Source organism: Silene latifolia, unplaced genomic scaffold (genome assembly GCF_048544455.1).
Source record: "Silene latifolia isolate original U9 population unplaced genomic scaffold, ASM4854445v1 scaffold_57, whole genome shotgun sequence".
In the NCBI taxonomy this organism is placed as follows: Eukaryota; Viridiplantae; Streptophyta; class Magnoliopsida; order Caryophyllales; family Caryophyllaceae; genus Silene; species Silene latifolia.
This window is the reverse complement of record NW_027413480.1, coordinates 1,927,929-2,000,017: the sequence shown is the minus strand read 5'-3', so window position 1 is coordinate 2,000,017 and position 72,089 is coordinate 1,927,929. Positions and strand designations below refer to the sequence as shown.

Below are 72,089 nucleotides of genomic sequence, written 5' to 3'. Positions count from 1 at the left end.
TGCGTTCAACATCATGGGGTTCGGAGGGACATTGAGTCCTGCTCAATATCGTTCCGGTTACCATAGGTACCAAACCCCTTTTGGATTTGTCCATGTTGAATCGTCGAAGAATCTTATCAACATAAGACTCTTGACTTAGTGCCAATATCCTCTTGGGTCTATCTCTATAGATCCGGATACCTAATATGCGTTGTGCCTCTCTAAATCCTTCATTTGGAAGTGGTTACCTAACCACTTCTTAACAAAGACAACATTGGAATATCATTTCCAATGAGTAGTATGTCATCGACATACAAGATTAGGAACACAACATTGCTCCCACTGAATTTCATGTATAAACATGGTTCCTCAACGTTTCGAGTGAAACCATTTTCTTTTATAACATGATTGAATCGATGATTCCAACTTCTAGATGCTTGCTTAAGACCATAAATGGATCTCTTAAGCTTGCACACTTTGTTAGGATTTTTAGAATCAACAAAACCTTCGGGTTGTATCATGTACACCTCCTCTTCTAAATGCCCATTTAGAAAAGCGGTTTTGACATCCATTTGCCAAATTTCATAATCATGAAATGCGGCGATCGCTAACAAAATCCGTATGGATCTTAGCATGGCTACGGGGGCGAAGGTCTCATCATAATGGAGACCTTGGACTTGAGTAAATCCTTTTGCCACTAGCCTAGCTTTGTAGACATCGTCATGTCCTTCTATGCCATTTTTGACCTTGAATATCCATTTGCATTGGAGGGGTCTTGCCCCTTTAGGCAAATCTACCAAGTCCCAAACTTGGTTTTCAAGCATAGAATCCATTTCGGACTTCATGGCTTCAAGCCATAAGGTGGAATTAGGACTAGAGATTGCGGCCTTGTAGGTGGCGGGCTCGTCACTTTCCATAAGCAACACATCGAGCGTTCCATCTTCTTCGATAAGTCCCACATATCGATCGGGATGGCGAATGACTCGGCCCGTCCTTCTTAGTGGAGGAGGTACAACCGCGTTAGACGACGAAGGAACATCTTCTTGCGTCTCTACCTCGGTTTGTGGCTCTTGAACTTCGTCAAGTTCAAAATTTCTCCCACTGTCTTCTTAGAAATAAATTGACTTTCTAAGAAGACAGCCTCACATGACACAAACACCTTGTTTTCTTGAGGTTTGTAGAAGTAGTAACCTCGAGAGGTCAAAGGATAACCTACAAAGATGCATTTTTCGGATCTTGGGGCAAGCTTATTGTCGGGTTTAGTCTTGACGTAAGCATCACATCCCCAAATCTTCATATAGGATATATTTGGGATCTTACCCGTCCACATCTCATATGGAGTCTTTTCAGTGGACTTTGTGGGACTATTGTTCAAAGATCGAATTGCGGTTTGTATCGCAAATCCCCAAAACGAGTTCGGTAACTCGGTTTGACTCATCATGGATCGAACCATATCTAGTAGGGTTCGATTCCTCCTTTCGGCAATACCATTGAGTTGTGGTGTTCCAGGTGGAGTAAGTTGTGATATAATACCACAACCTTTCAAGTGTGAATCAAATTCATGGCTAAGGTATTCTCCACCACGATCGGATCGTAGTGCCTTAATCCTTTTGTTCAATTGGTTCTCTACTTCGTTTTGAAATTCCTTGAATTTCTCAAATGCTTCACTCTTATGTTTCATCAAATAGATATACCCATATCTACTTAAATCATCGGTGAAGGTTATGAAGTAGTCATAATTACCACGAGCGGTGATAGTCATTGGTCCACATACATCGGTGTGTATGAGTCCCAATAGCTCACTAGCTCGTGTCCCTTTACCACTAAAAGGATTACGAGTCATTTTGCCAAGTAGGCAATATTCGCATGTACCAAATGATTGATAATCAAATGGTGTAATCACATTAGTAGAAATTAATCTTTTGATGCGATTCTCGTTTATGTGACCTAATCGACAATGCCAAATGAACGCTTCACTTGGGTCACTTGTTTTGAGTTTCTTTGATTGAATGTTATAAATATCATTTGTCGGATTTGAGGTCTCTAAAATGTAAATGCCATTTATGGAAGAAGCTTGGCCAATAACCAAATCATTCCTAGAAATAGAGCAACGATTGTTCTTAATGACAAAACAAAAACCGTCCATGTCTAGCATGGCGATTGAAATAATGTTTTTAGAGAGCGTAGGAACATAAAAACAATTATGCAAATACAACTCAAAACCGTTTGGCAAAGCTAGAACATAAGTCCCTTTGGATTCGGCCGCTACCCGAGCTCCATTTCCAAGTCGTAGATCCACATCTCCTTGCTAAGCTTCTCCACATTTCTTAAACCCCGTAAATGATTACAAAGGTGAGAACCACAACCGGTATCTAGTACCCATGTCGTAGTGGAAGTATAATTTATATCAATAACATAAATTTCTTTAGGAATTGTACCTTTTGGAGTAATGAGTCCTTCCCTTATATTTCGCAAATACATAGGGCAATTCCTAAGCCAATGTCCCATGCCATAGCAATAATGGCACTCATCATTAACTTGCTTGAAGTTTTTGACTTTCTTTCCTTTCTTCTTAAACCTCTTGCCCTTTGTAGCAAGAACTTGATTGCTAGAGCTCCCACTAGCTTTGGCATCTTTATCTTCCAGAGACAAAGACCCTATAGCTTGCATGAGGTAGTCTTCCTGAGACGGACTCACACGAGGTCTAGTAGTAGTGGGTGGTTTAGAAGAGGTGATGAAATTAAGGTTTCCATCCGAACCTATCCCGAAATGAAGTTCTCTAGTTGTATCGAAATTATTGTTGGAGCATATGTCGTCAAGAACATGGTGATATGACTCAATAGTAATTGCTGCGGTAGCATTTGTTGGATTTATTGTAATGCACTACAAATATGGAGGAAAGGAAATATTAACATTTGTCTTTTTAAATCATACTTGCAAATCTAACAAGATATGAACATTTATATAGTGACCTCTACCCAACTATAATAAATGATTCCAAGACCCAAATTCATATTAACTTGGGCACGGTGTGGCCGATGAAACCCTTATCAATATAACTCGGTGGATTAACGCTTTAATCGATTCTACTTCTAGAACTCTTGGTCGATAATATTACATTAACATTTATCTATAGCCCAAAACACATTCAACAAGGGGACGGTGTGGCCGATGAAACCCTTATCGAAAAACTTTTGTTGAGTTCAATCCAAATTTCGAATAAATGTGTCCATGATCCAAACCCACATTAACTTGGGCACGGTGTGGCCGATGAAACCCTCATCAACATGAATTAGGTGGATAGACATTTATCACCCACTTCCCCTACGTAACAAGGTTTGTACCCCGGTGTGGCCGAGTGCACTCCCTCACGAAATAGGTTTTCATGGTTTCTACTCTTTGGTAAGGCTATGTCTCAATTAATTGTTTTAGCGAGAGGTCATGTCAATTTATTATCTATCACGTTTTAAGTGAACTAAAGCGGTGAACTACGATAATTCGAATTGACACGGTCGATAAACTCGATAAAATAAGGATGCATGTTTAGTTATGGCGATTTAGCGATGCATGTGACATAAAATAAAATGCAAGCATAAAGATAAAAATCCTAGTATGGCCTTTCCTAAAATAGAAAAACTATTAATCTATTACATATTCGGAAACCAACTCCATTGGTCCCTTGAACTTCGGTTGTGATACGCATCTCGAGGTAACACCGTCTTTATGTATCGCCATTCTTGAAGAAATCCGTCTTTTGGAACTCCGGAATGAATAAAATTACATAATAAATTACATAATTTCCTATTATACATTTGTAACTAAAATAAAATAAATCTATTAAATTACAAAACGGTGATACGAGATCACAATAAAAATTACAACCGAATCGATATTCCCATACATTTCGGGAAATACCAATTAAAATCTAAGGCCATACTAAGTAAAATTACATAATTCAAAAATTACATAAATTAAAATTATGACAATCATAAAGAAAATGCAGCATTATAATATGTATGAACATGCTCAATTTATATGCTAAATCGCCTTTTAATTAGCCAATATCGTATATTACTCGGTTTTTACGGATTTGCGTGATTTCAACATTTTATAATCACAAAAATACATAAACTCATATTTATGCATAAGTTAATTACCCTAACCTCTTAGGACTCAAAATATAGTCTCCACTAGTAATTTGACCATAATTAACTTTTATTTACAAAATTGTTCATAAAAGGACCAAAATTACAAAAATAAGCTATTAAACTTCAAATAAATCCAAAAATTTCAAATAAATTCAAAATTTGAAATTTAAATTCATGAACATTCTGGAAAAATTCCATGACACTCATAATGTTCAAAATCTTAGGTTAAAAATTTCGAAATTTTTCCGGAAAAACAATGTTGCGGTTTATCAATTTATAATAAAATAATCATAAAAACATGGAAAAATTATTTTCATTAACTTTTCAATTTTTGATCTGAAAAATATAATAAAATACAACATTAGACGTTTTTTCTAAGTCATAGATTATGTTTTTATTAATTTTCACTAATAATGTCACTATTTATGCCATTTTTCTTCAAAAATTCATAAATCATGCTAAAAGACTTCTTTATAGCCAATTATTTTACACACATCTTGTAAAATTGCATGTGACAACATATTAATTTTCTATGACCAGATTCGAAATTTAACTCATATTAACCTATTTTTCTCTTAAATCCGAATTTAATGATGAAAAATTCATTTTTCGAGCATAACAAGTCCAAAAATTATGAAAATTTACAGGTTATCTCAAAATAATATATGTAATAACATATCCAAAAACCAAGTGAAAATTCGAAGTATAGCTATTTTTAGACCAAAAATGACATTTTTACTCATAAAATCACATTTAAATGCCATTATTGTAAATTATGAACAATAAAAATCCGAAAAATTAACCAAAATATCCTAAAACATTTTAGGACCAGAAATATTAATATGCATGTAATAATTTAGTGATATATCAAAATAACACAAATTTTACAAGTTTTATTTTGTTATTCATATAACTCGGAAAAACTTTTAACCAATTTGCATGCAAACAACCGTGGCTCTTGATACCGATTGAAAGAAATGTAGATTCATATACATGTAAACATACTCATATATGTCTAAACTAATTTGTCATAAAATTAAAACGGATCTTATGCATGCAAACAATAAAATAAATAGAGGAGAAATCATGTCCTTACATTGTAGATTTCGGCTATTAGGGCACAAGAGAGATCACCTTTCTCTTCTTGTTCTTGAGCTTTTCCAATGGAAGAACAAAGATCTAAGTATAAGATCTCTCCCCAAGCTTTATACCCAAGGCTTAACACTTAATCTAATTAATATTATAAATACTAGTATAATATTAATCTAGTAGAAAAATGACCCAAAATTATTATATACCCTTAATAATTTCGGCTATGTGGGAGAGAAGAAGAGAGAGTTTTTTTTTTGTCTCTCTAGAAATCTTATATTTTGATGAGTAAAAGAATGAATAATCATACACTACCTCTTAGTGAATATTTAGGCAAAAATAAGGAAAAATCTCAAGTATTTTTCTTCCCAAAAACCGGTGGGAGTGGAGGAAGGAAAGAGCCAATGCATGAAATTGTTGCTCTTAACAATGTTCATAGGCTTGCATGGCTAGACTACTTTTTAATCATTATGTTTTCTTATTTAAAATATAAACATAATATTAAGTCCATTCCTCCTCTTATTTTCGGCACTTTACATAATATGGTGTCCATATTATTTTTGTCAATTGTCTATATGTTACATGTCACATGTCACATATATTTGTTATGTATTTTTAACATATTAAAAATCAACGTATTATCAAAAATACGTCACATACAAAATCGACTTAGTAATTTCATAATTACTTGTGCCAAAATATTTTACCATTTATAAATTTCAACTGATTGAATTTATAATAATTCATTCATTTTAATTGTTACATTAAACAATTTATTTCATCCGAGTAATTATACAATTTAATTACTCAGACCGTATCTCATTTAATCACATTTCAATTTGATACGTAAATTTTACTTCCAAAATCGTCCGTCAATTTTCAAGTAATTTAATTAACTCGCAACGTTATACGATCAATTAAATAATCAATTAAGAGTGTTGCCCTTTAGGTATGACCTAGGGGGTCAACTGATCACCACCGTCACACGACAGTAATGTCAAACTCTAGTCAGCCGATCATTACCGATATATGTTGACCAGTTGACAGTAACAAAATTACTTCCCAATTGTATTCTTTAAAATGAGATTTAATAATGATATTTAAATCATGTGATCGCACTATTGTTGAGGACACATTTCCCAACACATAGTACTTGAAACAAACTTTACGGTAAATCTCTTTGAATTTCCGTTGGTGGGGTTTGAAGTAATTCTAGGGATGGATTGGCTAAGTAGACACAAAGCCAATATAGATTTCTATCAAAAGAAAATCGCCTTGAAATGACCCAAAGGTGCGGTGTCATATAAGGGTTACTTGGTCAAAGCCAAGGTGAAACTCGTTTCGGTGATGACCTTAAAGACGTGTTTGAAGAAGGGTTGTCCTATGCTCTTGTGTCATGTGTGGGACACTATTATAAAAGCACCACAAGCTTAAGAAATACCGATGGTGGGGGACTTCGAGGAGTGTTTCCGGAGGAGTTACCTGGATTACCTCCACCAAGATAAGTCGAATTCGGGGTGGACTTGAAACCGGGTGCTGGACCAATATCTAAGGCCCCATACCGGATGGGTCCAAAAGAGTTGGAGGAATTGAAGAAACAACTTTGGGAATTGGCGGACAAGGGTTACATTAGACCTAGTGTTTCACCATGGGGAGCACCGGTTCTATTTATGAAGAAGAAGGACGGGACTTTGAGCTTATGCATAGACTATAGGGAGTTGATTAATGTCACCTTCAAGAACAAGTACACTCTACAAAGGATTAACGATTTGTTTGACCAACTTAGTGGAGCCGGAGTATTTTCAAAGATTGACCTACGATCGGGCTATAATCAATTGAAGATAAAGGATGAGGACATCCCAGAAGACCGCATTTAGATCAAGGTACGGGCATTGTCAGTTCACGGTGATGCCATTTGGATTAACGAATGCACCGGCCACGTTCATGGTCATGAATAGGGTGTTTAGTCCGTACTTGGACAAATTCGTAGTGGTATTCATAGACGATATTTTTGTCTACTCTAAGACCAAGGAAGAACACAAGGAGCACCTAAGAATTATTTTGCAAACCTTGAGAGAGCACCAACTTTATGCAAAGCTTAAGTAGTGAGAGTTTTGGTTGGAGAAGTTGGCTTTCTTAGGCCATGTAATATCAAGAGAAGGAGTTGCCATGATCCTACCAAGATTGAGGCCGTATCTAAGTAGGTGGCACCCAAGAATGTAGCGGAAATTCGAAGCATCCCAGACCTAGCCGGGAATTATCGCCGGTTCGTGAAAGACTTCTCCAAGATTGCTAGACCTTTGAAATTTTTGATGAGAAAGGAGAACAGTTTAAAGTGCGACGGGAGTTGTGAGACGGCCTTCTTGACCCTAAAGAAGTGCCTAACCACGATCCCGATGTTAGCCTTGCCGGAAGGGAGTAAAATTTTTGAAGTATACACCGATGCTTCAAAGAATGGCTTGGGATGTGTGCTTATACAAAATGGTAGAGTCATTGCCTATGCATCGCGGCAATTGAATACCTATCAGGAGAATTACCCAACACATGATCTAGAATTGGGAGCCGTTGTCTTTGCTTTGAAAATTTGGAGGCATAACTTGTATGGAGCAACATTTAAGGTATTTTCAGATCACAAAAGTTTGAGTATATCTACACCTAAAAGGAGTTGAACATGAGGCAAAGGAGATGGATTGAACTCATTGGGGAATATGATACGGAGATAATATACCATGAAGGGAAAGCTAATGTGGTGGCAGATGCCTTAAGTAGAAAGTCGGTGCACTCCTTGTGTACCGCCTTGTCCATGCTAAGGCTGAAAGAAGAGGTACGGAAAATGGGTATCCATGTGATACGAAAAAAAGAAACAATTTGAGACTTAACCTTGGAACCCGAGTTGTACGACGAAATTCGGGAGAGGCAAGCAAGTGATGTGAAGATCCAAGAGTGGAAAGGAGTGCTAGAAAGAGGAGAGCCCTCAAGATTTGAGTTGCATGAGGATGGAAGCCTTAAATTCAAGGGGATATGGTGTATACCAAATGATTAAGTTCTTAAGAAAAAGGTAATGAATGAAGCTCATAACACACCTTACTCGGTGCACCTGGGTGGCGATAAGTTATACAAGGACCTTAAGAAGACCTTTTGTGTGTCAAACATGAAGAGGGAAGTGGCAGAATTTGTGGCAAGGTGCTTGACTTGCTAAAGAGTGAAGGGAGAACACTAGAGACCACAAGGAAAAGTGCAACCTTTAGATGTGCCGGAATGAAAGTTGGAGTCTATGGATTTCATAGTGGGATTACCAAGAACTCAAAAGGGGAAAAACATGATTTGGGTCATTGTGGATACGTTAACCAAATCGACTCATTTCATTGCAATGAAGGACACTTGAAGCAAGGTGGAGTTAGCTAATGCTAATTCCAAGTATGTGGTCAAACTCCATGTATTCCCAAAGGACATTTTGTCGGACCAAGATTCGCGATTCATTTTAAGGTTTTGGCAAAAACTTCAAAGCTCCTTGGGCACTTAATTGAAGATGAGTACGGCCTTCCACCCGGCAACGGATGAACAAACGGAGAGTACCATTCAAACGTTGGAAGACATGTTAAGGGCTTGCATCCTAGAATTTGGAGGTTCTTGGGAGGATAGGCTACATTTGATTGAATTTTCTTATAACAATAGCTACCATGCTAGCATTGGTATGCACTAGTAGAAAAACTCCCTATCGTGATGCCTTTATCGCGTTGGTTCTAATAGAAATGACGCAAAAGGCCCAAAAAATTGGCGGTAGCGAAATTTTCATGTAATAGAAGGTCTATTGTGGCGGTTCAAATGAAGAACCAACGTGATAATAGAAACTATTTATGGCGGTTTCAAATTATAAATGCCGTGATAAGTCTTTAGTGGTGGTTGTATTAACAACCGATGTTAATAACGATGCTAAAAATAATGATAAGTGACAATATTTTTTAATAAAAAACCGCCATCATATGTATTTGTGGAAGTTGTAATTACAACCGACGGTTGATGGTGAGATTGTCGTCGGGTCTCCCAATCAAACACATTTATATTCTGAACAAACAACTAGTTAGTGGTTAAGTCGAGGTCGATCCATGGGACGGTGTGCTTTGGGTTCTAAGTCTATCTATCTCAATTTATGCTAGTATCACGATTGATTTGGGTTTGTAGTTGTGCTCTAAACTAGTGCAAGCAACACGGTAAGACAAGCAAGTGAAGGTGTAGACAAATAATAAAGGATACTAGGATATCATGGGATCATATGGGATTCATGGGAGTTGATCATACAAATATGTTCTCAATTAAATAGCAGCAAGCACTTATTATTGTGATGGGATCGAGTTAGTGTATATCTTACAATCCCTAAGAAGGTTTGGGTCCCGGAGCCGAATCGATTAGATTGTACAACACCTACAAGTCGACTTAGTCCTTTCTATTCAACTATATGCATGGTCTAATGAAACTCGAGTTGGTTTATGTCTTACAAGTCTCATTGAAAAGATAGGTGATGGATAAGAAATATAAGGATTCATAGGCTTAGCATTTCATCAAACATATGTGCATAAGTTGAAATCACAACAAGCAAGCAAAATAATTATGAAAACACATTAGATTAAGCATGAATCAATCCTCATGTTGGTTTTCCTTAATTTCCCATTAATCCTAGCTAAAGAACTACTCACTCATTATCATGGGAAACATGTCATCAATGGTGTCAATCATTACAACAATTATAAACATGATAAGAGAATGAGAAAATAAACAATTAAGAGTAAAGAGTAAAGGAATTGTACCAACTTAGGAATGATCCAAATATAAAGAAAAGAATAATAGAAGAAAACTTGATTGATTGATGAAGAGTTGTCAATTCTCCAATAATAACCCAATAATCTTCAATTACCCAATAATAATAATAAACTTGAACAATAATTAAGGAAAGATTAATCTATTCTAATCTACTCCTAATCTAATCTAGGATAACTTTCTTTTGTGGGAACCTCTCCTCTAATCTAAGGGAACTTGGTCCTTTTGATTATTATAATTGGAGTATATATAGTAGTACATCATTAGGTTAAGCAAGGATAGATTAGTAAGTGTTCAGTAGGGAAATGCTCCTCTCGAAGGAGATGCACATATCACGTTGCTAGTCCCGCTACAATATGCTCGTCCCGAGCGTTAGGAGAATAGGCACGGGCTCCCTGGACTGTGATCCGAGCGGATCGTGGAGGAGACGCTCGGATTATGAGGGTTGAAGATGCTCGTCTTAGAGGGGGGGATGCTCGGATAATATGAAAGGAAGACAAGCATCTTGAAGGGGAGACGCTCGTCTTCGGTCTGGGGACGAGCGTCTTAAGTCTCGGGACGCGCGGATTGGCGGACAACTTGTCTATTTGAGCTCGGATCGTAAAACGGACGTCATTTCCTCATCTGGACTCCTATTGGAGTGATTCAAAAGCCTAGACCACTTTATTTTTCGATGCCGTTTCATCTAGTATACGTTCAGAGCCAAAGGAGCAACTCTTGGTTTGGGCCCCGAGCAATTTCTTTATGTAATGGCTTCCTTCTCGTCATCCTTGCTTTTAAGCCTATGATCCTTCAATATACTCTTTATTCCTACATCCTTGGTCATCACTCTTGCCTCCTCTTCATACTAGTCCATCCAATATCGTCAAAAATCTTCTAAATATGCATGGGAGACGGGAATTTCGCCTAATTATCTTCCTTCCTACAAAACATACGAAATGCACTAGGAAAGCAAAATAGAAAGCATTTGACAGATAAAATGGCTATGGAATGTTATAATAGTATGCAAAATAGGTTCAATTAGAGGACTAAATATGCTCAAATATGAGTCACATCAAATATCCCCAAACCGAACCTTTACTCGTCCCGAGTAAAGAGGTGACTAGAACTAGACCTTTATTTAAACTATCCTAATAATATAACCGATGTGAGACAATTAGCGGGTCTCACTCCGCCCCTTCAACTCACAACAAGACAACCTTGAGGTAGGATGCCTTCTTGCAAGGCAAGGTGGGGCTTGCCAAAATGGCGATACATCCAAGCATTAAGCCCACAAAACAAGTAATGGATGACAAGGGAAGCAATCTAAGGGTACACATTCCATCATAGATACGATTTCTTCAAACTACTAAGCCTAGAAGGATACCTATAAATCACCTCCAAGTTGTGTCAAGCTAGGATACCTTTGTCCTCAATTGTTAAATGCTTTCGTCAAGAGTAGACTCCCTATGGTGTTAGAATCACTGGAGGATTGCGGAATTCCTCTTATTGCTTAGACAAGAAGAAGGGTCGTCCCCTCTATACCATGCACAAAAGTGGATTCGATGGAAAAAGGGATCATTTGTATTTTGAGTTTCATGTGAGAGTTTGTTTTTGTTGTTTGTTATTCCCCCCAATTTCTTGTGGCATTTGACATTTGAGAACAATTTTTTTTGCCATTTCTTTTGATGTTTGGCATTTCAATGCTTGACAATTTTCAACTTTTTGCATTTTCTTTTGAACATTTTCAAAGTCACTCTAATTAGTAACGAGGGTGCCTTATATTTGAAGCATAGGAGTTTTTATTTTTGTTACTCCTCTTTTCTTTTGATGCAATTGCAAACTTTTTTTGACTTTTCATTTCAATTCTTGAACTCAAATTTAAACAATTTTTGTGCTCATTCTCTTTTTGATGACAAAATGTGGTAGAACATGGATGATGGTTGCATGGTTTCAAGGGTCACCTTGGAATAAACGGTAGCCAAGGAGTTATCACACCACGAGGTACTCTTAACTAGGGCTTAATCCATGAGTCAAAGGATACTAGCATGACACATCCTAGGGTGTTTTACAAGTATTCTAACAAGTAAAGTCTTAAGAAGAAAAGGTATCTATCTACAAGGGCCTCTATATACACTTGTCAAGTTTCCCAAATAGATGCTTTCATAAAATTTTTCCTAAATGCAACTATATGCCATGATGAAACTATTATATATACAACCTAATGCACATGCTTCTACCAACTAGTATGCCATATAATCTAAATGCAATCCTATAATCACATTGTTTATACCGCATCGATAAAAATAAAGCCACGTAGTCATTAACATAAAGAGGAAGAAAGAGATTGAAAAGATCATACCATGCGGTCTTCAATATCCTCATGTCTCGGATGTGGCGTAATCGATCAATGTGAAAAAGGATGAACAAACACAATATATACAAGACTATACTATATAGGAAAAGAACATGTTTTTGTGTTTTTAAATTTTTTTTTATATTTTGTTTTTATGAAATTAAAGAACAAATTTTTGCGTTTTTTTTCGAAATTTTTCAATTTTTATGTATTTCGGAATATAAATTCTCATCCCCCACTTTATTTTGGACATTATCCTCAATGTACATGTAGGAGTAGGAAAGAAAAAGAAATACATGTTTTTTTGGATTTTTGATTTTATGGAAATGAAGTGCAAATGCAATGATATGCTATAAATGCATGCTTTAACTAAATGCAATTCTATATGACATATATAACAAATGAATGCAATCTAAACTATATTATATGATGCATGATTTCTAGTAAACTATGGTCACCTATGATCAAACCTCCCCAAACCGATTTAAACACTATTTCTAGTATAGAAATGAATAGGTTTGGTCATTAGTGACTATGTATGAATTCTAGTCTATATGCAACTATCTACATGAATTATGTGAGAAATATTACAATGCAAACTATACTATATGAAATAACTAATGTAAATGCAATATGAAATATAATAGAAATGAAAGCCTAAACTATATGATATATGCAAGTGTAAATATAATGCAAAGTCAAAGTAAAGGGTATCTTACAAATGGTGGTTTGAGGGAGGACTCCACCAAACTCATTCCTTATTGCCATGGTTATTGATGTTGTCCATGTTGCTCAATGCTCTTAATAATAGGTCAAAGGCTTGAGCACAATCTTCAAACAAACATGAATACGGTTTGTTCCAATTCAATATGAAGCTTGGCCAAGGGAGCTTGTCACTAATTCTCTCTTTCACCTTGCCCTTGGCACTTGAATGTATGAAGTATGGTTCATAATCGTCCGGAGACTTCCACTCACCAACTTCTTCTTCAATTTTGGTGATGATGATAGCATTTGGTCTTATCAATCCTTCAAGAGTAGAAGGATAATTCTCATGGAATTGATGACCGAATACCTTAGGAATTGAAGTTGTGGGTGCCAAATCTCCACAAGTAAGCTCATTTGTAAGTTTGTTCTTGAGCTTTTCCACCAAGTACTTTTGTACAACAATTTGAGCTTTTGGAGAAGGTTTACCATAACATCTCCAACAATCATAGGTTCCATGGTGGGTGCGAAAAGGTCTTCATGGTCAATAGGAAAGAGGCATTCATCTTCTTTATGGAAGCATACCTCAAACTTCTCAAGGATGGACTCCTCAAGTGAGGCAATATCATAATTCCTTTCCTCTTCTACATTCCATAAGTCATTTAAAGACACATATTCCGCATAAGCTCCTTCCTTAGGCTTGTCATCATCGCTATCTTTATATGAATCATAGATGGGGGCTTCACTTTTCTTCATTAACTCTTTCTCCAACACCTCAATGTTCACATCAAAGGACACACCCTCATACTCATAAAGGCTAAGAGTATTTGTCTCGCTCAACCTCATATCTTCCTCATCAAATACCACACTTTAATACTCACAAGAGCTCAAGGAGATTGGTTCTTCCCACTTCACATCTTCTTCATCAAAGGTCATTGCCTCAAACTCACATTCATGTTCAATGCTCAAGGATTGGTGGGGAGTGTTTGTTTGGGTTGTTTCTTGGGTTGCTTTCATTTGGGCAATTCGAATTGCCAACTCCTCACCATGGGTAACAATGCTTTAGAGAACATTGTTCCTATTTTGGCTCTCCTCTAGAATTTGTGTGAAGAAATTTTGTTGATCTCCCATCATTTGGAGAACCATATCTTGAATGTCAAAGTTGGGCTCATCTTTTTGTTGTGGGTAGATGTGAAAGTGGTTGTATTGTTGTAATTAGAATTCATTGTAAAGTGAGTTTTGGGTGGATGGTTGTTGTTGATATTGAATGTGGTGATTTTGGTGGGAAAAATTATGGTAGTAGTTAGGATTTTCATGGTATGAGTTGTAAGGTAGGTTTGTGTTGACTTGCTCCTCAAACTCCCCATACCCATAGTCATACTCCAAAGATCCAACACATACTCCATATGCCAAGTCTTGGGTCATCATCATAGCCAAGATAAAGATACAACTACAAACATGGAAACTACAATAAAACGGTAAAAACGAACCTTGAGAAACAAGTTTCTCAAGGTTAAATCACAATTAAAATAGACAAACAAGTAAGAACTTAATCACATAACACCGTCCCCGGCAACGGCGCCATTTTGAAGGTGAGATTGTCCTCGGGTCTCCCAATCAAACACATTTATATTCTCAACAAACAACTAGTTAGTGGTTAAGTCGAGGTCGATCCATGGGACGGTGTGCTTTGGGTTCTAAGTCTATCTATCTCAATTTATGCTAGTGTCACGATTGATTTGGGTTTGTAGTTGTATTTTAAACGAGTGCAAGCAACACGGTAAGATAAGCAAGTGAAGGTGTAGAAAAATAATAAAGGATACTAGGATATCATGGGATCATATGGCATTCATGGGAGTTGATCATACAAACATGTTCTCAATTAAATAGCAAGCACTTATTATTGTGATGGGATCGAATTAGTGTATATCTTACAATCTTTAAGAAGGTTTGTGTAATACTACAGTTTTATGAGTCTCTGGGTACTCTATCGAGTGGGCCTTACTCTGTCGAGTAAGGGTTTTTTGGTTTTTAAAATAGTAGTCTGCCTGTAGGATACTCGATCGAGTAAGTGGCACTCGATCGAGTACGTCAGCTACTCGATCGAGTAGCTCGGTTTACGGGTAATGTTGTGTCGGATTTTGTTAATAATGCGAAGAGGTATATAAAGCTTTCCGTCATCATCACTAAACACTTTTATCAAACCTAATTACTTCAAAAGAGATTTCAACCTACGTACTTCGCATCTTTCGCATTATTGACAAATCCCGGAGCTTGGGAGGTCGGAATCTATCGGTCTTTACATCCTTGTGATCCTTGCGTCGAGGGTAAGATCTACGTACTGATTTTATAGTATTTTATTAAGTTTGTTTAAACCCTAATTTGGGGATTTGGGGGTTTTGTTGGTTTTCATGATTGTTAGTAATTATGTGATCATATGTTAGAAGGAGAATTCGTAGAGGAGGCTTTTTGATAACAGCTGTTGAGATCGTCTGATTGTTTTACATTCCAGGTAGGGTTTCCCTACTCAATATTATTCACATATGTGTTGGTTGTGATCTATGTTTGTTGAGTATTATCATACGAGTATTGTGACGGTTGTTGGAATTGTTTACTGGTGGTAGTTATGATTGATTGTGTCTGTCTATGGTATTCGAGGTGTGTCCCTGGCTGAGTGGGATCACTTGCGGGAGTGGCTTCACGCCCATTATTCTCCTTCTGTGGAACCCGCAACAGAAGGGATGTGCACATTAATGGATTTGGGTTGTTCGCTCTATGGTATGAGCGGGGCTTAGGTGGGAACGGCTGCGGTCCCCCACTGGCAGAGTGGAGTAACCTGTTGCGACGGGTACTCTGGCAGGACTACACACTTCAGTGTGTAGTCAGTGATGAGGAGTTGATTGTGGAGTTTGGGTTATGTGACGGTTGAGATATGTTGGTTTTTGTCTTATAGTAATTGTATATGTATGATTGAGTGAATAGTACTAACCCCGTTTTATTGTTTTAAAAACTGTGGTGATCCATTCGGGGATGGTGAGCAGTTGTTGAGCAGGTATGAGTCGAGATATGTGGGCTAGCTGGGATGTGTCACCTTCAGATGATAGAGTCTTCCGCTGTAGCTTGAGTAGTTTATCAGACATTTATTTAGTTGATTAGACAATTGGCTTATGAACATGTAATCCGTATTTGGCAGTTTGGTTTTTTGGATTGTATTCACTTTAAACTCTATACTATTTGTTTCTTTATTGTCTTTTGATTATCATTGCCTCGGGAAACCGAGATGGTAACAGCTTTATACTTGAGTGATCCTGGTAAGGCACTTGGAGTATGGGGGTGTTACAAAATGGTATCAGAGCGACGATCCTGAAACCTATAACTAATGAATCTAATGAACATAGGGAGTCAATTAAAATGAACCCGGGGTAAAGGTTGTAGGAGCTAATTCAAAGACTTGGAAGACATCCTAAAGTCGCGAAATCGCCCTACAATTTTAACCTGTCACGTGGGGGGGTATATGTGTCGGAGTCGTATGTGTTGTCTTTTGGTTGTATGTGTACGTAATGATATATGTTGAGAATCATTGGATGTTGAAAATGGAGGATTGGGTGTGGTTAAAAGTTGAAGAGGTGTGTTTTATATGTGGAATTGAATGAAAGGCATGTTAGTTGTTTATAATGTGGCACTTGATAACATGAAGTAGATTATTTTGTCGATTGTATAAGGAATTGCGTAGATTTGCATGCGTAGTTGTAATTATAATGTTGAGATACTAATAAATGCATAGTACGTTGGGGTATGTGAGATAACATGCGGGTAGTATTCACGAGTCTGCATGACTCGATCGAGTGGGGGGCACTCGATCGAGTATGTGAGGTGCTCAATCGAGTGGGTCTGACTCGATCGGGTGGTTAAGTTGACGTTTTTATGATCAGAACTGTGTTTTTGGGTACTCGATCGAGTACGTATGGGCACTCGATCGAGTAGGGGGCACTCGATCGAGTGGCCTGTCAGCTCGATCGAGTATGTTTGAGATCAGAAGGTCTGTTTGGGGTCTGGAGTCGGGGCACTTGATCGAGTAGCCTCCACTCGATCGAGTAGGTTTGGGCACTCGATCGAGTGCGTTCTGGGCAGGTTGTTTTCGTGTTTCAAGTTACAGTACGTATGTTTATATCTACCCTTTTCTTATATAGTTCCAAGATGCCGCCAAAGAAAACCGATTTGTATGCGAGAGCTGAGAGCATGAACGTGGATGACATAGTTAAGATGTTGGAGCATCAAGATGCTCTTACGGAGGCCTTTAAGAGAGTGGGGAAGGATAAGGATGTTGATCACTCTAAGATCAACCTGTACATAGCAAGGTTTAACCCAAAAGAGTATAAGGGGACCGGGGAGCCAATTCTTCTTGACAATTGGCATAGAGAGATGGAGAACATTCTGGATTTAGTGCATTGTCCGGATGTGATGAGGGTAGAACAAGCTGCGTTCTACTTGAGGGAGGCATCAGGAGAGTGGTGGGATAAGGTGAAAGTGAGTGCTAGAGAGATGTATGAGAAGCAGGGGTTGCCTGTTATTCCTTGGGAAGAGTTTAGGAAAGCTATGAAGAGAGAGTTCGTGCCGGAAAATGTGAGGAGTAAGCTGAGGGAGGAGTTTGATGGGTTCAAGATGACCTATGAGATGTCTGTGGCTGAGTACTATAAGCAGTTTAATGAGAAGTCTAGATATGTTGAGGATATGGGACTGAGTGAGGAGAACCTAGCTCTGAGGTTCGAGAAGGGGTTGACCCCCAAGATAATGGATAAGTTACCCGTGGGAGTCCTTACTGATGTTAAGGAAGCTTATGAGAGGGCTGAGAGAGCTGAGAGGTTGGTAGAGATGGCCCGGGAGAGAGGTGCTTAGAAAAGAAAAACCGAGAGCGAGGGTGGTGGCCAATCTAACTACAAGAAAGGCAACCACAATCAGGCTAGAGCGTATTCTTCTGGTTCAGGGTTTAGTGTTGGGGCTTCATACGGGCGTGGACGTGGTAGTAGTGGTGGTAGTTGGGGTATGACCTGCTTTAACTGTGGTGGTGTAGGCCACAAGAGACATGAGTGCACCACTGCGGCGAACGGGGGTTACCAGAGATCGGGACAGGGGAGTTTTTCTCAGGGGCCGGCACAGAGTTTTGCGAGTAACAGACCAGCTGGGTCATGGAGCAACCGGGGAGGTCACAACAACCACGGTAGAGGTAACCGCAATGGCGGTAATTCTTATCAGAAACCATTTGCCAACACCAACAACAATCAGGGGTCGGGTGCTAAGCCGACTACCTCAGCCAGCGCTGTCCAGGGAGGTGGGCAGAAGACCAGTGGAAAGCTGTTTATGATGGACAAACAAGCAGCTGAGGACGACGCACATGTTATCACTGGTACCATTCTTGTTAATGGTGTTCACACCTTTGTTTTGTTTGATTCAGGGGCGTCTCAGTCGTTTGTATCTTCGAGTCATGTTAAACAGTTGGGCTTGAGAGAGTATGAGGCTGTAAGTGAGAAAGTTTTTATACCTTCGGGAGAGTCTGTAACATGTGGGAGGTTGTTTAGGAATGTATCTTTGATAGTTGGGCAAGTTAATCTACCTGTAGACTTGCTAGAGTTTCCTTTAAATGGTTTTGAGATGATAGTCGGGATGGATTGGTTAGGAAAGTATAAAGCAAAGATAGACTGTCATCAAAATAAAGTGTCTCTGAGAGGTCCTAAGGGCATTAGTGTGTCTTATCGTGGGTTTGTTGTCAAACCCAAAGTTAAGTTAATTGCAGCTGTGACCTTGAAGTCCTATATGAGGAAGGGGTGCCCGTTGATCTTGTGCCATGTAAGAGATGACCGGATAGAGAGTCCGACAGTTGATCAGATACCAGTTGTGGGGGAGTTTTCAGATGTATTTCCAGAGGAGATTCTGGGGTTGCCGCCGAAGAGGGAGATAGATTTCACGGTTGAGTTGAAACCAGGGACGGGGCCAATTTCTAAGGCACCGTACCGGATGGGTCCTAAGGAGTTGGAGGAGCTCAGGAAGCAGTTGAACGATCTGATAGAGAAGGGATGCATTAGACCTAGTGTATCACCGTGGAGAGCACCAGTTCTTTTCGTGAAGAAGAAAGATGGGAGTTTGAGGTTGTGCATAGATTACAGGGAGTTGAACCCAGTGACGGTAAAGAACAAGTATCCTTTGCCAAGGATAGATGACCTGTTTGATCAGCTGAGTGGCGCATCAGTCTTTTCAAAGATTGATTTGAGGTCGGGGTACCATCAAGTGAAGATTAGGGAGGTGGACATACCAAAGATAGCTTTCACGCCGAGGTATGACCATTACGAGTATGTGGTGATGCCTTTTGGGTTATCTAATGCACCGGCTGTGTTTATGGATTTGATGAACAGAGTTTTCAGTCAGTTTCTGGACAAGTTTGTGGTGGTTTTCATCGATGACATCTTAGTCTACTCCAAGACTAAGGAGGAGCATGAGGAACATCTGAGGATAGTGTTGCACACCTTGAGGGAACACGAGTTGTATGCTAAGTTGTCCAAGTTTGAGTTCTGGTTAGAGAAAGTTGCTTTTCTGGGGCATGTGATCTCTAAGGATGGGGTAGCTGTGGATCCGGCAAAGATTGAGGCAGTGACCAAGTGGAAAGCACCAAAGAATGTAGCTGAGATTCGGAGTTTCTTGGGTTTAGCTGGATACTACAGACGGTTCTTGAAGGATTTCTCCAAGATTGCTAGACCTATGACAGCTTTGATGAGGAAAGAGAACAGGTTTCGTTGGGATGAGAGTTGTGAGACGGCGTTCCAAACATTAAAGGAGCGTTTGACCACAGCTCCAATCTTAGCATTGCCTGAAGGGAGTGAGAACTTTGAGGTTTATACAGATGCCTCAAAGAATGGGTTGGGATGTGTGTTGATGCAGAATGGTAAAGTAATTGCCTATGCTTCTCGGCAGTTCAAGCCTTATGAGAAGAATTATCCTACACACGACTTAGAGTTGGGTGCAGTGGTGTTTGCTCTCAAGATTTGGAGACATTACCTTTATGGGGCGACCTTTAAGGTATTTTCAGATCACAAGAGTCTCAAGTACATCTTCACTCAAAAGGAGTTGAACATGAGACAGAGGAGGTGGATGGAGTTGATTGGCGATTATAACATGGATATTATCTACCATGAAGGGAAAGCCAATGGTGTTGCAGATGCTTTGAGTAGGAAGAGTGTACATTCCTTATGTACAGATATATCTTTGATGAGGTTGAGAGATGAGGTGGGGAAGTTTGGGATACATATGATGTAGAGAGGGGATGCCATGGGAGATTTTACAGTGCAGCCTGATCTTTATGATGATATACGAGATAAACAGGCTTTGGATCCTAAGATGGTAAAGTGGATAGCTGGAGTAGAGAAAGGGACAGTGTCTAGATTCTCTATTCATTCAGATGGTAGTTTGAGGTTTGATGGGAGGTGGTGTGTCCCTAATGATGCGGAGATGAAAAAGACAATCATGACAGAGGCACATTGTACACCGTATTCGGTACATCCAGGTGGTGACAAGCTGTACAAAGATTTAAAGAACACGTTCCGGTGGCCTGGGATGAAGATAGAAATATCTGAGTTTGTGGCCCGTTGTTTGACATGCCAGAGAGTTAAAGGGGAACATCGACGACCACAAGGTAAGATTCAGTCTCTTGAGGTACCTGAGTGGAAGTGGGAATCCATTTCTATGGATTTTATAGTGGGTTTGCGAAAGAGTCAACAGGGTAACAACATGATATGGATTATAGTGGATCGACTGACCATGTCAGCTCATTTTGTGCAAATGAAAGATACATGGAGTAAAGCACAATTAGCTATGGCTTATTGGAAGAATGTGCTAAAGTTAAATGGGGTGCCTAAAGACATAGTATCTGACAGGGATGCGAGATTTATCTCCAAGTTTTGGAAAGAGTTGCAGGAATCTTTGGGAATGACATTGAAGATGAGTACAACATTTCATCCTGCAACAGATGGTCAGACAGAGAGAACAATCAAGACTCTTGAGGATATGTTACGAGCTTGTGTGATGGACTTTGGTGGTAGCTGGGAACAGAGGTTGGATTTGATATAGTTTTCTTACAACAACAGCTATCACACTAGTATTGCCATGACACCGTTTGAGGACTTATATGGGAGGAGATGTAGGAGTCCGATCTATTGGGACGACAGTGCTGAGGCAGTGGTTTTAGGACCAGCGATGGTACATGACATGGTTGAACATATTAAGATGATCAGGGAGAGGATGAGAGCAGCTCAGGATAGGCAAAAGAGTTATGCAGATCTACATCGTCGGGATATCGAGTTTCAGATTGGGGATAAGGTTCTTCTGAAAGTGTCTCCTATGCGTGGGGTTATGAGATTTGGGAAGAAAGGCAAGCTGAGTCAGAAGTTCATAGGGCCATATGAGATCCTAGACCGGGTTTGAGAGGTTGTTAACCGTTTGGATTTACCGTCTTCTTTGGATAGGGTGCATAATGTGTTTCATGTATCTCAGCTGCGGAAGTATGTGAGTGATCCGTCACATGTGTTAGAGGCAGAGAGCATAGAGCTAGATGAGTCCTTGTTTTATCTTGAGGTGCCTAAGCAGATTCTTGACCGGAAAGTTAGGAAGACTAGGAATGGTGAGACAGTTTTGCTTAAGATCCTTTGGTCTAATCATGAGGTAGAGGAAGCTACATGGGAGGCAGAGGAGGCCATGAGACAACGTTACCCTTTCCTTTTTTATCAGGTATGTATGGTTACGGGGATGTAACCTTGTTTCTTTTAGTGGGGTAGGAGATGATCGCAAAGAGATATACACCCTTTTTGTGTTGTGTCGGTTTGTTTTGTAGGGGTTTGAGTCGGGTTGAGTTTGGTTGGTAACATGTTTTTATGTTAAGTTTTATATTGGGTGTTGTGTCGGGAGTGTCGTAGTATGTTTTTGTTTTGTTGTGGTTTGAACTTCGGGACGAAGTTCTTTTTAAGGAGGGAAGACTGTAATACTACGGTTTTATGAGTCTATGGGTACTCTATCGAGTGGGCCTTACTATATCGAGTAAGGGTGTTTTGGTTTTTAAAACTGTAGTCTGCCTGTAGGATACTCGATCGAGCATCCTGGGTACACGATCGAGTAAGTGGCACTCGATCGAGTACGTCAGCTACTCGATCGAGTAGCTCTGTTTATGGGTAATGTTGTGTCGGGTTTTGTTAATAATGTGAAGAGGTATATAAAGCTTTCCGTCATCATCACTAAACACTTTTATCAAACCTAATTACTTCAAAAGATATTTCAACCTACGTACTTCGCATCTTTCGCATTATTGACAAATCCCGGAGCTTGGGAGGTCGGAATCTATCGTTCTTTACATCCTTGTGATCCTTGCGTCGAGGGTAAGATCTACGTACCGATTTTATAGTATTTTATTAGGTTTGTTTAAAACCTAATTTGGGGATTTTGGGGTTTTGTTTGTTTTCATGATTGTTAGTAATTATGTGATCATATGTTAGGAGGAGAATTCGTAGAGGAGGCTTTTTGATAACAGTGTTGAGATCGTCTGATTGTTTTGCATTCCAGGTAGGGTTTCCCTACTCAATATTATTCACATATGTGTTGGTTGTGATATATGATTGTTGAGTATTATCATACGAGTATTGTGACGGTTGTTGGAATTGTTTACTGCTGGTAGTTATGATTGATTGTGTTTGTCTGTGGTATTCAGGGTGCGTCCCTGGCTGAGTGGGGTCACTTGCGGAAGTGACTTCACGCCCATTATTCGCTTTCTGTGGAACCCGCCACAGAAGGGATGTGCACATTAATGGATTTGGGTTGTTCGCTCTATGGTATGAGCGGGGCTTAGGAGGGAACGGCTGCGGTCCCCCACTGGCGGAGTGGAGTAACCTGTTGCGACGGGTAATCTGGCAGGACTACACACTTCAGTGTGTAGTCAGTGATGAGGAGTTGATTATGGAGTTTGGGTTATGTGACGGTTGAGATATGTTGATTTCTGTCTTATAGTAATTGTATATGTATGATTGTGTGAATAGTACTGACCCCGTTTTATTGTTTTAAAAACTGTGGTGATCCATTCGGAGATGGTGAGCAGTTGTTGAGCAGGTATGAGTCGAGACATGTGGGCTAGCTGGGATGTGTCACCTTCAGATGATAGAGTCTTCCGCTGTAGCTTGAGTAGTTTATCAGACATTTGTTTAGTTGATTAGACAGTTGGCTTATGAACATGTAATCCGTATTTGGCCGTTTGGTTTTTTAGATTGTATTCACTTTAAACTTTATACTATTTAAATGTTGTTTCTTTATTGTCTTTTGATTATCATTGCCTCGGGAAACCGAGATGGTAACAGCTTTATAACTGAGTGGTCCTGGTAAGGCACTTGGAGTATGGGGATGTTACAGTTTGGGTCCCGGAGCCGAATCGATTAGATTGTACAACACCTACAAGTGGACTTAGTCCTTCCTATTCAACTATATGCATGGTCTAATGAAACTCGAGTTGGTTTATGTCTTACAAGTCTCATTGAAAAGATAGGTGATGGATAAGAAATGTAAGGATTCATAGGCTTAGCATTTCATTAAACATAACATGTGCATAAGTTGAAATCACAACAAGCAAGCAAAATAATTATGAAAACGCATTAGATTAAGCATGAATCAATCCTCATGTTGGTTTCCCTTAATTTCCCATTAATCCTAGCTAAAGAACTACTCACTCATTATCATGGGAAACATGTCATCAATGGTGTCAACCATTACAACAAGTATAAACATGATAAGAGAATGAGGAAATAAACAATAAAGAGTAAAGAGTAAAGGAATTGTACCAACTTAGGAATAATCCAAATATAAAGCAAAGAATAATAGAGGAAAACTTGATTGATTAATGAAGAGTTGTCAATTCTCCAATAATAACCCAATAATCTTCAATTACCCAATAATAATAATAAACTTGAACAATAATTAAGGAAAGATTAATGTGTAATTTTGTGGAATGATTGAGATTAATCTATTCTAATCTACTCCTAATCTAATCTAGGATGACTTTCTATTATGGGAACCTCTCCTGTAATCTAACGGAACTTGGTCCTTTTGATTATTATAATTGGAGTATATATAGTAGTACGTTATTAGGTTAAGCAAGGGTAGATTAGTAAATATCATTGCTAAGTGTTGAGTAGGGAAATGCTCCTCTCGAAGGAGATGCGCATATCAGGTTGCTAGTCCCGCCACAATATGCTCGTCCCGAGCGTCTGGAAAATAGGCACGGGCTCCCTGTACTGTGATCCGAGCGGATCGTGGAGGAGACGCACGAATTATGAGGGGAGAAGACGCTCGTCTTTGAGGGGAGATGCTCGGATAATAGGAAAGGAAGACGAGCGTCTTGAAGGAGAGACGATCGTCTTGGGTCTAGGGACGAGCGTCTTGAGTCTCGGAACGAGCGGATTGGCGGACAGCTTGTCTATTTGAGCTCGGATCGTGAAACGGACGTCATTTCCTCATCCGGACTCCTATTGGAGTGATTCAAAAGCCTAGACTACTTGATTTTTCGACGCTGTTTCATCTAGCATACTTTCAGAGCCAAAGGAGCAACTCTTGGTTTGGGTTCCGAGCAATTTCTTTATGTAATGGCTTCCTTCTCGTCATCCTTGCTTTTAAGCCTATGATCCTTCTATATACTCTTTATTCCTACATCCTTGATCATCATTATTGCCTCTTATTCATACTAGTCCATCCAATATCGTTAAAAAGCTTCTAAATATGCACGGGAGACGGGAATTCTGCCTAATTATCTTCCTTCCTACAAAACATACGAAATGCACTAGGAAAGCAAAATAGAAAGCATTTGACGGATAAAATGGCTATGGAATGTTATAATAGTATGCAAAATAGGTTCAATTAGGGGACTAAATGTGCTCAAATATGAGTCACATCAACGGTAAAGATAACTACCCAAAAAACCCTTTTGCAACAATCAATACTACATATGAACACAACTAAGTCTAACATTCCCTCTTCCTCGTTTAGTGAAGCACCACCACCACCACCTTGTGACGCCACCGCCACCATCACCAACGTGACGCCACCACCACCATAACAGGCGATGACACTTCCCTTTCTCTCTCCTTCGTCTTCTCTTTCTCCTTCCTTCCGATGCCACTGTTGTTCGCAACCACCACGGTTGTCCTCTGTCCGACGCCGCCGTTATCCGCCACCACTTCCTCTTTCTTAGTTAGTTTACAATCCCAATTCAATTTTCGAGTTTTCATATTTCCCAAACCCTAATTCTATTGATTATATTTGTGAAATGTTTTTCAAGAGTTAGTGCTATGTGTGTATTTGGTTTTCAATTTTATTGTCGTTCCAGTCTTGTACTGTTTATTAGGTCATTGATATATTTTAATTCAGAGTTTATGTTAATGGGGTTAGATACTGAATTGGGTATAAGTGTGTGTGCGGTTTTCTAGCTTTAATTTGTTTTCTGAGTTTAAGACAATTTTGGTTGAATTGTGTTTAATGATGAATCGGCTAACATTTGAAAGGGATGGGTGGCTCGACAACTTTTCAAGCTGGTGATATTTACTTGATTGATGGGGTTTATCATAGAACGAGTCCGTATATTGCATCCATTAAGATGACATGCCTGCTTTATTAGGGGCCTCAGGAGTGACTTCTAACATCATCTTAACATATATTTTGTGTGTGTTTTTGTAGTATATCAACCCCATAGTGCACCCTCTGAAGGCAAACCTGTTGTATACAATAAAAAGGGTTTTGAAGCTCTCTGTCCGGAATCTTTACGTGTGGTTATGCATTTTCTACTGTTTTTTTCACCTTTGGTAAGTTGTCCTCTTCGTTACTTGGTTACAGTTTTCCTCTTGGCTACTTGGTTACTTTATTCTTCATGATAAAGAAGACTCATTTCGCCTGTAAATTGCCATTGTAAGTATCACCGGCTTTGAATAGTTTATATAAAAGTCGCCTACGAAGCTACACATACCATGATAGCCTTTTGAAGTGTTGATTTCCATTTTACAAAGACATGAAGCAACAAGCATAGCATTATGCGTAGCTGACCTTTTTATCTGTTCTTCCAACTCGATGCAACTTGAATTATAAAACAATGTATCTTTGTGGTGCTCTATGAAGTGGGTTTCTACTTCTCCGTTCTTAAAAGCCCAGTGGTTGGATATTTTAAGTAGAAATTTAATGTTTGTTGGTAGACCAGCAACGTGTACCAGCATCAATCTGACTGCCAGCAAAGACTAAAGACATTAAGGGCTTGCTTGATATGGGAGTAATTAGTAAGGGAGTAATAAGGGCTAAAATGAGAAGAAATGGAAGGAGATTGGTGCTTTGTGGTGGTTGTGGATGGTGGAAAGTGGGGGTGAGGGAGGAATTATTACCTCTACATAGAGGTAATTATTACTTGGAGTGGAGGTAGGTAACAATTACTCCCTTAATGGAAAGATTATTACACTATATTTTCCCATTTCTATCCATTTGTATCTCCAACCGCCATCCCTTACCTCCATTTCCTAGTTCATTTTAGCTCTATTACTCCCGTAACCATTACTCCCATCCCAAGCAAGCCCTAAATAGAAATAACTAGAAGCCCATGTTTTAGTTTGTCAAAGTTTTGAAAACAGTGTATCTTTGTGGTGCTCTATGAAGTAGGTTTCTACTTCTCCGTTCTTAAAAGCCCAGTGGTTGGATAGTTTAAGTAGAAATTCAATGTTTGTTGGTAGACCAGCAATGTGTACCAGCATCAATCTGACTGCCAGTAGAGACTAAAGACATTAAATAGAAATAACTAGAAGTCCATATTTTAGTTTGTCAAAGTTTTGAACAGGTTTGATGTCAGAAAGCAAAATGCTAAGTGAGACCAACAACTTTACTCCAGTGGCTCAGGGGCTCACGAAACTGGCGGGTAAGGGGATCGAATGTACATAGCTGTAAGTTTGTGTTAAAATATAGGTCAATCATATGTTTACCTTTCCACTTTGAGAAAGATTTTCATTATTATCAAATTGCCAAATTACACCATTTATCGTACAACCCCATACCCCTCCTTCCTCCCCATGTTCATCACCCCTCTAATGATGTACTTTCATGTTGATGTCATGATGTGGGAGGGAGATTGGACAAGGGATCAATTGATCTTTATACCGAAGTTAAAGGGAAACAAATGATGGGACGATGTAGTTGTTTATTAGCTGTGTGATCAGTTGACTGACCTTTCTGAGCTGCTTGTATTGAAGGATTCATCAGACAAGAGGCAAATACTATGTGACGAAAAGCTAAACGAACTGTTTGAAGTGAATACATTCCGTGGGTTTTCAATGTGCAGGTATCTGAAAACTTATGTCAGGAAGGTGGAACAATGAGATGAGTTCTAACCTTTCATGTTGTCACTTGGAAGGCAGGTGAGCAATTTTATTCAACTTTGATAGTTCTTTTTTTTTTGGATTGTACAAGCTCTGATAATCTCCTGAATTTTACTTAGTAAATTTCACGCAAAATGGGACATTTGTTTTCCTTTTTTTTCTTTCTCCTTCTCTTAGCTTGGGAACTGATAGGTATAAGTTTTTACATCTCGGGTGTTTTATCAATGATGAGAGAGTACCAGATTCGATTGTTTTAAATTACTATAAAGTAATCAATCTGCTCATGTGTTCTCCCCATTCTCAAATTCTTAATCATGTAGATAAAAATTTCTGGTCTGGTTTGGTTTAGAGCCTTCTGTATGTGTTCTGAATATCAGATAAATTGAGTTTAGATTTAACTTTAAAGGAGAAAAAGATGGTGAGAAGGAAAGGTTAAGCTATTAGAGAGAATTAAGATTTTTTTGGTTAACCCATTTGTTCGCCTGTTTGTCTTCTTTCAATCAAAAGCCTAATTTGATGCTCGTTGTATAAAGATAAAGTGTTTCCTCTTAAGTTCTAGTCAAGTCATGGAATGTGCTGTGCTTATTGTAGAGCTTCTATTTAGGCAAAACTATTGTGTAGACTGCTGATCATGCTGGATGCTCTTTTTCTGATGATGACTGAAACAATATATGGTACAGTCTAGGATGTATATAAGCAATCGTTGGTGGTGTCTTCTAATTGTAGGTTAAACATATTGGTCGAGCTTCTTATGTTTGGTGACCTAAAGTTTTACAAGGATTGGTGGAATGCAAGAACATTTGAAGAGGTATACATTTATTTCAAGCTTCAGGGAATGCCCATAGACAAACATGAGTGGGTGCACCCAAAATCACCTGATTTTCGAGGTATTAATTTGCAATCTTATTACTGCTTCCGTTCCAATCATTTGTTTACATTTGATTAAAATATGTCTTACAAAGAATTTTAAAAGTTCAACAAATAATTGGGGCAGAGAAAGTATTTTAAGTGCTTGTTGTTTTCCAAATTTTTGTGGGGCTCTGAACATTTCTGGGATATACCTAGTTTTACCTAGTACTTTTATTGTTTCATTGATGTTGGACATAGTTGTATAATTACATCTAGTTTGTGTATCCCTGCACATGGTTTTTCAAACGACGACAACATTGCCCTAATGCCTTAAAGGCTTCCGCATATTGCCAGGTAAGGCAGATGTACATGGGGTTTCAAACTTGCAGTGTTTTGTGCGATTATAGAATTATAGTGTGAATGTCGAATTTTGGAAATTTTGGCTAGTGCCCTTGTCCTTGTTTGTTGGGAGTTTGTCTAAATGAATGAATTATATTATGATACACTATTTGCTCATGGTTTTTTAAGGTCTTAATTATTAGTTATTACTTGTGTTGGTTTTGTCTCTCACTCATGCAAAAGCTTTCAATCAAACTCGGGAGTGTTCTATATATATTGTCTTATGTTGATTTTAATAATGTTTAGGTTGTTTTTCTAACTATTGTTTTTCTAAATGTATTATTACAGATTCAACTATGTTAATTGACGAGATGAAAGATGTTAACGACGTGTAGGCTATTAAATGTTTAGAGAACATGAAATGTTAGATTAGTTTATTTATTCACTAACACATGTACGTGATTATTTATACACTTGGATGTATAATTTTGAACATCGACATTATTGTTTTGTTGGATGATATGCAAGTTCGTTGGTTGGCATTGTTTTGTATGTATTGTTTGTTTATTTCGCTATTTGGCTTATCAAATCAATGTCGATAATGCTGCCGAAATTTTGGTACCAAATAATTTTTTTAAAAAAATATCTACCTATGGTGGTGGTTCTTAAGTATGAAATGCCACTATTAGTTCACCTTTAGTGGCGGTTCATTACTAACAACCGACGTCATAATTACCTTTAGTGGCGGTTCTTTAACAACAACCGGCGTAATAGAGAACATGTAGTAACGGGTTGTGGTGGAAAGTTATTATGGAAATACCTATGGTGGCGGTTTTCAAAAAATAACCGCCTCTATAGATGAGTTACAGTGGCGGTTCTTGTCTAATAACCGTTGTATTATATAAGTTTATAATGACGGTTTTATATAACAACCGCCACTATAGGAGAGCTATTGCGGTGGTTCAACAACCGCCTACAACCACCGTAAAGTTTATACGACGCCGTGATAAACGACCGACCCTAAATCGCTAAAAACCGCCACAAAAGGTCATTTATAACCGCCACCATAGAGCGTTTTTCTACTAGTGATGGCACCGTTTAAAGCCTTGTATAAAAGGAAATGTTGAAGCCTAATTTGTTGAGATGATAGCACCAAAGCCATATTGTTGGGACCTCAAATAATCCAAGACATGATCGATCAAGTCCATGTAATTCGAGATAAGATGATGGCGTTACAAGATAGGCAAAAGAGTTATGCCAACTTGAGGAGAAGTGACATTGAATTTGTGGTAGGAGACAAGGAGTTACTCAAAGTTTCACCCATGAGGGAGTTATGAGATATGGGAAAAGAGGTAAGTTGAGCCAAAAGTTCATTGGTCCCTATGAGATATTAGATAGAGTCGGGGAAGTGGCCTACCGTTTAGCACTTCCCCCGACCATGGACCGAGTTCACAATGTTTTTCATGTGTCTCAATTGCGTATATACATAAGTGACCTTTCTCATGTACTCTATGCGGAGATGATCGAGATAGATGACGCCTTAACATATGTGGAAACACTCAAGGAAATCCTAGGCCGGAAGGTTAAGAAGACAAGACATGGTGAAACGGTGTTGGTAAAAGTATTGTGGTCCAACCATCTAATAGATGAGGCAATGTGGGAGGCCGAGGAAACCATGAAAGAGCGATACCTATACCTTTTCGCGCAGGTATAAGTTTGGTTACGAGGTCGTAACCGTGTTTTTAGAGGGGTAGGGCGTATTACGCAAGCATAAGTAGCACAAGTTTTCTTATTTATTCTACTTAGTTGGTCACCATCTAACCTTATAGTAGCTTTTTAGTTGGTCATAGCGTACTAGCCGCATGATACCCGACTTACCGTCTCACGCCTTGAGACATTAAAGGGACGTAGATTTTTGGCTTTTATAGTGTCGGGAGTGAACTTTGGGGATGAAGTTCTTTTAAGGGGGGAAGATTGTAATAATTCGCATTTATATAGATCTCACTTGACCGAGTAGACGATCCACTCGGCCAAGTGAAGCTCCACTCGACCGAGTGGAGTACCAAGTGCACTTTGCAGAAGGCTGGAAGTTTGGAAAATCGATCACTCGACCGAGTGACCACCCATTTGACCCAGTGAAGCCTCCACTCGACCGAGTGGAGGACCGAGTGCACTTTGGCAGAAGGCTAGAAGTCTGAAAAATTGGTCACTCGACCGAGTGACCACCCACTCGACCGAGTGGACCCTCCACTCGACCGAGTACCGGTCGAGTTCAGCTTACACGAGAAACTTTTTTGGTGGGAAGTCGCATTCAAAGCTTATCTTTTCTGATTTCTCACCTAAAAACCCTCCCCAACCTTATCCCACCACTCTCTAAACTCCCAAAAATCTCCCAAAATTCTCTCTAAAACATTCATCAACTAATCCTCTCTAAACCTAGCCTCCCCAAGTGAAGATTCCTTGCCATCTTCTTCTTTCTTATTCATCCACCTTATTTGTAAGTCGGTTTATGTTTTATTTCCTTAATATTATATTAGTAACCTTAATTTATCATTAGTGGATTATCCCCTAATTAATTAGGTTATGGAATTTAGATGGGAAATTAAGGCGTTTAATTAGTATAATTGTTGTAGTGAATTATGGTAATGAATGTAGTAATTAGTTGTGTATGAAGCTTCATTGAGGAGCACTTCTAGTGGCTAGCTTGAGGAATTGGCAAGATAAGCTTGAGGTAGGGTTTTTCCTACTTAGCTATAATGATATGGGTGTTTAATTATGCATTTATTTTTATTAATTGCATTTGTCTCATGGTAGTTGCATTATAACATGTTCTTGATAATTAGGTTTTATGACATAATATGGTTTCAAGATAATTATGTAAAGGTAAGTATGATTAATGGTCACAAGATGGTTACAATGCATTATAACATGTTAAGGAGTAATTAAATTGGAAGATATGAATTAATGAAGAATTGGGCATGGTAATACTAGTTGTGTTAATGTGATTACATAATTGTCTTGGTTGGAATTGTTTGGCTTGATTGTTGTTTGGTTGACAATGGAGGATGATGGTGGGTTCTTGGTTGTGATTATGGAGACGGAAGGCGGTTGGAAACCGTGTTCTGCTCAAGTCATCTCTTGGTGCTTCCCACTCCAAGGGGGATGTTCACATTTAGTACTTGGGTTATGGAGGGACTCGTGTTGTTGAGGCACAACCTCTGGCAGGGGACTTGAGTCGCTCTCGGGCGCGGTACCACGGGCGTGTTCCGAGTACCTTTTATTGGTTGTGGCGCCTTGGGCGTATCCCGGCCACGGGTATGTTGAGGTGAGTATGTTGGACAAGGTTTCTCTTGCACTTCATATCCTATTATAATTATGGTTGTTGTCTTAACGTTGTCATATGAGCATGTAGGCTTGATCATTACATTTATTGAACAATTATATTGTTAAGCTTACACTTGGGTTTTAAATGTCTGTGGTGAACCATATGGTGATTTCCGCCCATATGGGGAGCAGTGTTTGACAGGTTAGCTTGATTTGACTTGAGTGCTTAGGAGCGGTCTTCGGTAGATGTAATCACCTGTATATCTTAGTTTTTGACAATTAAACTCCGCTTCTTTCAATTTAGTTGTACTAAATGGGATTGTATTTGCATCCCCTAAACTTGTAACTATTTAACTAACTACAACTTATCTATTTAAGTTTAATGTTAAGTACTTCTTTACTCGATTATTCGCACTACAAGCTTGGAAAAACAAGTCTTGTAATGCCTCCATGTGATCTAAAAATGACGATGCCCAAATGAAGATATGGCTAAACATGGTAGCTCACGCAAAACATGGACGCAGACTAGCTCGAGTTCAGCTCGGAGTCAAGTAATTAATGTCGTCATCTCAATTAATATTATTAGTATTATTGTTTAGGAATAAACAATTTAAAATTGTAGGTGGTTATTTTATTTGTTTCTTAATTATCGAAGAAGCAATATAGGGCAATTGTATTAGCTTTAGAAAAGTCGAGTTTAGGTAAGTTTCAGCGTGTTTTAAGTTGGTTTTGGCTTATTTAGCAAGTCGGTCCATTAGTATAAATAGGGAGTCAATTGTACTGTGTTAGAGATCGAAGATTGAGTTATTGAATAAAAACAGTGAGTTTTTCGTTTACAATTGTAAACATCGGTTTGACGAGTTCGTTCCAAAATTGTTATTGTTTGACGCGTTTTCAAGCATTTACCCGAGTTATAATCAATAGGTCTTGATTATAGTTCACCATTGTTCGAGTTATAGGTCTAACTCGAGCAAATATCCCATTGTTTTGATTTCTAGATAGATTTCAAAGCAAATATCTCTTATTTCATTATTGTTCGTTACACTCTTAAACTGCTTCCGCGTAATTTACGTATCATAAGTGGTATCAGAGCTTCGGCTCTTGATTTTCTCAAATCTAAACGGTCCTAGGCGTGTCAAAACTGGGTTGTTAGTTGAATTTCTGATCGCAATTAGAGTTCAAGGGTTAAACTCAAGTAGGTAGTTTGAGGGTTAATCGGTTTTGCATCTCAGCACTACGCCAAATATGGCCATCAATAACGAGCGTATCACAACGGTTTAATGCATATAATGACACTTAGATTACCATTTTCTAAATATTGGTGGAAACCTAGACTGCGCTAATTAGAACAACGGTATCCCTTAAAAACCGTTGTTATTATAATGTGACAACGGTTGTTTAACAAACCGTTATCAAAAACGTTTTAACGGTTTCCAAAAACTCATTATAGAATCACTCATATCAACGGTTGTTAGACAACCATTTCCAGTTTAAAAAAAGGGCATTTCGAAAGTCGTTACTAATTAACACCAACAACATTTTGTGGTGCCCGTTATTATGTTATAGCTACGAGTTTTTTGTAACCGTTATTATTTTCTATTATGAAATAACGGTTTTTCAATTTAACCGTTGTCAGTATTTGATTAGATTTTTCAGTTTGACCACTGCATGCAAAACTTTATTAGAACTTCAACAAATATTCAATTTGACTAATAATATTCAATTTGACCAAAATAATTCTATAAATATGTCTTCATAATGTTTAGGGTTATTTAATGGTAATACTCTAACCTATTAGGTACCTTCTCAAAATACTCTATGCTTTACTTTAACTACGAATATTACCGACTAATGCACCCTTTCTCTTATAATAGAATTGGCCTCGTTTTTACCCGGGGCAGCAGGTAATCTCCACGGTGGGGCCTTTTTTTTTGTTTATTTACATCTTCATCGTTTTCTCTATACATTAACAGTTTCATTCCCAAACTTGCTTCTCTCTCTCTGTTTTTTTTATCTTATATGAAATCTCAATCTCTCCTCTCTCTTTCTTCCCTATAAATTCCCTATACAATATCATCTTCTTCAAATTTCTGCCATTAATAAAGACCTCACCTTGTTCTTCATCAAATGTTTGGTTCACTTTAAAAGAAATCAAAATATTCCAATAATTAATTAATTAACAAATTGATTTCAAAAACAACACCAACAATTATTGAATTTAAAAAAACAAGGTCAAAATCAACAACTAATCAAGAGAATTAATAATTATAGTAAAAATGAAACATAGAAAAAATTTGGATAATCAAATTATAACAGTAAAAATTGAAACATAGAAAAAAATTAGGGTAAACAAATGATAACAGTAAAAATGATTCACCTCTTTCATTGTGGAATTAATTAGGGGCGAAATTGAAAATAGAGTTCCTTCAATTAGATGATTTCAGCATAGATGAATGGATGAGGTTGATTAACAATGGTGTATTATGGAAGGAAGGGGAATTCGTAATGGAAGGTCAAAAAGAAAGAGGGGATATGACTAACTAAAGGAGTAAAAAAGAGGTTTTAAACAAAAGGCAACCGGTGGTATTGGTTGCCCTTCCAACGGTTCTATTATAAGGGAAGGGTTGCATTAGTTGGTAATATTCGTAGTTAAAGTAAAGCATGTAGTATTTTGAGAAGGTACCTAATAGATTAGAGTATTACTATTAAATAACCCTAATGTTTAAGGTCAAAATCTAAATTATCAAACATTTAATCTTTAATTTCTCTCTAAAAAAAATGTGGCTGGTGTATCGGAGCTACAATCACGTTCTCATTACGCACGGCCTTTTACTTGCATTCTCCATAATCTCCTGGTTCATTATGATGTGAATGGAAAGGGTTTAAACCCTGATTTTGGGTGGTTGACGCAAATGCTTCATGACTCCGGTTTCACCACGGTTAAGAAAGTGTACCATGTGTCTACAAACAAGCAAGGTTTTGTAGGCTTCCCTTTTATCGTGTTTTACAAAGCCAACTGCCATGATACGTTTCGTCAGGCAAGAAAATTAGGGGCTAGATTTGGGGGGGAAAGAGGACTTCTATTTGGATGATAGACAACAAGGCCCTTATCTATGGGTTGCGACCCATCTTGATCATCATCTGATGAGACTCCACAGGAGTTATCACATTCATGCCACCGTGCCTATGTCATGGGGAGAAAGAGGCCATTTCACCTGCACTTCCCGGTGATAATGAAGGGTCGATCTATGACTTGCTCAATACCCAAATTCATGACGAGTATCCTAATAATTCATCAGATTCTAATAATTAAGTCTTTAATTATTATCTTGCATTATAAATTGTATTTGGATTATGGTGGTGGTTTGAATTAAAGTTTAATTATTTATGTTTTTTTGTTACGTTTTTTGTTACCCCATCCTCTGAATTCAGAGACAATATCACCAGAAAATATCTAACTTTTATTATAATGACTTAGGTCTTTAGGAGTACATTAAAAATATCAAGCTAAAGATATTTATCGCGTAAAACAAGCGTTGACAAACGTGAAAAAGCAATCCTGTAGTGTGGAGTTGAATGGAGGGAGTATTTTTTTTGTTACCCCATCTTCTGGAATTCAGAGATTATCACCATATATGTCTCTTTCACCTTCAGCCCAATCCACATAGTCGTTTTCCCATTCCAACGGCACTGTCCCCTGCTCGGCACTGCGACCTTGGCGGTGCAGAATCGGAAGTAGTAAGAGACAGTGAGATTCATTGCAACCCATAAATATGGGCCTACCCGCTGATCATCGTAATCAAACCAGAGTCTCGAAGAGTCATTGTTATAGAATGGTCGCTCAAGTTTGCGAGCCTGACGAAAGCATTCCCGCTCCTCACCCCCGCCAAACTCGATGAGGGCGCACCGCTTAAAACCATCATGCGCATCATTATCTGGTTAGATAGTTTAAACCAAATTCAATCTGGCTAACTGAATCAAACCTATTAACCAGTCAAGGCTAAACGAGAGAATAGCCTTTCCATGCCCGTCCTCTGTATACGGGAGATTGTGAATAATGCATGTAAAGGGTTTAGCGTACATAATTCTACTTGGGGGTCCTGCAAGAGGTTCATATGATGCTTCACCATCATCATTAGCGGATGAATAATATGAACCGCTATAAGATGATGAACTTGACGACATAAAATCGATGTGGAAAATTAATGGAGGACTAACTTTTTTTTTTTTGAAAGTATATATATATATATATATATATATATATATATATATATATATATATATATATATATATATATATATATATATATATATATATATATATATATATATATATATATATATATATAGTAATGGGATCATGTAAGTCCAACTTGTAAGGGTGAGTCCATAAGTTCTCTTGAGGACCATTGGATGAGGGAAATGGAGGGGTAGGATGAAAAAAAAAGGGGAATAATTAGCTAATTTACACACTCTCTCTCTACCTTCACTAATTTATCCTAATTAATCACTAATTCACCATATATCATTTTTCCACTCATCCACTTATCTCTCATCTCACACATTTCACACATTTCTCTCAACTTCTCTCTCAAAAACCCCAAAAATAAAAACCCAAATAAATCAAAACCAAATAAATCACTCACCCTCACCCTCTCCTACTCCGTCAACCGCCACTAACTCCACCACCCACGACCCCGACCTACCACCACACCTTCCTCACGCCACCCAACCACCATTCCATTGCCCACCACCCATGCGCATCCCCACCACCCACGATCCCGACCTACCACCACTCCTTCCTCGCGCATCCCCACCACCACCACTACTCACGACACACCTCTACCATCCCGACAACACCACCACCACCTTCTGTCCACGTCAAAAACCGGAACACAAGCCCACCAACCGCCACCTGCCTGCGTAAAAAACCGGCACACCTTCTGCCTACGCCTCCCTCCTCTCCTCCACCACTGCCGTCTCCTTCCTCCTCTCATCTGAGATCTCGGTTTTTGGCAATAAATTTTTTGTTGAATGTCGTTGTTGGTGTTTTCTTTTTTCTTTTTTCTTTTTATTTTTCCTTCCTGTCTTCTCAGATCTACGTGTGTTGTTGTTTTGTTTTTTTTTTTTCAAATTTGGGTGTTTGTATTTTGGGTTTTTTTTCCCCTTCAAATGTCTTGTAAATTAATCTTGTTGTACATTTTTTTTTCAAATTTCCTTTATATTTTTTTCTTAGATCTTATTTATATTTAGTGAGATATCATTTTTTAACTTTTTTCACTAAATTTTTTATAGTCTTGTAACTTTGTTTTATTTTTTTTCGATTGAAAGTTGTGTTGGTGTTGTTGTGATGGTGGTGGAGATTTGATTTTTTTTTTTAAAAGAAAAAACAAATGAAAAAGTTAGATCTAGTTTTCAAAAGTAAAACCTAGATTTTTTTTCCATATTTTTTCTTTATTTGTTGATTTTTTTTCTTCTAGTAAAGTTAAGATTACACTTATCTTTATCTTTATTAAAGTTACACTTTTCTCTATTAAAGTTACATTTCTTAAAATTACAGCTTTCTATATTAAAATTACATTTTTCTCTATTAAAGTTACACTTTTATCCATTAAAATTACACTTTTTTCTATTAAAGTTACATTTTTTCTGTTAAAGTTATATTTTTCTCTATTATTAAAGTTACACTTTTTTCCATTAAAATTACAATTTTTTCTATTAAAGTTACACTTTTTTCTGTTAAAGTTACACTTTTATCTATTAAAGTTACACTTTTCTCCATTAAAATTACCTTTTTTTTGTTGAAATTACATTTTTCTCTATTATTAAAGTTACACTTTTCTCCATTAAAATTACACTTTTTTCTATTAAAATTACACTTTTTTCTGTTAAAGTTACACTTATCTCTATTAAGGGTACCCTCTCAAGGACTAAATTTTGTACTCTCAATGGACTAAAGTTACACTATCAAAGGACTAAAGTTACACTCTCAATGGATTAAAGTTACACATTGAATATGGACTAGAGATATACTCTCAAAGGACTAAATTTACAATTTAATGGACTAAAATTACACTTTAGTTGACTAAAGTTACACTTCTGGACTAAAATTAAAATTTAATGGACTAAAGTTACACTTTTGGACTAAAATTACACTTTAATGGACTAAAATTACACTTTAATTGACTAAAGTTACACTTCTAAAAGACTAAAGTTACACTTATAAGTTATAAATCACTAAATTTACAATGAGTTGTGTTAAAATTTGAAAAAAAAAATATTTCTGAAAAATTGACGTAAAATTGTTTCAAAATTTCAAATTTGTCGTAAAACCCAAAATTTGTCGTAAACTTGCTTCAAATTTTGAAATTTCAAAATAATATCCGTCAAAACCGCTTTCTTTTTGTTAATATTACACTTTTTTTGTTAGAATTACACTCGTAAAATTTGTATAAACTTTGACGTATAAGAAGACTTTTTTTTTGTTAAGTGTATAATAATGAATTAGTGAATGTATAATTAAAGCTAGAGAGAGAAAGTGGGATTAATTAGTGTATAGGAAACTCATTAGTGTTAAGTGTGTTTGTTGTCTTCAATCTCAACCATCCATATTGGAGGATCTAATGGTAAGGGATGAGACTTAGGGACTCAAAACATATGGTGGACTTATAAGAACTTTACTCTCTCTCTCTCTCTCTATATATATATATATATATATATATATATATATATATATATATAGAAGAGATCAACTAAGGTCCTTAGATATATTAAGTCCATAAGTCCAAATGTGGACGGTTGGATCAATCAAACGAATGGCCACGATTTCGCAGTCAAACCCCACTAAACCCCATTAAACTAATATTTTTGATTTACCTCTCTCCTCTTACCCACTAACCCATGCATGCTACACTGTTTGTCCATCAGTCTATGATAATTTCCCTCCTCATTTTCTAGACAATTCAAAACAACTTGCGGGTATTTTTCCCTCTATTTCCTGTCATTTCGTCTTCCTTTTCTTTCTTCACAATTCTGATAACTCCATTTTCATCACTACCAATTAACTCCATCCTAACAAACGCCATTTTCATCACTACAAATTAATTCCAACTCGACTGCAAACTCGCCTGTCTCCATTTTTTTATAAGGTATTTTTTTCATTCCTTATTTAGTGATTTGTAGTTTGTTTTTTGTTAATTATTGCCTTTGTTAAACTATCATAAAAAGAGTTCATTTGAATTTTTCAATCTTCAATTATGGGTTTGCTGATGTTGATTTGTCCAATTGTTAATTATGGTTGTGCAGATCAAATTCGAGGTCATTTGATAATTAACAATGGTTTTTGCCAAGAAAAATGCAAAAAATCTTCCAAGAAATCTGAATCGAAGGTAAAAAATCTCGTCTTGTTTGTATAACTCTTATAGAATGATGTGTAACTTCAATTAAATATCTGTATAACTCTAATCCCAATTGTTTGTCATCTACAGATGGATGTTGTAGAAAGTATTGACACGGGAGTTGATATCCAGGTTAAAAGTTTTGATTTTGATTTATACGTTACTAGATGTCTAACTCTGCTTACTAGATGTATAACTTTAGTACTCAATGTGTATAACTCTGGTTACTTAATGTAAAACTCTGGTTACTAGATGTATAACTTTAGTACGCAATATGTATAACTCTGGTATCTAGATGTATAACTCTGGGTTCTAGATGTATAGCTCTTTTGATTCTGTGACCAACTCCTTTTTCATAATGTCAAACTCTAATTGTTATATGTATAACTATACTTCTAATTAGTTTCCATGCATAGAGTTATACAATATATGCCTACAGTTATACTATTTATACCTGAATTTATACAATGTATAGCTAGAGTTATACAATTTATACTTTGGAGTTATACATTAGATGCCTGGAGTTATACCTAGAGTTATACCTGGAGTTATTCCTGGAGTTATAGATTATACTGTATATGCTTACAGTTATACATTGTGTGGCCAGAGTTATACATTATTTGGCCAGAGTTATACTTTATATTGCCAGAGTTATACTTTATATTGCTAGAGTTATATTGTATATACTTACAGTTATACATTGTATGGCCAGAGTTATACATTATATGGCCGGAGTTATACTTTATATTGCTAGAGTTATACATTCTATTGCAGTCATTTGTTGTATAACTCTGATTACATGTTGAATAACTTCTGCTGTCATAATGTATAACTGGAGTTATACAATATATGGCCAGAGTTATACATTGTATGGCTAGAGTTATACATTACATTGCCAGAGTTATACTTTCTATTGCTAGAGTTATACATTCTATTGCAGTCATTTGTTGAATAACTTCTGCTGTCATAATGTATAACTGGAGTTATACAATATTTGCCTAGAGTTATGCAGGATATGCCTAGAGTTATACAAAGATATACTTGAAGTTATACATTTTAATAATAGGTCAAACTGTATCTTCGTTATTCTGTATAACTCTCCCGATTATCTCTTCTTTTGTTTGTCACTACAGATTATATGTATATGTATAACTGTCGTTAATCAAATCCCTTTTTGTTTGTCACCTGATGATGGATGATGCACCAAGTACCGAGAAGGAGCCGATTCCCAGTGTTCATAGTTTGACCTTTTTATAATCATGTTGTCATTTGTTGTATAACTCGATTTCATTTTGAATAACTTTTGTTTGTAATGTATAACTCTTGATATTTTCTGATTAACTCTATTATCAGAATGTATAACTTTACTTATATTTTGTATAACTCTGACTATCTATTGTATTACTTTAATTCACAGTATGTCTATTTCTTTGTTCCAAATATCTCTAATTGCAACTACAAATGTCTAATTTTGTGTGTTGTCCTTGCTTTTCCCAGGATGGTTGAGGTCAAGCCAAGGGTAAAGAGGGTGCATGAAATTACGGTTTCGTGTCGACCTCAAAGACTTGTCTCTCTCATTGAAAAGTTTAATGAGGATCAGGTGTCCGCCGTTAAGAAAATTGGGTTTGGTGGCCTTTTGAGCTCAAGATTAGCAGACTTCCCACTTGCACACGTTACACTGTTCTTGGAGTCCTTCTCTGATGGGTCATATGTGTTCAGGGCTTCGCGGAAGAAGGAGTTTATGATCAGTAAGCATGACGTGCATGACTGTTTCTTGTTACCTTTCGGACCCAACCCTCTCCCTTTGGTGCCTGTGAGCTCGCAGAAGGGGTCCAACGATCCCGAGAATAAGGAGCTGAAGGACAAATGGCGGCAAGCGTACGGGGTGGCCAAAGGGAATAGTGCAATACCCTTAGGGAAAGTTTACAAGCAACTTCTGGAGTACGAGGAGGCGGACGATCAATTTTGCCGCCTATTTGTTTTGTTCTGTATGTCTTCATTCCTCGCACCCACCCCAAACAACGGGATAGATTGGAAGTCATTAAGGGCTGTAGAAGATCCTAAAGCCATCCCGCATTTTGACTGGTGCTCTTATATTTTGGACATGATGGTGAAAGCGGGGTGAGACTGTAAAAAGGGGGTAACAATGTTGAACGGGTGTATCCCGTTCCTCATGATAAGCTACTTTCAGCGATATGATTACAAGGGTAAGCCGTGCCGCCACGATCTTCCTTTGATTAAGCATTGGGATAAAACTTCGCTTGTAGAGAGGGTAAAATTTGAGGTGGGTCAAGGGGGATTGGGTACTTTAACCTTGTCTAAGACTGTGTCCGAGGTGCCTTCAAGACCCCTCTTATGGAAGGAGTGTGGACGAGTGCAGCCTCGGCGACCCGCGTGAACCCAAACTACTGTTGCTATCAACCCCCACCCCCTCTTTCCCGCTCAACTTCGAGAAGAAGTTCATTCAGATAGAACTACCAAAGCAGTGTCGAGGATGACCAGGAATTGAAAGCCGTATTGCGATGTAAGTGCAAACTATTATATATTTCAAGATGGATTCTGTTTCAAATTAACGTACCCATCTATTATAATATAACTAACTTACTGTACTTCTTGAATGCAGTGTACTCACGAGCTTTATCTACAAATGCAAAGGAACGCTATTGTGTTCTATTCATGGTACGCAGATGCAACCGCAAGGATCAAAGTCAGAACTAGTGATCCGACGGGCCTAAATCCTAGTCGTGCCTCTCAAGAATTCTTTTAGGGTGAAAAGATTCAAAAGTACGTCGCTGAAGCAGAACAGATTGCAGAAAGGCTGAAGGTTTCTGTTGGTAATGCTCCTGCATTTGGAGAGGTAGTTACCGAGCCCCCCAAAAAATCTGACGGAATCGATGCATCTACGCGTCAAATAAGTGAAGTTCTGTCTAGTCTCGCAAATGATGGGGGTGGCAGGGGTGGTAACCCCCGTGTTGAGCCGCGTCGAGAGTCCGTCAAAGCCGACACGCCAACGAAATCGATTGCGCTTGGTCAAAGATCATGGAGGAAGTGGGAGGTGATACAAAAGTTTCTAAGCCGTTGTCACCTGCTAGCCCAGGGTTAGAGGATCAAGTTTTGTGCACCCCCGTCCCAACTGTCAGAGAACTGTTGTTGGAGGCGAGTTACACCGAGGAGGAAATTGACCAAACTTACGGACGGTCAAAGGACGATGAGGTTCGCCTCTGGGCAGGTGATGAGGGGTATGAGCACGTTCATGGGGAGGAATTGAACATGTATGCTGAAAATGTTGGAAGATTGTCAGACATTGACCATGAAAGAGCAAAGCAGACATTGTAGGTTAAGTCGACGGACCGTCGAGGATGCTCGAATCTCGGCCCGTGGTAGGTGATGAGGTGCATGAGCAAGTTCATGGGGAGGGATTGCAAGAAAATGTTGAAAGATTGTCAGACAATAAACCGTCAGATAAGGAGATGGAAAAATCTACGGTCCCAGAATTGGGTTTGGAGACACAAGAATTGATGGAGTGTATGTTTTCCACTGCTGAAATGAAGGAAGCTTTATGTGGACTTCCAGCGTACGGGAGTGGTCCTGGTGGCGAGGTAAGTTTGTTAATTTGCGCTAAATACTTTTTATACAATCGTTTTTTTTTTATTATTTATTGGTCGTGTATAACTCTAAGTTGATAAAGTATAACTTTGTTGAAACTTATGTTGAGGCCTTGTAACTGTAGTGCCACTGCAACGGCCGGTTGGTACAACTCTTAACCAGCTTTATGACTACGATTATACAAAGATATGACTAGAGTTATACAATATCTGCTTTGTAGTTATACCTTAGATAGCCGGAGGTATATCTAGAGTTATACCTGGAGTTATTCCCGGAGTTATACATTATAGTGTATATGCTTACGCTATACATTTTATGGCCGAGATATACATTCTATGCTCACAGTTATACATTTTATGGCCAGACTTATACGTTTGGTGTTTAATTTTATTATTTTTCATTCAGGCCACTGTTAAAAAGGATGTAATTGAGAATGTTGAACAACATTCTAACAATGGGGGTGTAAACGTAGATGTTGTCGATGGTGCGGAGATCACCCCGGGGAATCCTTCAACGGAATGGAGTGGAAATCAAATCCCGCTGACTTTCATGAGCACGGCAGATGTGAATGAGGCATTTACCGGGGTTGAGGAGCGAACGATTGGTGTTGCCAAAGAAGGTTTGGTAGTTGAAATCGATGGTGCTAGGGTTGAGCCGGTTGCACCACTCCCACCCCCTATTTATGTGCCGCGATGTGACATGATCCACCATCCTTTCTTACTGCATTCAACTGCCCCCTTCCGTGTATGGACATTGTACCTGAGAACCTAGGGTGTTCTCACGATTGCGGGGCACCCGAACCTGATAAGCACGTATGCTCACAGTGGTTACGATTTAACAAGGAACGTTTCAGGACGGTGTTCAGGGTGAGGAAGGATGTAATGGATTATGTCTTCGATGAATTCCACGACCATAAGAAAGTGTAAGTAGAAGATAAGTTTTACCTATATTTCAATACGACGGTCAAACAGCCCATGAATCTTTTCCCTTGCTGCGTGTCTCAATTTTTCTAATCCTTTGTAGGGAACAATTGGTCACATATCCCTGTCCAAACTTCATAACGCGTATTGATCTCCAGTCGTTGATGCCCGGCTCGATTTTGGCCAACGCATCGATCACCGGTCTCAGACTACTCAATCGCCTTACGCGACGCGCGAACACCGCAGCTGTTTCAAGTTCACGCTGTTTCTTTGGCCTAGGTCATGCTTTGTAAGTGTGCTCGAACTCCGCAAGTTATTTTGTGACAAACTGTACGTAACTTGTGATACAAGCTGCCAACCCCGTCTATCATTTTTATAGGACCTAGCAATTGCAATTTGGCAAGGCAGGAAGAAAAACTTGGTTGTTGATAATTCTGAAGGCTTTTGTGCCTCGTGGGACATGTGGCAAGAGTCGTGTTCTAGTCCATTCCAACTGGACTCCGATATGGTGAGCTCAGATATCAATATAGAGACATTTACATACTGGAATACTACATTATTTTCCTAGAGTTTAACAGTATATGCTTAGAGTTGTACATCCTATGGCAAGAGTTATACATTATATAACTCTAACTTTCAGAATGACTATAGTTATACGTTCTAGGACTGAAGTTATACATTATTTGTCTAGAGTTATACAGTATATGGCTAGAGTTATACATTATATAACTCTAGCTTTCAAGATATGCTTAGAGTTGTACATCATATGGCAAGAGTTATACATTATATAACTCTAGCTTTCGAATGACTAGAGTTATACGTTCTAGGACCAAGTTATACATTATTTGTCTAGAGTTATACAAAGATATGGCTAGAGTTATACATTATATAACTCTAGCTTTCAAAGATATGCTTAGAGTTATACATCATATGGCAAGAGTTATACATTATATAACTCTAGCTTTCAATGACTAGAGTTATACGTTCTAGAACTCAAGTTATACATTATTTGTCTAGAGTTATACAAGATATGCTCGTAGTTTTGATGAGTGGCTAACTTCATTCCATAACTCTAGGCATATAATGTATAACTTTAAGCATATACAAGATAATGTATAACTCCGCACATCTCTGCTATCGCACATAATGTACAAATCGCAAGAATATACTTTGTATAACTCTAGAAATTGAATGTACAACTCTACACATATAATGTATAACTCTAACCATTGAATGTATAATTCCAACTACGCACAATATGTACGCCTCTAATCTGCTAATTATGTTTTATAACTCTTAGATTTTTGGTGCATGTTTGTAGGTTTTCGTCCCGGTAAGCACTGGCGATGAAGATCATTACTCTTGCATTTGCATAAATTTCCTCTCGAGCGATCGAGTATCTTGATAATCGTTCTTACGATGAGGATCTTCTCAAAATTACCATACGGAGGGATTGCGCGATTCTCGTAAGTCTTATAAAACTGGTGACTAGATTAATTATCAGCTCCATTTGTTTTGTTAATTGGTCTTCCCCTTTTAAACGCCTTGCCTAACTTCCGCCAGGCTGATGCAATGGGAAAATATATGGCCTACAAAGGGCTCGACAAAGGGAAGAAAGTTGAAGGGTTTCCTTTTGTCAACATTAAATTCAATCGGCAGGAACAGACATACCGACAATGACTATGGTCTGTACGTCATGGTTCATATGTTGCTGTACCGTGGAGAGCCATTCGACTGTACCTTAGGGACTAAGGAAAGCAATGACCTCATGCGAGCGGAAATTGCTGCAACCCTTGTCCTCAGTGACATCAACTTGGACAGGGAAGATGTGTTATCCGGGGTAACAACTTTTAAGGAGCTTAAAGACCGTGAAATGGAGGAGGTGCGTGATAAACAAAGGATAGCCGGCAACACAAGTGGAAGGAAGAGAGGTGTTGGAATCGCCGGAGAGAACAGTTCTTCTAAACGAACTTGCTCTAAAGTCAGTTCAACCTATCAGACTCCACCTTCCAAAGTAGCCCTGGGCCGGACGCCGTCTAGTCGGGCCCTCTCAGCTGTTAATAGCCGCTCCCGGGGTAAGGGCGATGGCCTTGGTTGCACCACATATTGCGGGGAACCAGACGCCGACCTTACAGTGGTCTCCAAGATACTGAAGATGAACAAGGCATTAACTAGGGATATCCTGGTGTATCGCAAACAAGTCGCTGATTACGTTTTCCTTGATGACTACAAATTTCTAAATGAGTAAGCTGTCTGAAATCCTAACGTTTTATCATATTAAGTTTTATCAATATAGACACATTGGTTTACTGGAATACTACATTATTTTGCGTAGAGTTTTACAGTATATGCTCAGAGTTGTACAATATATGCTTTGGAGTTATACATTAGAGGCCTGGAGTTATACCTAGAGTAATACATGAAGTTATATGTTTCATCACTGAAGTTATATATATCGTTAATGGAGTTACACACTCCTAAACTGCAGTTATACGTTTCATCAGTGAAGTGATGCTGTCATTTTAATAGCAGTTACCTTCCCATTTAGTATACGTTATAGCCTCGATTAACACTGCTCCTGAACTACGGTGAACCACTTGTGAGTTATGGCCGGCACGGAACAATTAATAGGTTGCAAATGTTGTCTATGCTCCCTGAGACGCCAATGGATGAAAAAGTGATTGAGTGTTGGTCCTTGTTGCTTAATCGATTGGAGGCACAGGATTGCGCGATTTTTCGTTGGTCATTCTTCGGTATCCGTCATATGGTATGGTCCTAATCAATCCTTTAATATGTTATAAGAGTTGCACATACCCTCTTTAAAACTTTCACAGTGGAAAATAAGTCTAAAGTTATACATACCCTCCCTGGGGTTAAACATTTCGTTTTGAGTAGTTATTAACAACCAGTATGAACTTAGACATTTTTCATTATGCTATAAGAGTTACTGTGCAACTCCAATGCACAACCCCTATAACTCCACTGGTATCCTCACACATATACTGCTACTTGAACAGGAAATAATCTTGAGCCTTGTACGAAACCCTGTCCAACAAACACCGGACACCGATAGGTTGTACAATACGTGGGACGTGTTCCGAACCGATCAGGGGATGATTTCAGCTTGAAGGCTGATTTAATCTTCGTACCCATTAAGATTGAAGCCCATTATGCATGTGTGTGTATCAACTTTAATTCTAGGACGATTGATCTTCTGGACAATAAGTACTATTCAAGTCCGCGGCAATCGGAGATATGCAAAGCATGTCACGTTATTGTAAGTGGAAGTAATTTGTAATTATGTTCAACTAAAAAGTGTTGTCACCACTTTTACAATTTCACTTTTTGACGTTCTTGTCTCCGCCAAAGTAGCCTCATGAGCGACTACGTTGAGTCTAGGGACAACGAGAAGAACAGAGGGAAAGACATACCGCGTTCCAGCCTCCGTCAGATCCAGTTTGCCTGCATCAAGCAAACGATAAACGACACCGAGTCTGGCTTGTTCGCCATGATGCACATGTTAATGTATGAGGGTGAAAGTTTTGGTCACGTTGATCTCGAGAGGAAGGTGAACCGTCGATATTTGGTGATCCAGTTTGGCGGACGCTTCTCCTAGCTGACATGAACATCATCAGGGAAGGAGTTCTGTCCAAGGTCAACGGTTTCATTGGCGAGAAATTACAGATTCTCAAGCAAGTAGAAGCCAGACGGAAAGCAACATGGAGAGGAGATAAAAACCTGCGAAAAAATAGAATGTATTTCCTTTGATTCAGTATTCTCTTTTTTTGCAACTCTAGTATGTTGTCAAGAAACTCCTTAACAACTTAGACAACTTTTTGGAATATATTGTTACTATATCATCTTGGTCACTCATAATGAAAATCCAAGTTTTACAGATAAGTGTTAGAGTTATACACTCTATGAAGTAAAGTTATACAAATTATGTACAGGAGTTATACAACACATGTCTCAGCTTATGAAAAAAAGGCAAAATTTATTAGACAAATAAGAGTTATACAAAAACATCAAGAGTTCTACAAACTGTGTACAAGAGTTATACAACATATGACTCGATTTATGTAAAAGGAAAATTTTATTAGACAGTTATGAGTTTTTCAAAAAATAACAAGAGTTATACAAATTGGGTACAAGAGTTATACATTCTGTGAAGTACAGTTATCCATATATAGGTAAGAGTTTTACTTAAAGCCACTGGAATTATAATTCGTTCTTAAAGCCACTTTTAAATATTGGATATGTTGCCATGAACAGAAGTCATCAAAATAATGTAAAAGAGTTATACAACATTAGCTTGAAATTTCACACACCATATTACTGAAGTTATACAATCTGGAAGGTGCAATCCCCCTTCAAAATAGACAAAAGCTAGCTATTAAATACCCCTTCCGTCTCACCAGATTTTTTACCTTTTAAAGAAAAAAAGATTGTAAATAATTTGTTGAGACGGAAGTATTTTTCTACCGCCTACTACTACAAAGATGTTATGTTTCTCTATTCTTCGTTGTCTTCGTCTTCTTCTTCTTCTTCTTCTTCTTCTTCTTCTTCTTCTTCTTCTTCTTCTTCTTCTTCTTCTTCCTCTTCTTCTTCTTCTACTCCTTCGTATCTTTGGTGAAGACGGTGGATGCTCGTAGAATGGGTTAGGGCGCCTTCCGTTTATCGTGGTGTGCCATTTGTTTACAATTATTACACATGCGCTTTGGCTTAGAAGCCAAGGCAATGGCTTTAGCCTTAGCTGACACCATTCTTTTACCGCTGCCTTTGTTTTTCAATTGTTTTGGTGGAAGTATCGTTACCTCACATCAAGCCGAGCAACCAAGGATTTGCTCAAATTCTTGCTGCTTTGTTAAATCCTTCTTGTACGGTAAAAGTTTCTCCTTGAACTCTCTAATTAACGAGCTTAAGTTCACAACTTCAGTCTCACTCGTGCCACGAAGTAAACCAATGGTTGCATGAACTTCTCGACCACAACTTCACCATCGCAACTTCTTTTGCATCGCTTACTATTTGTTTCCATTTGTTCACCATCACATTCTCGATAATCAATTGCAATGCATCCTTTCTCCATCTTGTAGAAACGTAATCAACTGGAATTGTCTTCATGGCGTTAGCCGACAAAATCCATACTATATGCTCGGCACAGAAATCCCATCCTTTCAAACATCATACACTACACCGTGTAGCCTTTGTCCCCGTAATCCAATTAAATTATGTCGTTAGTAGTCTTATACATATAATAATAAGAGTTAAACATTATCACGTAGAGTTATACATATGGCAACAAGAGTTATACATTCTGAAAGCTAAAGTTATTCAAACTCTAATCGAGTTATACTACAAATAGTCATGCAGTCAGTGAAAAATTGAAAAAATTCTAATGTTATTCTGAAAGTAGAGTTATACATATGGCAACAAGAGTTATACATTCGAAAGCTAAAGTTATTCAAAATGTAATCGAGTTATACTACAAATGACAACGATTTCAGTGAAAAATTGAATAACTTCTAATGTTATTCTGAAAGTAGAGTTATACATATGGCAACAAGAGTTATACATTCTGCAAGTAGAGTTATGCATATAATAAGAAAAGTTATACATTCGTAAAACTTAAGTTATTCAAAATGTTGTCGATTTATACAAAGACAGATAATCGTAGTTCACCAACAATTGTATAACTTCTATGTTCAGACAATGTAACTTTGGCACTATATCTAGCAACTTCAGCCAACTACCACATAAAGTTGATGCCAAAATGTTGTTACCTGGGTTGTACTCTACGTTGAAACTTTTCTCAAATCGATTGAATCCTTTACGACACTCACTTCAACTCCATCGACGTCAAAGATAGCCGACACTCTTACATGTATCGATTGAGCAAATGACCTCTAGTTGGAATTCCTTGAAAACCTCCCGGTATAAACATTTGACGATATTCCTCTATGGGTAAATGCGTCCCGTTTCCTGTGTTGAGTGTCGGTTTTCATGGTCAAGTCTCTTCTTCGTATGCCGTTGATGGTCCATAGCGCTTTCAAAACGCATCCAAAACTCCACTAACGTGCCTGACTTCGCTCGAACTTCTTAAAAAACTATTATCGCTCTCGATCTCTCGGGTTGTCCTCATTACACCACCCATGTTCAAGTCCCTGCAATGTGCCATCACCCATTGGCTCCTTTTATCGTACGCTTCTGTAAACCACTCTTCGTTCACAAGACCATGCGTGTAACACCCCGTATTTTATTAAGTTGGATAAAATTCTTTTAATTGCTATTTTGAATTTAATTACATCATTTAACGATTTATATATATATGCTTAGCTAATTAATTAATTTCATCATAATTCGATACGTTAATTTTAATAATCATTAATAAGTTTATTTAAAATTAGTCCGAGTTTATTTATTTAATAATTTCCATTTCTTTACGAGTCCTTATGAAAGTTGTTTTAAGTAAACCCGAGATGGATTTTGGGAACAAAACCGTCCAATTAGCTATTTTGAGCTTATTTCACTAAATTAGTAATTTTTATTAATATCCGTTAGTTTTGTAAAAATCGCTAATAATTCCGATTCAAGCTGATATCGTATTATTTCCGTTAACTAGCTGAGTTTATTTTATTTTCACTCATTAAATTTATTTATTATTAATTTCGTTTTATTACTGAAACTTTTATTAAAAACCGATTTTATTAACTCGAGACGGTTTTAAAAACGAGCGATATTACTTAACGATGAAGAAACGTACGTATAATTAGAAGCTAGCAAGCTAGCTGGTGTCTCATTATTATTATTATATTTATTATTACTAATATTATGTTGTTGTTGTTGACCCGTCCCCACCCCCTCATTTCTTCCTTCTTCATTTCGTGAACTCACCAGCAACAACAACAATCAACAGAACCTTCAAAACTCAATTTCAGTCGACATTCAACCTCAGATCCCGGCCCATTTCTCGACCAAATTCCGTAATTTTTGTACCATTCTCTTTTCCTTTCCTTTCTCCTCCTTTTAAGGTAAGAAAGTCTCCTTTTTGTAGTGGTTTCGTCTTTCGCCGTCTTATAAAAGTGTCGTCTTTTAGCTTCTTTATTCCGTTTTCTTGCCCTTTTATGAAGGATTCGAAGACCCGGGGTGAGGCTCGTGCCTTGTGGACCATTTATTCGAAGAATAAGGGGCGTTTAAGGTAACACGATTCTACCGATCCTAATACTCTTATTATTATTATTATTATTATTATTATTATTATTATTATTCGGGGTTGAATGAATTTATGTCTGTTTTACATGTTTAATGTGATAAATTGATTGTGAAGGTGGTATGTGATAATTGTTCTTAATAGCAATAATAGTAGTAATTATTCCGTCATAATTTGTGAGATATGTTGAGTTAATTTGGTGGAGTTTACGGCTAACTTTGGACAAAAAGTTACAGATGGTAAAAGTTGGTTTTAACAGGTAGGAGTTTAATCGCTTAAAACAAGCTTAGTGTACCATGAATTTATGAGGATAACCTATTGGAGTGTATAATTATGAGTTTGAAAAGAAGCACTTGTACGCCATTCTTTTATTCAGACGAGATATTGAGATTGTTTGTTTGTCGAGCCGAACTTGGATTACGGAGGAGTAAAATATTGGATGGTTAGTATTGTGTTTAAATGGTCGATTCCTTTGACTAAGACTCGTATGGTCATAATTTGGGGAAATTTTCATAATTGAATGTTCATGTGGTGTTGGTTTGAGACGGTTTTATACAAGTTTTATTTATCCATTTTGAGAAAAGTTGGTACCTTTGGATTCATGGTGAAGTGGGTGATTATGTTGGGTAATTTAATTGGGGGAATACTATCATTTTAATGCTTAAAATTTCGTCTTAAGACGGTCACAAATGAGCTTCTTTAATAGTGAAAATGGGTTTTGTCGAGCAGGTTTAGCGGGCTGTTTTGACGGGTTTCTTTATATTAAATTGAACCAACTTTCTTGCTATTGTCTCAAGTACATGTACGTGTTTGGATTGAGTCTTTGGTTCGGGTGGAATCCGTCCTAATTTGGCCTAGAAAACCGCTCTAAGATGGTCAGGCAATGAGGGGAGCTGCGTTTTTTTTTTGAGGTGCTCAGATCTTTCTGGACTGGACTTTGCCTACTACAGGCTGCTTGTGCGTGTTTCTGTGCAGGGCCGGGCCAGGCCAGGCCTGGGCAGTGGTCAGGGGCGAGCAGGCCGGCTGGGCAGCACGGCTTTAATCCGTGTGTGTCCAGCTCGTCTTTTGTGTAGTCCGTGACCGTCTTTCCTCCTTTGTTTCATGCCTTCTCATATCCTATGTTAAGTTTTGGACATGCCTTGTGGTTGTTGGGTCACTCGTATATTTCGGCATGTTAAATTATATAATGGAATATTTATTATTATAAGACAAATTTGAGTTATTCAAGTTATTTAAATCCCGTCTCATATTTTATATAAAGATAATTCGTTAATATCGTCCTTTCACATAATTATTTTAGGTGACTCATTTGTGGTTGAAGATGAAGAGTAATTTTGGGGTTTTAGAAGCTTTCTCAAGTTTTTACTTGTCTCTTTGCTAGCGTAAGGTAACTATTCCGAGTTACTCGACGAATTAATGTCACATTAGTAGTTAATGTGTGCCTGTTGTTTGATAAGTGTTTAGGTGAATGAATAATGTTAAGATCGTTTACAAAATGAAATTGTAATTAATAGGCTCAAATGAATTTTATGGTGATAATTGTAATGTTTTGTTGATTGTGCCGAAAACTGAGCCTTAGTCCCTTTGACGATGCGATGTCGCTTAATTGAGTGATTGGTCACCGCAATTTGACCCGCACTGTCGCAGGGCTGGGGTTGCGGGTAAAAATTCGGTTGAATGAATTAGATAATCGGCCTTTTTCTTGTTTTAGGCCATTTATTATATCTCTGTTTCACATGTGTAGTTAATTGAATTTAAATAGCTTCTTATTTAGTTAGTTGAATTTAAATAGCTTCTTATTTTGTAGAAATGGCCCTAGTTTCCCCTAAAGCCTTAAATATTGTTAGAATTGCTAGGATTGGAAATTAGTATTGAGTACTTATTGAGGAACTGTTGGTTTATCTCGAATAATAGACAATATTATATAGCCTTTCACATGATAGAATGTTAGAATTCATGTTGGTAAGTGGGACTTTTTGCCCTCTTATGGTTAAGTGGATGACTTAATTGACTTGTGTGGTGAGTCGTGTGTGGTGTGGGCTAAAGTATTCAAGTCAACTAGCTGGGACTAGGTCCTGGGTGAGTATTTCGGCCTTCATCATAGATAGGTCTTTATAGTCTCCGACGAGTATATATGTTCACCGCTTGATAGCCTTTGTGTTCCTGACTAGTGGATTTATATCCAAGTTGGGGCATGACCTCAGGTACTTATTTTGATAGTATGGGGTCAGCTTAAGTACTAGCCAACCCTTCGGTGGTGTCCTTAGGGTACTCACTTCACTTTGTTTTAAAAAACGTTGTGGGTCTTGGGTGCGGTGGTGTGTATCCGCATGTCTAGGTCTGAGCAGATTTTAGGCTAGGGTTGTGTTGTCTCTTGGCCATGTTTTCTTAATAGTAACCGCTGAGCCAAGATACCGGTTCGATTACCTTCCCTACCTCGTGGTATAGACTCGAGTTACAAAGTGACTATTGACCGTGCTAAGAACTTATGCCTGTCTTTGATATATTGCCCTTTCTTGTTTGATGATTCTATGAATCATAGAAGGTGAGATGCAAGCCGGCTATGGTTGATAGAGTTTGGATTCCTGGATGTTATGTGATTCACATGATAGTGTAGTATGAGTCGGTCTAGTATTCACTGGCTAGGACTATGTGTTGTTATATTGTAGTTCACATGATAAGCACGATTGTCTAGCATCTATATGCTAAGGCTATGTGTGATTCGTATTCATATTCTTATGTTTACATGTTATATTAATTATGACATTTCGTGGTCGGGAGAACTCGAGTTACTCCCCACATCGACCGTGGCTTTCGTATTTGTATAAAATGCGAATGACAGGTAGGTGATGCATATATGGGGTACATGGACGAGCTAGCGAGCAAAGTAACCTTGGGACCTAGACTGGTTTTATTTCATTGTGACCCTTAAACCCTTTTTATGTCACATACATTTTAGGGACATATGTCTCCCTCTTTTTCTTTGGTTTGTATCACTTTATTCTCGCAGCTTTAGCATAGTTATGTAAATTAGTCTGTTAGCATTTGCAGGTGTTGGCATCCTCCTTCTGGAAATGTTTGTGAATGGTTTAGAAAAGTTTTAAAAATGACAGGTTTTTAATTAGTTGAACCAATTACAAACATATCCTGTCAGTTTTTCTGTAGAATTACGTGTTTACTTTTCCGCAATAAATGAGGGTGTTACAATGCGCTTCTATTATTTCTGCCCCCCTAGCGTCAAAGTCGTCTGCTTCTATGTTGTCGTCCCATATAATGTTGTTCAATTTCTGAACGAACTCCTTATAATCCTCCCTTGTCACCCCGACCTTTGATGGCACCTTGTTCATTATATGCCACATGCAAAATCGGTGTCGTGCAGTCTTGAAGGCAAGGGGTACGGCCTTAATAATGCCCGGACACTGATCTGTGATAATGTACTTGGGTTCCTTTCCTCCCATAGCATTCAAAAACCTGATGAAAACCCACTGGAAGAATTCATGGTCTTCATGGGCAATCAATGCCCCACAGAATGTCACTGATCGCTTATGGTGATCTATGCCAGTGAATGGCGTGAAAATCATATCGTACTTGTTTGTTGTGTATGTTGGGTCGTACGACACTGCATCTCCAAAACGGAGTAGTTCCTTCTAGCGGTTCTCACATCGCCCATTGCGCTTCAAGGTCATTATCCTTGTTAACTTCATAATCAAAATAAAACCCCTGCCTATTTTGTGCCATATTCTTGAACCGGTCAATGAACAATTGACCGTCCCGTTTATGGATGAAGCACTTCACATCTCGGTGGAAGTTCTTAAAATCAGTTAAGGATGCACCAATGTTCTCGAACCCGTTTACGAACTCCTTACACATGTTGTACGTCCTAGTTGCTCCTATCCTCAACTGCAGTGGACAACAAATCCTTTTCAGTGCTGATTAATAACCAAGAATTCCTCAACTATAACTCTTTCAGCTATTCTTATAACGTTTTGAAACATATGCATAACTCCATTGATTGATTATGAAACTTCTTATTATTTATAACTTTTAGGTTTACATAACTCTATCATCTCGGTGAATAACTTTAGAAGTTTGCCATTCAATTAGTGGATGTTTATTTAATAGTAAACTAACCCTTGAGTTGTACATTATCAAGTACTTGTGAAAATCTTCTATGTTCCGCGACATCTTTTGAAACTGACGATCCTCACTCGATACAAGCTCGTGATTATGCCCCATGTGGAATCGGTCAATTACTAGTACTCCATTCTTCATAAATAGCCTGACATGTGCTTTACACCCTACCCTCTTGACTGTATATTTCCTCTGGTTCGCAGTTCTTTTTCCCCATTGCATTCCTTCTTCCCTAATCCCGGTCTCATTTTTTTTAATTACTGCCTCTCCTTTTGGGACATATGTGAATCCCTCTCTGTTGCAAACCAGCAACTTTGTCTTGATTTCACCGTCGCGCCATTTTTTCGTCGAGTACTTCCGAACATCAAACCCGGTCGCCAATGCATAAACTTTATAGAATGTCACTGCCTCGTCGATTTCAAAAAATTGTTGCCCTACACAAGGTGTAAACTCCGCTGCCAAATGCTTACAATACTCGCTTTCACGCCTTGCGACCATCCGAGCGAGAATCAAACATCCATGAAATGATTAAGAAATACATAACTTTACACATATACTGTATAACTCTATGCACAGACTGTATACCTCTGGGCACAGACTCTATAACTTTGGATATATAATGTATAACTCTTACCATATCATGTATAACTATAGTCACACTCTGTATAACTCTAGGTAGATACTGTATAACTCTAGTCATACAATGTATAACTCTAGTCACAGGATGTATAACTCTAGTCATACAATGTATAACTCTAGTCATTTAATGTATAACCCTAGTCACACTGTCTAACTCGGGCACGAATGTATAATGTAGTCGGATAATGTATAACTCTAGTCACAAAGATTTATAATTCTAGTCATTCAATGTATAACTCTAGTCACAATGTATAACTCTAGGCACAACAGTATAACTCTAGTCATAGGATGTATAACTCTAGCTACACAATGTATAACTCTAGGCAGAGACTGTAAGATTTATAACTCATTCTACACAATGTATAACTCTTACCATATCATGTATAACTATAGTCACACTATGTATAACTCTAGGTAGATATTTGTATAACTCTAGTCATACAATGTATAACTCTAGTCACGCTTTGTATAACTCTAGTCATACAATGTATAACTCGGGCACATAATGTATAATCGTAGTCGATAATGTATAACTCTAGTTACAGTATTTATAATTCTAGTCATTCAATGTATAACTCTAGGCACAACAGATAACTCTAGTCATACGATGTATAACTCTAGATACACAATGTATAACTCTAGGCAGAGACTGTAAGATGTATAACTCATTCTACACAATGTATAACTCTTAGCAAATAATGTATAACTCTAGGTATATAATGCATAACTCTAGTCATACTTTATATTCTAAGAGTTATACATTTAATGAAACGGCACAATATATGGAATGGGAAGGGTTATAAGATTTTGAAGCAGGGATATGGCACAACTTCCTAAACAAAATTCGTATTAATTTAAACATCAAACCCCAAACATATTAATTAAAAAACAACTCAAAGGACACTTTACTAATTATAAATTCATTCCACTATCTCAATAACCAGTCCATTGTAGATTGTAATACTGTAGTTCCAGAATGTGTAACTCTAGTCATACAATTTGTATAACTCTTACCTATATATGGATAACTGTACTTTACAGAATGTATAACTGTTGTACACAATTTGTATAACTCTATACACAGTCTGTATAACTCTAATCATACAATGTATAACTCTAGACACAGACTGTATAATTCTAATCATACAATGTATAACTCTAGACACAGCCTGTATAACTCTATGCATTTAATGTATAACTCTATGAACAATCAGTATAACTCTAGTCATACGATGTATAACTCTAGCTACACAATGTATAACTCTAAGCATATAATGTATAACTCCAAACACAATCAGATATGCTAAGAGTTATACATTATATGCTACGAGTTATACATTATATGCCTAGAGTTATACATTGTAGAGTGTATTATCAGTAGATTCGAATGTGATGTGTTGTACAACTTGTATAACTCTTACCTATATATGGATAATCTAGTGATATGTTGTATAACTCTGTACAAAACGTGTATAATCGTAATCATACAATGTATAACTCTATACACAAATCTGAATAACTCTAATGATACAATGTATAACTCTAGCCACAGCCTATATAACTATATCAAAATTGGTTCTTTAGTAAGATTTTTACGCACAATTTAGGGTTTGAATTACGCACAATGTATAACTCTAGCCACAAACAGGAAATTGTCAAAGAGTTTTACAAAAAACCTCTGGAGTTATAACACGATGAATATAAGAACTGCATGTGTACACTGTATTATTGAAGTTATACATATTTGGGTCAGAGTTTTACTAAAACCCACTGAAGTTATAATTCGTACTTGATCAAGCTTTTAAATTTCCATCATTTGTTTCGATCAACAACAAGCTACCAAAATGAAAGAACAAATATGATGAACACAATGAAAGTACAACAGTATTAAGAATAATGAACACAAATTAAATAACTACAACCTACAATAATGAACATTCGGAACTCACCATCGACGGCAACTTCAATCTGCATATAATCGATTTCACGAACCCTGACTGTCATTTTGATCGTCCGTTTATTTTCAACAAAGCGAATGAATTTTATACGGAAAGATGATGTAGTTAAACAGTGGGAATGAAATTTCTTTTCTCTTTTTGATGATTTATAATGGATTTGCAGAATTATTCAGGTTTTTTTGATGATTTTTATGGGTTTTGCTTGTTGAGAGGTTTTGAATGGTGAAAAGAGGAGGGAAGCATGCAAAATGATTTAGGAGGCTTTGTTTATTGCTATTGTCCGCGGGATTTGATATGGAGGCAGTACATTAACAGTGAAAGTGGTCCCTCTCTCACACAATCACCATTTTCCTTTGTTTTTTGCTCTAAAAACCACGCCCTCTCTCCTCATCTTATCCCTTCAATCCCTTCATCCAAGGGCTCTTATAAAGACTTAGGGCCTTATAAGGTATGAAGGCCTTATAAGAACCCTTCTCTCTCTCTCTCTCTCTCTCTCTATATATATATATATATATATATATATATATATATATATATATATATATATATATATATATATATATATATATATATATAGTAATAAGATCAAATGAGTCCTCCTCTTACATGTGAGTTCATAAGTCCCATTATAAGTCATTGGATCTTGGAAATGGAGGGCTAAGATGAGAACAAAAAAATTAAGGTTAATTATCTAATTTTGCCATCTTCCTCTAATTTTCTCATTAACTACAATAATCCTCCTTATTTTTCATTCATCATCTCATTATCACATCTCCTCATTCTCTCTCTATATCTCACTTCTTCATATTCTCTCCAAAAAAACCAAGAGAAAAAAAGCCAAAAAACCAAACAAATAAAAAAGCCAAAAAATCCAAATAAATCATTTAGTCATCTATTCCTCATTCACCATCCCACCTACTACCACCCACCGGAAACCACCACAGTCGCCAACCGCCACCACCGCTGCCACCACCACCGCCGCCACCACCACGACGTCAATTTTTTTTTTAAAAAAAATGATTTTTTAATTTTAATCTTGGTGTTGTTTTTATTTTTTTGTTGTTTTTTTTCTCAAATATCGTCTTGCTATATAATATTGTTTCAAATTTGTGAGTTTTTTATTTTAATCTTAGATCTACTAAAATAGATCAATTTTCATTGACCGTTTTTTTTTTCATTTCCGTTTTTTTTTTCAATTTTGATATTTTGGTCTTTTTTTCCGGTTATTGGCATTCTTACAAATTATAGTTTGATTTTAGTACCAAATATATTAATTATGAAATCTCATTGTTTACTTTTTTTTCACTAGATCTTTGATTTGTTTTACCATTTTTCAGATTTGATTTTTCAAATCTCATTTTTTACTTTTTTTTGTTGTTGATATCGCTTTGTTAATATCCGTCTTATTATATATATTTGTCAATTTTCGTATTTAAAATTTTGTCTTGGTATTATGTGATTTAGGATCTATTAAAATTATTTTTTCTATTAAAATTACATTTTTTCCGTTAAAATTACACTTTTTTTGGTTGGAATTACACTTTTTCTGTTAAAATTACATTTTTCTGTTAAAATTAAACTTTTTTCCGTTAAAATTACACTTTTTTCGGTTGGAACTGATGAAATCAACTATATGAAATAAAAAAATATGAAACTGATGAAATCAAAAAATACAAAATCAAAAAATACAAAATCTTAAAAAAAAAGAAATAAAAAAAAAAACGAAACCCAAAAAATCGAAACTGATGAGGTGGTTTTATGAGTGGTGGTGGTGTTTTTTTATTTTTTATGATGAGTGGTGGTTGTGGTTGTTATATATATCTAGGTTTTTTATGGGGTGGTGGTGGTGTTTTTTTTATAGATCTAGTTTTTTTTATGTGGTGGTGGTGGGGTGGTTGGAGAGGAAGGAGGGGGGCTCGGGTGGTTAGATGAGGAGACTGGTCGGTGGCGTCAGAGGAGGAGGAGAGGTTGAGGGAGAGCGACGGCGGGCTTGGGAACGACGGCGGGGAATGGAATAAAGGCAGTGTTGGGTGGTGGTGCGAGGTCAGTGGCGGGGAAGGGGAAGGGAACGGCGCCGGAGGAAGGAGGGGCTGCGGTGGGTTGGTCGCCGGAGGAAGGAGGGTTGATGGTGGGTGTCGGGTTTGTGGTGAGTGAGGGGATGAGGGGATTTTATTTTGATTTTGTTTGGTTTTTTTTTGTTTGGTTTTGTTATTGAAAGAGAATGAGAGGAAATGAAATGTATGTAATTGAATGATTAGTGATGGGAAGAGGGAGTGGGTAAAAACAGAGGATTAGAATTATGAGTGTTTAGGAATGATTAGGGAGGGAAATTAGACAGATTCATTCCTAGCCCTCCATTGAGATGCAATCTCCTCCCTTCATCTCCTTCATCCAAAGGCTCATATAAAGATTTAGGGACTCAAAAGATATGAAGGACTTCGGAGAACTTTGCTATATATATATATATATATATATATATATATATATATATATATATATATATATATATATATATATATATATATATATATATATATAGAGAGAGAGAGAGAGAGAGAGAGAGAGAGAGAGAGAGAGAGAGAGAGAGAGAGAGAGAGAGAGAGAGAGAGAGAGAGAGAGAGAGAGAGAGAGAGAGAGAGGTTCATATAAGTCCCTTACATCTATTGAGTCCCTTAGGCCTATTATAGGCCTTTGGATGTAAGGGATGGAGGGAGGACATTGCATCTCAATGGATGGCTAGAAATGAATCTAACTAATCTCCCTCCCTAATCATTCCTAATCCCCTCATCATTCTAATCCCCTCTCTTTACCCACTCCCTCACCCCTCACTAATCATTCAGTCTCACAACTTTCATTTCCTCTTATTCTCTCTCAATAACAAAACCAAAACAAAAACAAAAACCAAACAAACCCAGAAAAATTCCCCTCGTCCCACCCTCACCCCAAACCCGACACCCACCACTGCTACCACCAGCCGACCCCACGACACCACCCTTCTGGCCACCTCCTCGACACCACCTTCACCCAGCCATCATCTCGACATCTCCCCCGACACCACCTTCTCTCTCGACATCTCCCCCGACACCACCTTCACACGACATCTCCCCCGACACCACCTTCTGGCCACCTCCCCCGACACCACCTTCACTCAAAAAACTGAGATCTCGACATCAAAAACGCCGCCATTCGAACACCTCACGACATCAACAACACCGCCATTCGAACACCACCACCATCCTCTGCACCACCGCACCTCCTCCTGCGGCTGAAAGCCTCCCGCCTCCTCTCCGCATTTCAATTTTTATTTTCTTTTTTCTTTTCAGATCTGGCCGTCGGCCGTGTTGTTGTGGGGGTACGTGTGGTTGTTGTTGGGTCAGCCGTGTTGTTGTTCGGGTCTCTCTTTCCGGATCTCTTTTTTTTTTTTTTACAAATTTGTATTGTTTTATTTATTTTCAGAGATTTGGGGAAGGGTTGGGTTGTTGGTTTTTTTTTTTTCAGATTCTAGATTTGGTATTTAAAATCTAATTTTATTATTATTATTTTGTCTTGTTTTATATTTTGCGAATATCGCCTTGAAAATATCCGTCTTGTTATATATATTTTGAAATTTTCGTATTTAAAATTTTGTCTTGGTATTGTGTGATTTATGATTTCTTAAAATTACACTTTTCCTATTAAAGTTACACTTATCTTCATTAAAGTTACACTTATCTCTATTATTAAAGTTACACTTTTTCCTATTAAAGTTACACTTTTTTCTGTTAAAATTACACATTTTTTTTCTGTTAAAATTACACTTTTTTCTTGTTAAAATAACACTTTTTTCTGTTAAAATTCCACTTTTTTCTGTTAAAAGTACACTTTGTTCTTGTTAAAATTACACTTTTTTTCTGTTAAAGTTACACTTATCTCTACTAAGGTTACCCTCTCAATGACTAAAGTTACACTCTTAGACTAAAGTTAGAGAAATTTGGACTAAAGTTACACAAATTTGGACACTTTGCACTAACTAGTGGAGTTATTTGTAATTTACACAATTTGGACTAAAGGTACACAAATTTGGACTAAAGTTATACAATTTGGACTAAAATTACACAATTTTGGACTGAAAATACATAATTTGGACTAAATAAAATACTATTTACGACTAAATTTGGACTAAAATTACACAATTTTGGACTGAAATTACAAAATCACACAATTTGGACTAAAAAATACAAAATTTTGACTAAAAATACACTGTTTACGACTAAATTTGGACTGAAAATACACTATATACGACTAAATTTAGACTAAAAAAATACTATTTACGACTAATTTTGGAGTAAAAATACACAATTTTGGACTAAAATTACACAATTTGGACTAAAGTTACACAATTCATTTATTTTGAGTCATTGATATAATGCAATTTCAATCATTGTCCACTAAAGTGTAACTTTAGTCCACAAAAATGTAATTTTAGTCCACAAAAGTGTAATTTTAATCGTAAATAGTGTATTTTTAGTCCAAATTTAGTGTATTTTTACTCCAAATTTAGTCGTAAATAGTGTATTTTTAGTCCAGAATTAGTCGTAAATAGGGTATTTTCAGTCCAAAATTGTATTTTTAGTCCAAATTTAGTCGTAAATAGGGTATTTTTAGTCCAAATTTTGTATTTTTTAGTCGTAAATAGTGTATTTTTAGTCTAAATTTAGTCGTAAATAGTGTATTTTTAGTCCAAATTTTGTATTTTCAGTCCAAAATTGTGTAACTTTAGTCCAAATTGTGTAAATTACTAATAACTCCATTAATTAGTCCAAATTGTCCAAATTTGCGTAACTTTAGTCCAAAATTGTCTAACTTTAGTCCAAGAGTGTAACTTTAGTAATTGAGAGGATAACCTTAGTAGAGATAAGTGTAACTTTAATGGATAAAAGTGTAACTTTAATAATAGAGATAAATGTAACTTTAATGAAGATAAGTGTAACTTTAACAGAAAAAAGTGTAATTTTAACAGAAAAAGTGTAATTTTAACAGAAAAAAAATGTAATTTTAACAGAAAAAAATGTAATTTCTACGAAAAAAGTGTAATTTTAACACAAAAAAAATGTAATTTTAACAGAAAAAAGCGTAATTTTAACAGAAAAAAAGTGTAATTTTGACAGAAAAAAGTGTAATTTTAACAGAAAAAAGTGTAATTTTAATAGGAAAAAATGTAACTTTAATAGAGAAAAGTGTAACCTTGTTAATAGAGATAAGTGTAACTTTAATGACGATAAGTGTAATTTTAACAGAAAAAATTGTAATTTTAATAGATCCTAAATCACACAATACCAAGACAAAATTTTAAATATGAAAATTGGCAAATATATATAACAAGAAGGATATTAACAAGCCGATATCAACAAAAAAAAAGTAAAAAATGAGATTTGAAAATAAAATCTGAAAAATGGTAAAACAAATCAAAGGTCTAAAAAAATAACAAGACTATTTTAAATATATCTAAGATTAAAAATTTTAAATTATATGCTAAGATTCAAATAAAAAGATAGCATAAAATATAAACAAATCAAAAGATAAAAAAAACAACACAACAATTTAATCATATAATTTAAGATCTAATAATAAAAACGAGATCTCACAAAATAAAAATGAGATCTCACAAAAACTATTTCATAATTAATAGATTTAGTACTAAAATCAAACTATAATTTGTAAGAATACCAATAACCGAAAAAAAAAATTAAAAACGGATTTGAAAAAAAAAAAACCAACAAAACCGAAAAAAAAAAATTAAGCAAACACCACCACACAACCTCCCCCACACCACCGAACAACATCCACCACGCACCACCGTGATAGTGGTGGTATAGGCGGCCTTCACATGTGGTGGTATTGGCGACGATGGTGGCAGATCTAGAGTGGGGTATTGGTGGCGGCGACAGGAGGTGGTGGCAGCAGGTTGAGTGAGGTGGCGGCGACGAAGTGGGTCGTGGCTGGTAGGGTGTGATGGAGCCATGGTTGGTGCGGCCGTGGTTCGTGGGTCGTGAGGTGAAGAGAGGCGGTTGTGGGGGAGGGTGGTGGTGGACGGGTGACTGAGGAAGAGAGGAGATTTTTGGGTTTTTTTTTTATTATTTTGGTTTTTGAGAGATAAGTGAGATAGAGAGGGAGTGGGGTTGTGAGTAATGAGGGAAATGAGAGAAAGGGGAGTGTTTAATTAGATAGGTTAGTGATTAATTTGTTAGAGTATGAGATAGAGTGTAATTAAACACAATTTTGGCCTTTCAATCTCAGCCCCTTATTTTCGAGATCTAATGGTATAAAATAGGACTTATGGACTCAACCTTAGGAGGTGGACTCATTTGATCCTATTACTATATATATATATATATATCTGTGTGTGTGTGTGTGTGTGTGTGTGTGTGTGTGTGTGTGTGTGTGTGTGTGTGTGTGTGAGGAATGAGATCATGTCAGGACACACTATCTTTTTGATGATTGAGGATTTCGTTACAATATCAGAAGTTCTTCAATACAATATCACAGGTTATTCGATAAAATATGACAAAAAAAAACACCTATGCAAAAAAAAAAAAATTATAATTTTTTTTAAATTTTTTTTTTTGGCAAAGGTCAAATTTTTCTTGATATTGTATTGAAAAACCTGTGATATTGTATTCATTAATCCTCCATCCTCAAATATTTATGAGTTTTCACCGGATCCCGACTCTCTCTCTCTCTCTCTCTATATATATAAAATATATATATATATATATATATATATATATATATATATATATATATATATATATATATATATATATATATATATATATATATGAGTTTCGGTAGTATTGAAAATGGTAAAATAAGATAATAAGAATTGGAACCGGTATAATAATAAGGTAAGAATTGGAAATTTAAAAAGGTAAGAATTGGAAAGTGGAAACGGTACAAGTTAAATTAGAATCGGTTCACTGTACCGTGTTAAACATATAATCTAACAACGGTTCTCCATAAAACCGTTTTCCAAAGAGCAAAAACACAACGGAATGATAACGGTTCTTTGTTAGGCCGTTATCATATTACATATATCAACAATGGTTGGATAAAACCCATTTTAAAATAAATTGTTTAATTATTTGTGATTTTCCAGTGTTTGTGATTTGACTAATGCATGCCCTGTAATTTTTACTTTTTCTGATTCAAAGTTGCAGTATTGATTGTTTGACCATATGCATAACACAAAATGATAACGGTTCTTTGTTAAGCCGTTATCATAATACATATATCAACAACGGTTATTTTAAATTCGTTGTCATATTACACCAATAAACCGTTGTATACACAGATCCACTGTGAAAAATGAAAAGTTTGTGATTTTACCAATGCATGCCCTAATATTATTGGTTGTTTGACCATTATTCACCGCATGCATGCACAATTAATACAAGTTTGAATGTAACGTATGGATGAAATTAATCTAATTGATTATAACTTTATACTATAAATAACATCACATTTGTAGTAATAATAAGAATCACTTTATTATTACTAACCTATCTACTTCACTTTTTAAATAATATACATATACATACATATCATAATTAAAATGTCGTCATCTTTATCATCCGCAGTCGCACCTCCTCAGCTATCGGTAACCCGCTATATCAATCCGATTACGTGCATAATTCACAATCTCCCAGTCATACGCAATGCTGCTGGGAAGCCAGCTTCTAAGAGCCTTACCCCGTTGAGGGACATCCTTATTGAGAATGGGTTTTCAATGTTATGGCAATCCACCCGGCTTGGATTTCGAGTCATGGGTTTCTTGGATATGCTTTGATCGAGTTTCGAGGGGATGGTCTTGACAATTTTCATCAAGCAAAACAACTCGCTGCAAGGTATGCATCATGTGACCATCAAAGGGGAAAACATGACTTTTATGAGGACGACCCTAAGGATCGTTATGTACACGTTGGGCCTTAATTATGGGTTGCCACTGCTGAGGACGCTCATCTGATGAGAAGGTTTGTTTCGTACAGTTTTATTAATGTACCTAAATCATGGGAAGACGAAGAAGTGCCTCATTCTGATCACCATCTTGATGCCGATGTAGTAAGCTTGATTTCTAATCAAGTTTATCCTCATTACCCACCTGCTAGTCAAACTCTTGTTAGGGTGTTTAATTAATTTACTTAGCAAGCTGTTTGTTTTTGTGGTTTTTATTTTTTATTGTGTTTCCTTTTATTTTTCCCCTTGTTGTACTGTTTTTTTTTTTTTTTTTGCCATTGTATGATATACTCGTTTTAATATATAGTTCTACTCTTTATTACATGAAGATGCTTATTAGCATAGATGTTAAATAACTTGCGAACAGACACATGAATGAAATAATAATAATGATTTAGGTTACATTAATTACAATAACATATAATAGAATGACAACGGAAGTACATAAGAACCGTGTTAGAATATAAAGACCTCTAAAAATAAATGGAAATTGGAAGATATTAATAATATAATTACAACGGTTCTTATAAGAACCGTGTTAGATTATGCAATTACTGAATAACATAGATTTTAAATAACCTTCTTTCTTTCTTTTGTTTGTTTCTCTCTCTTATTACTCAAATTATGTCAAGTGGTAGCTCTTCTTCTTCATCTATTTCAACAGGGACATGTAATTGCTCAGTTCCGACAACATTGCGGACTTCTTGGACTTTGCAAAATCCGGGAAGAAAGTTTTTTACTTGCAAATTCTATAATCCCGAGACTAAAATGCGTGGATGCAATTACTTCAAGTGGGTTGATAAACCAATGACTGAGTGGCAGAGGAAGGTTATAAATAGGTTAGTGAATGAGAAAAAGAGCATGGATATTAAGATTACTCATGTGAGAAGTATACTACATCAACTTGAAGAAGCGGAGCGGGGAAATGACAGTAAAATATTGAAGGCAAAAGAAGAATGCAAGAAGTTAACCATGGATATCATAGAACTCAAAAATAATGAGGCATGGCTTAAGTTTATTGTCAAATTTATTCTTCTAATTTTTATTTACATAGTTTATTATGTATGGTGGTAGTTTGTACTCTATATGTGTAAACTTGTAATCCTTCAAATTAATGAAAATAAGAAAGATTTTCTGGAAACATATTGTAATTAGCTAGCATATACCAAATGATACTTTATTTCTTAGAGGTAAAATCAAACCAAATGAAATATAAAATACAACGGATATACCTAAACCGTTGTTCAGGACGTATATAGTTAAAACGGTCCAGTCCATTGTTATCTGTATAAAAATGACGCTTTATTTCTTGGCGGGAAAATCAAACAAAATGAAAATCTTTAAGACAACGGTTATTTCTAATCCGTTGTAGATAATACTAAGCAATTATGGTTTAAAACAAAACCGTTGTCTGTTTGGAAACAAAATACAACTGTAGACAGAGGCCACCCGCGTCGCGCGCACCCGCGCATTGTGGATTTGAGGCGGCGACACTTCTCCCATGGGACCTTGGTTTGCCAAAGCACGTCATGGACCGTTACCGATTTGTGAGGCATTGAAACCGGTGAAAGGTTGAATAAGCCTGCATTTGTGGAGTCGCCACCAATTTATTGTGGAAAATTAGAAACCGTTCGAATACCTCGTGCCATGTCAAGACACAAAGTAGTAACATGAACACTAAGAACTCGTTACCCTTAGCCCTCTATGTCTAGAATGACTCTCGAGATGCCAATGGACACGGATGTCCAGAGATAGCTGGAGTAAGGGTTGAGGGTACGTATCAGGAAGTTCTTTAATTCGAACACCTAATCCCACCCGCCTCGATAGCGGCCTCTACTAATGATTAGGGAAATCGTTCATATTTGATATGTCGTCCATGTAATGCATACAATGCTAAAAACATGGATTAATCCTAGCATGTGGAACTAGAATATGTCGGGTAACACGTGTTTTAGCAAACAATTTGGTCGAAGTAAATGTTAGATTCAATACATGTGAATACCATACAATTAAATCATACATAATAATTATTACAATAAATGAATTACAATAGTTAAAATTACAAAAGTTACAAGCTTTATTTAATCTACGTCAAAAGCACGCTCAAAGACGGGATTTCGAAGAAGAAAGTAAAAGGAAAAAATAAAATTAGAATTAAAGTATGAAAATACGTCAGATTAGAGGTGATAATATGAATAATAGTTGATTTAAACCGTAATTAAAAGCTACGTCAAAGCGAGAAAGAGTTCAGAGACAGAAACCAACCCAGAACAGGCGCAGCATCTGCTGCGTCCTCTGGAAGAGGCACAACACTTCATGCATCTGTTCTCCAACTGGGCTCTGGCTTTGAAGTCAGAATCGTAACACTGTTATTGTTTGTTGATAGATTTAAGATGGATTATCGACATTAGACTCGAATTGAAGTGTTTTAACCGATCATATGTTTCTACGCAAGTCATAAAACGAATTAAAACGAGAAAATACAGTGGTTTACGTGATTATGATTATACGATGAATTCGTGTCAGAAATACAAAAAGGCAAAACTTGAGGTTAGATTAAGATAAAACTAGACAAATAAGATTTGGAAGAAACTTATGTATCAAATTGGGACTCCCAGAACCTCGACATGAACAAGCTGAAACCCCCAAGAATCGATTTGAATTAAAACGGCAAAAACCTGCAAGTATCGAATTACTCGGGATTAAGGACGAATTAAGCATTGTAATTAAAAGGGAATTGTTAAAATACGATTTGTATATTGAAATAACAAAAGAACGAAGGAAAATGAAAGAATAAGAAAAGGAGGAAACTTGCAGGAAGTCGAGAGAGAAGAAGAAGAGCAGAAGCGGCAAGCAACCTCTAGAAGAGGCGCAGCAAGGCTGCGATCCTTCCTGAAGGCGCAACTGCTGCTGCGTTTCTTCTCGACATCTGACCTTTGCTGTTTCGTAAAAACGGCTTTAAAAGGTAGATTTTAAGTCGGTTTTCGAACGTGCTTTTGATATAGATTTACATTAATTAATACAAAATAAAAGTACAATAACAAAATGAGATTTACACCCTCAAACTTAAATGTTTGACGAAACGCGATTGACTGAAGTTATCGTTTAGTGATTGCTCGGCTCGAATATGCGTGGAAAGTGCCCTCGTTAGAGGATTTACTAGATTTATTAGGTTGATTAAAGGTGGAGTTGGTCAAGTTGGTCGGTCTATGCAACGTGACTGGGACTCTGAATGATATGAGCTTACGTGGTCGATTGATCAATAAACGTAGGCGTCAAAAGGCAATAGCGTAGTCTAGAATGCAAAGAGAGAGAGAGAGAGAGAGAGAGAGAGAGAGAGAGAGAGAGAGAGAGAGAGAGAGAGAAGGGGCGGAACACTTGCGTGCCAAATATGGAGGCCGAAGGCCTTTATTTATACTAAACATATGGAAGAGTTTAGGAAAGACACGGATATGGAAACAAATCTCGAAAATATTCTGAAAAATGCGTAAAGAGGGCTGTAGAAGAGACGTAACAACTACTGCGATCCTTCGAAGAGTCGTAGCTGCGTCTTTTCTCCAGCGGTAGATATTTAAGTAAAATATTAATTTTAATTTGCAATAAATATCTAAAGAATTCTAGAACATTCCGGAATATTCCGACTCGGCATTTAAACGGTTTTTAGAAAATGAAGCGGTTTATGACCCGAACTCCAAATGAACTCTAATTACTGTCAAAATGACCGTATCGGTGCGTAGATGACGACCCAGGGGTTGACTTAAGTGTTTGAGCTATCACTTGACGATGAACTTATGGACTGTTATAAATCATTCCGCGTATCAGACATGCGGCCCAATCTTCACTCGACGGTTGGCGGGAGGTGTAGAAATGAGGTATCTAGAGAGCCCCCACTTTAACTGAGGCTTGGACAAGGAGAAACTCAAATTATAGCCATCAGGTCAATCGAAGATTACAACCTGACGACTATGGTGACGCGAGGTGGCTCAAGGGGTCTGATCCAATGACCTGTCGTCGGGAACATTTAAGAGTCTGTCGACTATCGAGGAGGGTCATTTAATGTCCATTAGACTATGCAAGGAAGCTCACCATCAATAAGAAGAAACCATACCTGAGAAAAGAGTCACTAGGAGTAATTTTTGAATAGTCCCCGTTTTGGGACTGTCTTTGTACGTTTTAAGTCACTTAGGTAGTAAACATGTACTTGTGATTTGTTAATGAGAAAAGAGTTTGGTGACAATTCCTTTAATGTTCTCTAAATGCATATGTAGAGTAATTATTTATTCTATATTGTGTATTTGGAGAACGGATGGGAATTGCTGCCGAATTTTTTTTCTCATTAATAAATCACAAGTACATGTTTGCTAGTGACTTAAAACGTACATTGATGGGTTTAGGTTGGAGTGATAAGGACCCAATTCAAAGAAATACAATATTTATATTGGTTAAAATGTTAAATTATTGTTTATTATGCTTGATTTTGATTGTTGTTAGGTTATTATCTTTTTTAATGACATATATAAATGTGTAGATATATAATAACATGAAAAGATTAGAACGGCAGTGGATGTATGAAAGATTAGACGAAAAAAAGAAACCCAAGAAAGCATATGCAGAGGGGGTGAAAGAGTTTATTAAATTCGCGGAAGGAAGTAGTGAGTACAAGAATTTAGGTGAAATGAGGTGTTCGTGTAAGAAATGCAAAAACCTAGGTTTTAAAAGGAAAGCAGATGTTCAAATTCATCTTTGGTCGTATGGTTTCGCCGATAATTATTATGTATGGACATATCACGGTGAGAAACTACCTAGTACAAATGCTAGTGAGAATCCTTACCGTGAGTTCGTGGAAAATGCATTGCGTGATACTTTGACCCAAATTTTGGAGGATCGACTTAATCCCGATGACCTTAACGATGAAGAAGTGCGTTATGAAACCCCGAACCCCCAAGTTTCTTCGTTCTTTAAAATGTTAGAGCAAGCCGAACAACCGGTGTTTGAGGGAAGTGATATGAGTTTGTTGCAAGCAACTGCTAGGTTGTTATCACTCAAATGTGAGAACAACATATCTCTTAGATGCGCTAATGGTTTTGTGTCGTTCGTTGGTGACATAATTCCAAAGGAAAATCAAATGGCGCGCAATTTTAATGAGATTAAAAAAGTTCTAAAGGGACTCCAACTTCCCCATGAAAAGATTGATGCATGTATCAATGGATGCATGCTTTTCTGGGAGGAAAATTCTAATCTTGAAGAATGTACAAAGTGTCGTGCATCTCGGTATAAAGGTAAAAAGAATTCAAGTGGGAGGCGAATTCCATGTAAACCAATAACTTATTTCCCGCTTGCGCCAAGGTTACAACGACTATATGCAACCAAGCACATAGCAGGTGAGATGAGTTGGCACTACAAAAACTCTCGATTAAGAGAAAGGGGGACAATGGCACATCCAAGTGATGGAGAAGCGTGGAAGCATTTCGATAGAGAGCATCCAGATTTTGCAAGTGAACCCCGGAATGTTAGGCTAGGTTTGTGTACGGATGGATTTCAACCTTTTGGGCAGTTTGGGACGAAATACTCTTGTTGGCCCGTGATTGTGACTCCGTACAACTTACCTCCTTGGTTATGCATGAAGAGACAATTTATGTTCTTATATGTACTAGTTCCCGGTCCTAAGAACCCAAAGTCAAATTTAGATGTTTTCCTCCAACCGTTGATCAAAGAGTTGAAACAACTTTGGGAAATCGGCGTGGACACCTATGATGTCTCTAAGAAACAAAATTTTCAATTAAAGGCTGCATTAATGTGGACGAGCAACGATTTCCGGCATATGGCATGCTTTCGGTTGGTCCCACAAGTGGATATCGTGCTGTCCTTATTGCCCAAAAATGATCATAGATCTTTTTGGCTTAAAAATAGCAAAAAGGTTTGTTGGTTTGATTGTCACCGTGAGTTCTTAACACCTGATCATCCTTTCCGCGACAATTGTAAGCATTTTCTTAAAAACAAAAAAAACTGAGAATCGCATAGCCGCATCGAAACTAACGGGTGATGAAGTGTGGGAATCCGTAAAAGACTTGCCTAAAATAGTTGATGCTTCTGATAAAGAATTGAAAAGATTGAAAGATCAGAATGGAGGTTGGTGGAAACAAAGCATATTCTGGGAACTTCCCTACTGGAAAACGTTGCTGATTCGACACAACTTGGATGTTATGCACATTGAGAAAATTTTTTTTGAACAACTTATC

At 37.2% G+C, this 72,089-nt stretch overlaps 1 protein-coding gene and 1 long non-coding RNA gene across 4 annotated transcripts; both read left to right on the top strand.

The window, feature by feature from the left end:
* Nucleotides 1–25,074: 25,074 nt before the first annotated feature.
* LOC141639825 (diacylglycerol O-acyltransferase 1-2-like) lies at nt 25,075–29,173 on the top strand. Of its 3 annotated transcripts, XM_074448865.1 has the most exons (6): nt 25,075–25,332; nt 25,816–25,940; nt 26,954–27,031; nt 27,363–27,527; nt 28,215–28,375; nt 29,025–29,173. In XM_074448865.1, the coding sequence occupies exons 4-6, from the start codon at nt 27,466–27,468 to the stop codon at nt 29,069–29,071; spliced, it is 270 nt and encodes an 89-aa protein (XP_074304966.1). In that variant the 5' UTR covers nt 25,075–25,332; nt 25,816–25,940; nt 26,954–27,031; nt 27,363–27,465; the 3' UTR covers nt 29,072–29,173. The 3 variants fall into 3 exon arrangements, with proteins under 3 accessions (XP_074304966.1, XP_074304968.1, XP_074304969.1); XM_074448867.1 differs by lacking the exon at nt 26,954–27,031 and having other exon boundaries at nt 25,084–25,332; nt 27,452–27,527; XM_074448868.1 differs by lacking the exons at nt 25,075–25,332; nt 25,816–25,940 and having other exon boundaries at nt 26,945–27,031; nt 27,452–27,527.
* Nucleotides 29,174–51,029: 21,856 nt separating this feature from the next.
* LOC141639724 (uncharacterized) lies at nt 51,030–54,174 on the top strand. Its single transcript, XR_012542637.1, has 3 exons — nt 51,030–51,118; nt 52,431–52,517; nt 53,973–54,174. It is a non-coding gene; the product is annotated as an uncharacterized LOC141639724 (long non-coding RNA).
* Nucleotides 54,175–72,089: the final 17,915 nt, after the last annotated feature.

What these genes read in the sequence shown, in the direction of transcription:
- LOC141639825 (XM_074448865.1), top strand. Translation starts at nt 27,466, where the DNA reads ATGTCAGGAAGGTGGAACAATGAGATGAGTTCTAACCTTTCATGTTGT. An exon ending in TGTTGTCACTTGGAAGGCAG is followed by an intron (nt 27,528 to 28,214) that starts GTGAGCAATTTT and finishes TTCTAATTGTAG; the next exon opens with GTTAAACATATTGGTCGAGC. An exon ending in AAAATCACCTGATTTTCGAG is followed by an intron (nt 28,376 to 29,024) that starts GTATTAATTTGC and finishes GTATTATTACAG; the next exon opens with ATTCAACTATGTTAATTGAC.